Genomic DNA, 72,089 nt, shown 5'->3' with positions numbered 1-72,089 from the left:
TTTGAAGGAGCTATCTTATTGATCACCTGCTGTTGTGCAAACTAGAAATCCTGCTAGTGCCATGTAGGATCAGTCATAAAGAGTCTTGTTAGAGCATCAGCATGAAACAACAGTTTTCAACATATTTATCAGTGTTGCATAGAGTCATTATTAATGTTTCCAAATTTGTTGGTAGTGCGAGAAATGCTCCTTGAGTTATGGAGTTTAAATAACAAATGTCACCTCAATTTAATGCAGATTTTCAGTTTCAGTTTATGTGTTAAAATAACATATCACATATTCTATCATTATTATGATGGATGGATGATATGCTGTAATTCTGTGCAATCCATACACAATGTAAGCATGTTTATATTATATTATCACGCCAGTAACACTCCGAAAAATGTCTTTTCTCCAGTGGCTGACCCTCCCCCAGGACACTTTATAAAGTTTAGAAACTACTGTCAGTAGATTGGTGAGGATACACCGTTTATTTTATACACTTAAACAACAATAAAGTGAATAAAAAGTGAGAAAATGTTATTATATAAAAAAAGATGTTGTGTGAAAAACAGTGAGGGGATTTAATGACGCCCCCAAAACAACGCACACGTCCACTAAAATGCAAAGGTTAAAATGTGTCTTCGCCAAAAGGGAACAGAAGGTCATATTCAGTGTGCGTCACGCAGTGGTTTGACTTGAAATATGGGAAATTTCTTTAAAATGTCCAGCTGCTGTTCTTAGGAAAAATACCATATCATAGATTTACATCATGTTATTTAACTCCACTGCCTACTTTACTGAGTTCTATCATTGCGTAGGGTCACAACAGAAAACGCAGATTACATGCTACGGACATGAATAATGTGAGGATTATGTTCCTAAAGCATGAGAGACAAATGAACAGCACACACATATTGGAATATTTATAAGAACTATAAGAACAATTATGACTAAAAATTAAAAAAAGACACTTAATTTCCTGCATTCAGGTGAAATTCTAAACACTGTAAATGTATTTAATTTTGTCAAAATAAAACTCCTCTGCAACTTTCATGTTCTAGATATTGAGGATGACACGTCCCCTGCATTCCGCTCCCCCACTGCCCCCCCCAAAAACATCTCCAACTATGGTTTTGACATGACTGTCTACATCCATGACCTCTATTCTGCTTTAGCACTTTAACACCAAGCTGCCGCCTCGCTCATCTGCTAGTCCAGTTTAGAGTGGACAGATTGATTTCCTGCCTGTTGCATGCATAAAGCACATATTTGCATTTTAAGACATCATTTCAAAATGTCATGCTACCATATTATCAGGAAATCATAATGACTATGTTTTAACCTGAGGCAGAGCGAGGCCAAAGCTTGCATTCAGTACACTGAATCATCTATGGTCAGCACATGCCCATTTGGCTCAATCAGCACCCTTTTATCACCCTGTCAACAGTGAGGATGTTAAGATGCCAGTCCACAGACTCACTCCCATCCTGCTGTGCTTGTTACCCATGTTGGGAATCCTGACGCCGGGCTCGAGTCATCCACAGCACAGCCGATGCCAGCTGGTAAGACGTCTGTTTTGTCTCAGCCTTACTTATTAAAAGCACATCTCGAAATAAACTGAGCTGTCAGAGGGAGTATCTGATGTAAAGGGCAAAACAGTTTCTGTTATTCTGAAGAAAACACTGCACTTTGTGGTAATCTTAAAGCATACAGAGATAACTGCCTTCTGCTAGACCAACTCACACGTATAACTTTGATAAAAGATACACTTTTGTTTTGTTTTTTTAAGGCACCATGACAACACTCATTTACTCTGAAGCTGCGTTCAGTGCTTATCAGATCTTCTGTAAACACGACACTGTGACTGAGATTAAAGATATTATTTTGTGGGCTCGGAAACACAAAGTGGGTTATCCATAATCCATCAAAGTTGGTTCGCCACTTCATTGAATATTTGAATTATGAGTCATTTTCACGCTAAAACTATCCACTTCCTAATAAACCATATTGTCTATACAGTGGGGTTTATCGCTCACAACACAATTTCACATATACAACAGTGGATTTCTTTGTCTGTTGCAGTGGAAGAACCCTTTATTATTGACTTGCTCACCTTTTAAAAAGCCATTTGCGAGATTTAATCAGCTCTTAATCATTTGGGTTCAGTCTGGAGGCTGATTGTTTCCCATAAGATAACTGGTCGTAAGTGGTCAATAGCATTTCTGATGAATTAAGTAGCTAGTTAAAAAGTTTTCACAACCAGGCAACGCCAACATTTATTATTAATATATTAATCAGTAATTAGTCATTTACTAAATACTAATAAAGACAGTTTTTCCAACTTACAAAACCTTTATAAAGAATGCTGTATTGAAAAGTGGTAGCCTGCCCTACACAATCAACAAAGAAATAGGCGAGAAAACAAAATTTGTTACGATACAATACAATATGATAAGATACGATGCGATACGATACAATATGATAAGATACAATACGATACAATATGATAAGATACAATACGATACGATACGATACAATATGATAAGATACAATACGATACGATACGATACAATATGATAAGATACGATGCGATACGATACAATATGATAAGATACAATACGATACGATACGATACAATACGATACGATACGATACGATACGATACGATACAATAAGATAAGATAAGATAAGATAAGATAAGATAAGATACGATGCGATACGAAAGTATGATATATTGACACCGTAGGGAAATTTGTCTTGGGCTCAGGTGCTGCACAAGTATTGCTGCCTCACATAAAAGTCCAGAAGAAATGAAAAGCATACACCATGAAAAAATAAAAACACATACTATACATAACATCAGCACACAACAGAGCAGCATAAGCAAAACAAGCAACATTATTTAAAGTCTTAATTAAGCAGTATCATCTGCCCGAGGGTACATTTGTTCAACTCGCACTGTGTCCCGAAAGCCTGTCAGTGTTGAGACCTAGTTGAGATTCTTTTGATGTTACTAAGAATGAGAAATAAAGGACAAAGTCATTGTTGTCATTTTGTGACCCGGAGCTTTATGACTCAATGTCAGCACTGTACCGAGACAGAATAAAAAAAGAAGAGGGGTTGAAGAAAAGTGAGCAAAGCCATAGGACTACATGGTAGGCCTGGTAATATGTAGTCTGGGGCCGTTTAGTGGCCGTTTTGGTAAGGAACCGGAACCAGGGCGAGAGAGACAGGATTCCGTCAAAATAAAAGCACCAAGCTAATAAAAATGTGGTGAAACTTTTTAATTTAAAGAATATAACTTACAAGAAAAGTTAAGTTAACCTTTTTCTTTTATTGTAAATCGATGGTGCACCAGAATTTAAAGTTTTACTTTGGTGAACACTTTTACTTTAGTGAATTTGGTGAATTTCGGATCCGCTCTCTAGACCGGAACCAGAATCCAGACAAAATTCAGAGTGAATGGGAACCAGGCTCTTTGCCATTCGTGAAGAGCCTGGTGACGTGAGGCTAGGTAACATGTAGCCTATTTGGGATTTGTGTAAGGTATTTTGTTGAGTTGCTACTTAACAAAATTTTAAAATTCAATGTGAAAGGTAACAATTGAAAGAAGTGAAGTATTTATGCACTGCCGTGGACAATATGAAAATTAAAGAGTGCTTTCATCTCAGCTCACGCTGGTTCAGAGCACAGAACGTCTGTGTTTACTGTGTTCACTTGAATCCAGCTATCGGTTTTATGCCTACTTTACTATGAACCAAGTTAGCCGTTAGCTGCCTTCCCCAGTTAGTTAGCCAGCTGCTGTTACGGGAGAATATTTGCCTCCAAAAAACACGTCTGTATTCAAAGCGAACACATCAAGAGTCTATAGCCATGCTAACAGCTCTGTGAAGCTGTGGTGCTTTGAGCTAAATGCTAACATGTTAAAATGCTCACAGTAACAATGCTAACATGCTAATGTTTAGAAGGTAATATCTACCAGTTCACCATCTTCGTTTAACCTAATGATAATCAACACTAAAGTCAAAGACAGTCAAACAAGTGAATCTGAGGGGAATGCCATTAGTTTAGCAGGTATTTAGTCATAAAGGAAAGTATTGGGCACCAAAGTCATTTCAATTCATCCTCTAGGGACCTTGAGTATGTATAGCTAATTCTACTGCAATCCATCCAACCTTGATTTATTTTACTCTGGACCAAAGTGGTGGACCCACTGACCGACAGACTGACATCTCTTGAGCCATGCTGCAAGTGTGGCTGTAAACTAAAAATAGGCCCATGACAAATTTCTGATGCGATACGAGAGAGTTACACAGTCATTCCCAAAAGAAAGCTAGCTAATAAAACACAAACAGAAGATTCAGCCTTGTGATTTTTGTGCCTGAACCTTGTATAATGTCTAAAAAGGGCAAACAATTCTCTCCCACAAAGACACATTCAATACTCAAACACACAAACTTAAAAGTATGTGCTCTCCTTTTCTCCGCAGATACAAAGAACGGCTCTCTGCAACAATGGCAAGCTTTCCTTTGTGCCTGCAGGACTGCCAGACAGCCTAGAGGAGCTTCAGCTCAACTACAATCACATTCAAACACTACAGAACAGCTCTCTCCTCCGTTACCCTGCACTAACCACCCTGAGCTTAGCATGTAATAGTTTGGAGAAGTTAGAACCAAACACTTTTCAAGACTCAAAGTTGATAGAAAGCCTTAATTTAGCAAATAACAATCTTCATATTGGCTACCAAGAAACCAGCCTCGCGCTCAGGACTCTGCCCAGGCTCAGAGCTCTGGATCTCTCTGAGAATGAGCTCACTGACGAAATGGCCGCCACTCTCCTCCAAAATCTGACCTCCCTGGAGTACCTTAATCTTTCTGGAAACTTCTTGATGAGACTAGATGAGATGTCGTTCAGGGATCTTCACCAACTCAAAGAGCTCGACCTACAGAGAAACAGCATGTATGAGATTGATGGTGCCTTCGACAGCAACCCCAAGCTCCAGAGACTAAACTTGGCCTTCAACTCTCTGCTTTGCCTAATAGACTTCCACATGGCCCAGCTTGTGGTCCTCAACGCCAGCCACAACTATATTGAGTGGTTCATCTCCAGGCCAGACCTTAACGACACTTTCCAGCTAGAGACACTTGATCTATCACATAACAAACTGCTTTTCTTCCCTTTCCTGCCTAATGACAACCACTTGCGCAATCTTTACCTATCCCACAACAGCATTAGGTTTTACGAACACTTGGCAGACAACAACACATACCCGAACTTGACTACAACTGTTGAGTTCTACAATATGAAGAAGTACACAGGCAACGTGACGGCTCAGCTGTGGGACGACAGCCTTCACGGTGACATCTCCTCTTTGGAGATTTTGGATCTAAGAGGAAACCAGGTGGAGTACTTTCCTCAAGGATTCATCCAGAAAATGCCTGTCCTGTCCAGACTTCAAATGTGCACGAACTGTCTGGAAACCTTAGATCTCACATCGGAGCAGTTCCCTGGCAGCTTGTATGAGTTGGACATTAGCAACAACAGGCTGAACCAGATTGTAGCAGATAGGGGTACGCTGATCACTCTTGGTAATCTGACGTACCTTAACCTTAGCCTTAACGCTCTTGAGGAGTTACCCTTGGGATTTTTTTCCTCGTTGTCAAGCCTCAGGTCAGCGGATCTCAGTTACAACATCATTGACATTTGTCCTGCTGAGGAGGCTGAAACCAGTACAGACACTAGCTCTGGTTGCGCAGATTGGACAAACATTGTATCTCTAACGCAGCTTTATCTTAAGGGATGCAACCTTCAAAGAATTCCATCGTCTGCATTTGCTGGGTTGTCTTTAACGCACTTGGAACTGTCCGACAACCCTGGACTCATTGTCGATGAATCAATACAAAGTCTCAGCAGAACGTTACAGCATCTAGGTTTAGGAAACACTCACATACAAGACTTTGACTTCTCCCATTTCCAAAATTTGAAGTATTTAAACATTTCACAGAACTCTCTTGCCCATCTCCCCCCTTCACTTCTAAAACTTGAACTGAAAGTGCTGGATTTGAGGGACAACAGACTGTCCACTATTCCCTCAGGTCACGCCAACGCATTAGCCCCGAAACTGCACACTGTCTTCCTCACAGGAAATCCGTTCAACTGCTGCCAAACCGAGTGGTTCAGGACATTTGAATCAACAAAGACAATCAATATAGTCGGACAATCAGACATCGAGTGTGAGGATCTCATCCAAACGACACACAGAATAGAGCACTCTCAGTCATTTTTGTGTTTGGAGATGGGCGGGGAATCTGTACTCTGGTACATTCTGCTTTTTTTACCCATCTGTCTTTCATTCGTGGGCATTTCGGTTATTGTTCTCCTCACATTTAAGCCCTCAATAATACAAAAGTCAATCAAAAAGAAGTGCTTGAAGCCGACGTCTTACTGATACTTTATAAACCCCAAACAAAACCACACTGTGTACCGTATGCTGTTGAGAAATGTAACTGAATGTATGTTGGAAATAAAGTCACTGTAAAAGTGTTGACGATGAAGTGAAGTGCGGTTAAAAACCAGACAACAATCCTGATAACCTGATGTAAAAATGTGGCTGCAGTCTTGTGGGACTTGTGTGTGTGAGTGTGTGTGTGTGTGTGTGTGAACATATGCAGAAGTAGTTCGATGCAAGCTGTTGCTATAAGCAGCAGAGGAAACATGAAATTTCCTGTTTTGCTAAGATGTGCAGCAACTGCCCAGTTCTGTATCTCAAAGAGGAGGGCTCTGAGGTTTCCTTCCCATCAGAGAAGCACAGATGCAACATAGACATCAAATTCCAGTGTGTCAGTGCTCCTGAGGAGCTGGTTTGGACCTTTCTATTGATACTTGCTCATCTATTTTGCCGTGCACTCGGCAGCAATGCAATAAAACACTGTTAAGTTCAAGCATTTTTTTTACAGATATTACCAGAAACATTGCAAAGCAACAGCATCGTCTAGCACGGAGGGGAACAGCAATGCATTTCTCTACCTTTGTGTGTATGTGGGTAGTTGCTCAGGAGTGGGAAGGCTGGTAGATCAGTGTGTAGCTGTGCAGTGTGCTGGAGGCCTAACCAGAAAGTAACCAGAATACCGCTGTGGTGATGCTCAGGGTCATGGTGGTTGGAACATAAAAAGAGAAACCGGAGCGAAGCTGTGTCAAAGCCTAGAAATACTCTAATTTTTACCCATCTTTGAGGACATTAGGTTATCAGTCAGTCAGAGAGTGTTCATCTGCAGAGAAGGGAGGATCAGTTATGAGCATGTATGTGGATTCAACTCAGGGCAGCAGCTGACTAGAGATACAGGAACAGGTCTGTGACTTGAAGGTTTCTGCTGGAGTACCTTTAAACACCATTAGTTCATTAATAAGCAGTGTGAACAATAACTCATCCTGCACTTCTGGGTTCATTTTGAAGCAACTTGACACCAATGTAAGCCGTCGTTGAAGAAAGAGTGCCGGCAGCTACTGTGCTTAAGGGTGCAAATTGAGGTTTTCAGTTTCTAATAGGAAACAGCAGGCGATATAAAATAAAGATGTGAACTCAAAAGGTTGACCTGGAGCGACAAAATGCTTCTGACGAAATGGCTCAAGAGTCCGATCACATTGGGAAAGACTTGCTGTCAAGAAATCATCATTTGCGGAAGGCGCTTTGCATCCGGTCACAGATTGTTGACCAAGAGGAATTTTATTTGATTACTCAGCTATATTACATCAAAAGTTAGAAGACAACTATGGGGCATTCGCACAACATGGCGGACAAACTTAACATGGTGTATAAATGTATTAGATGTGATTGCACAAGCCACATTCAGTGGTGGTCAGCGAAGCAAGCGCGACCACAGACAAACTATACACATGATAGGACCGCCCAGCTAAGTTTGTGGCGTGCACATAGCACAACGAACTTGGAAGCTTTTTTGAATTTGCAAAACAGTTCGGCTGTGGTTATTTGCTCCGTACTTGAACTACATTACCAAATATATCCCACAACACTCTGAGCAAGTGATGTGGCAAAAGTGAAACAGGCTTCTTTTTTTTCTTTCAAGTAGTGGTCACAGTTTCTCACAAATAAATACACATGTGAACGGAGAAGTGAAATGTGACCTGAAATGATCAAATGAGGTTCTTTTTAGGTGCGTTCTGACAGCAGGTGAGCACTGTGGTACGTTTGAGCTAGATCTATGTACAATCTAGATACAGCATATCCGGGTACATTATACCAGAAGTGGTCAGGGTGACTGTAAATGTGTTCCTGGTTGCACTGAGCGGAACCATGACAACCAATTCTACTGTTGATTATGAACTCTATCTTATAAATATGATTCTGGGAAACATCTAGCGTGAGTTGGTTCATCTGGTGCCATTTTGAAGGTATATCTACGGTGACTGGTAGCCTACAGTAAACAACACAATTAAGTTGTTATCCAACCCATTAAACTGTCAAACTGGAAAAAACAAACTGTGAGAATACCGATTTGTTTGCATTTCAATCTAGGCTGGGAATATGTCACTGACTTATCGTACTTCTTTCATATCACATAAAAACTAACACTTAAATTTACTTAAATTGCTGTTACTTTATATTACTTATACAACAGAGGTCTACTGCTAAATTCAGTTGTATTTTTTACTCAGTAGAGTAGAGCTCCCATTTAATGAATCAGTGGTTAAAAAATGTGCATACTGCGTTGTCAAGGCAGGCGAGCATCTGGGAAACATTACGATTATTTACTTAACATGGAGCTGAAATAATTACTGAATTATGTGAAATTTTGCAGTATGAGTTAGTGTTTGTTTTAAGTCGTAAGAAATGATAAATCATTTTCTAGAGGGAGTAGATGTTTATGGTAAGCACTCAGGCTGGGTTAAACGGAGCAAGGCAAACTAGAGATTGCTCCTGTAATCGTACTCAGGTTCAGCCGACCAAAGCCAAATGTTTTGTTCTGTCTTTACTCGTCAGAGCAGAATAAACAAAAGATTGTGCCTTATTTTTGTTGTCAATTAACACTCTTATAAAGAAATTAACACATATTCAAAAAGAAGTAGATAGCTGTCATCTTCAATACACAATATAGTTACACAAGCATCCTGAAGTTCTTACAGGCTGACAACCACCACGCTTACACTCTATAAAACAATTCAACCAACACATTCTCCCTCTGACCTCGTCACATATTGACGTTTTGGTCATGGACTTTCCAAGTCCCAATACAATGTAAAAGGTACCCTGGGTGTGTTGGTTGTTGACGTTCTGGGACGCTGTGTCAAGTTCTGCCTGTTACATGCATTGTCTTCTTTCATAATACACTTCTGTTTAAACAGGAAATTCACCATTTACATACAGTTTCTTTCTAAATAAACACATTGCGTCAGTACAACAATGCAAATTGATGTTTTTTTTCCTGCAACAACTAACGCATGTGGTTGGGTTTGGGCAACAAATTTACATGGTTAGGTTCAGTGCAAAAGAACAGGGTTTGGCTTTAAAATCTTAAGGGACACAAACACTGCTCTCTCTGGTGAAAGTCAGTGTTTGTTGGACCCATCCACCACCTCTCTCGCCCGCCCTACTTGGACTTTTGCTTCCTTAACTTTCGTTCTTGTCCCGCCGCATTTCCCCCTGATGCCGCAGAGCGCCGTTAAACTAAAATGGCAACCACTGGCATATCATGCCAGCGTCAAAGGATGGCTTTTTTCTCACTTCAGAGTGAGACTGGTTGGATTCATAGGGTTAGTAGATAACACTTAAAATAAAGACGTTTTAAGCGTAAGAAAATTACATTAGTTTTAGTCAGTTGGCAACTTACTTTAAGAGGCTGGTCAAGATCAAAAACATTTTTGACATTTTTTTGGAGGATGGAATTAAAATAATAAGAAGTAAGTTAGGATATCTTGAATAAAATAATATTTTTATTTGTTTATTATTATACCATAATATACTTAACATACAAACTATTAGATATACACATGCACAAAATAAAATAATAATATTAATGTATAACATAAAATTGGGATATTGAATAGAATAATGACTTTAGTTGTTCTTTTATCTCAGACATATTAGGATGTTACATACCTTGACATGTTTCAGCGGAAAATTCCGCCTTCCTCAGAAGTGTTACTTGGTGGTGGTTGTGATGTGTCTTTATCAGCTGATCTGTCAATCAGCCGATATCAGCCTAATATGTCTGAGATAAAAGAACAACTAAAGTCATTATCAGAAACTAAAGACATAATGAACACCATTGAACTATTGAATAGAATAGTTTGATCACTAAATATCAACATAACTTTTTTTGATAGATATTAAGTTGATTCAACTTAATTAAGTTTTTTTTTAGGTCAAGGCAAATCATAACGGTTGTGCTAAACTATTTAAGTTTCTCCTATTTTAAAAGACTTCAGGGATTTACTCAAAAATGCCGGAGTTGAAACTACTTATAAAGATGCATGCAAAGTTTTACCTTTATTTTTTAAGTTGAACCAGTACATAATTTTTTGAGTGTAATGCCCCCATTTTGGATTCTCCTGAGGTAGATAAAACATTAAGGGCCATCTACGGTGGCCTTAAAATTAAGAAAATGTGATGCAGTGCCATATAGACTGCCATACATCCCATAGCATGTTTTCTATAGAAATCTTTCTGTGCACTAGTTCCCCACGGCATGCACCTGGTGACCTTTTTATTTATTTTTACGCCCCTGAACCTCAAACAGCCTGAGTCCACCACTGCTAAATGCTAACATCCTCATTATGATGTTAAGCAGGTACCATATATACGTTTTTAACCATCTTAATGTAGCGTGTTAGCATGCTAACATGTGCTAAACACAACACACAAACTGCAGCTGAGGCTGATGGGACTATCATTAGTGTTACAGGTATTTAAATCTCCAACCGTCCCACGGGCATTGCCATTCACATATAGCCTAGCTGCTAGCATGGCTAAAAAACTAAACAGGCCTCTCAGTAGTGACAAAATGTGTTTGACAGTGAAAATGGGGTCTACCTGTTACAGTGTGAGGCAGCCTCTTCAGCAAACACATCAGATAAGCAGCAGTTTATCTCCTCATTTCACTTTGTCAGAAACTTTCTGCTACATCCAGACAAACTCATTTCACACTCAGACTTTCTGTAGCAGTCAAAAGGAATGTGGAGCCGCCTGATGTGAAGTTGTTTACACAGCAGTATTTTGTATCAGCATCCTCTGTAGCTGCAACATGAAAGCCTTCTTCAAGAGAGCCGAAGAGACTAAGCAAAAAACTGACATTTTGCTGTTTCTCACATCACACGGAGTGAACTGGAAGGAGGCCTGAAGTGGCAGATGTCATCTTGTATTTTCTGTGCAACGTGTGAAAGAAAATATAGGACTGATGAAAGAGGAAGTGTTTTTTCTCAGGATCACTCATCTGATCTGCCAACTGGTTAAGGCTTACTTTATCTTGCCGGGCGGGGTTATTTTTAGAGAGATGAAGATGTGAAAGATTAGAACAAGTCAGTCAAGTTTCGGAATTGGAGAGCTGAAAAGTTTTGCTCACAGCTGAGCTTTCATTAGGATCAATTAGCCTCAAATATTTGACTTCTCAGTCTAAGTTTAAATTTGGCGTCCATGTGTATTAAATATGTTTCCTCCAACACACTTAAGGATTTGTCTGGCTGCTTTAGCTTTTAATACCACACTATATAAAATCTCTTTTGCTAAAAGGTAACACAGGCTACTGAGGTTAAAGGTTAGTGGTTGATGGGCGCGTGCTGGAAAAAGAAAATATTGTCCTGCTGATGTGCAGGAAGTCAACAGGCAGTTTGCAAAACTCCACTTCCTCTTAACCCTTCCTGCTCTTAAAACAAGGGAGGACGAGGCGCTTTGCACTGGACTTATTGTTCAGCCAGGAAGCGTTTAGTGTCAGTTAATTATGTGGCTGCTTTCAAACTGCTTAAAGTGACTAATGACAGAATGTGAGTGCAAAGAAATAATGTTTCGCCGAAGCTGTGGTCAGAGAGGAGCGCTCATTAGTGAGGTCACATAAGGCCAGTTAACTGTGCCCTTTAAATCTTCAAATGAAGAAATACTAAACTGGGTCAGCGTATTCGTATGTTTCTGGTTAACAGCTGCCGGCACTGCAGCGTAAAGATCCAGTGGGAGTTGTGGACACTGGGGAAAGGGTCAGGAGAGAGCCTAAAATAACAGCAGGGAGGAGCGGATCTACTCCCCGCCTGAGCTCACCACATTCTCTTTGAATGTGTCAGTGTTATGAAGATATATCAGGATTTGCATTAAAGTAAAGTGAATAAAAGAAAAAGGATTCGTCCACAAGCAGAAGAGTGAGCTTTCATTGAGAGGTGTCGTCCATATCAGAATAATTTACCCATGGACCAGTGTGGACATGATTTCAGTTAAAGTGCTTCTATTTTCCAAGAACTGTTTTTCAACTCGTTTGACCTCTTTCACAGGAACTGTGTCACACTGCCGCTGTGGCAACTCTTTAACGGTGTCAAAATCTAAAAGCGTTAGTTTTTATATCAACATTTTTTTGTAGCTCTACAACACATTTATGAAGCTTTGGCTTTACTGAGAGCTATTGAGGAGAAAATGGTTTGTTTCTGGAGACATTTATTACAAGTCTTCTGTAGTTTTTTGACTGTATTTGAGTGTGTGTCAGTGTTTGGTCCTTTTTGTGTAGCAGCTTTCAAAGGTGTTCAAGCATCACTGACAATTCAGTGGTGGAATGTAACTAAATACACTTACTCAACTACTGTACTTAATAATAATTGTGAATCAGTTTCAGCTGCTTTGGTGCAAATCAACGGTGCAATGGAGAGGCAAAAGCAAGATAAGCCCCAAAAAGGGAATGGTTTTACATGTGGTGTCCACAGACAGCTGCTCTCTCCTTATTCTTCCTGACTGATTCTTCTCTAGTGTTGTGTTCTGCTAGTGTCCTTGTCACTACTACTTTGTTCAAGAACAAAACATCAACTGATGTAAACTTTATTGATATTTGTACACTTAAAGAGGTCATCCATAGTATTGTAAAACCTCTAACCTATATATGCAATCTTTCTTTCCAAACAGGTATCTTCCCACAAGACATGAAACTAGCCAAAGTAATACCCATCTTTAAAAACGGTGACAGACACAATATGGACAATTACAGGCCAGTAGCTTTACTGCCACAATTTTCAAAAATTTTAGAAAAGCTCTTTATAAAACATTTAGATAACTTTATTGAAAAATATAATATTTTAAACGAACAACAATATGGATTCAGAAAGAACAGAACAACTACATATGCAGTAATAACGATGGTTGAAGAAATAGCTAATGCCATCGACAATGATCTTCATACAGTAGGTATTTCATAGACTTAAGTAAAGCTTTTGATACTATCGATCATAACTATTTACTGGAAAAAATGGAACACTATGGATTTAGAGGGACAGTTCACGCATGGCTGAAAAGTTATTTAGAAAATAGACAGCAATATGTTCAAATAAACCAAACAATGTCTGAACTTAAACCGGTCACCTGCGGATTGCCTCAGGGCTCCATCATTGGCCCCAAATTGTTTATTCTTTTTATCAATGACATATGCTGTGTTTCTAATAAGTTAAAATGTATTATATTTGCTGATGACACGAATTTGTACTCCTCTGGGGGAAACTTAGAAGAACTTTTGCACACTGTTGAACAAGAGCTTGGACTGCTTAAAACCTGGTTTGATGTCAATAAGTTATCTCTTAATATAAAGAAAACCAAATTTATGATATTTGGAAGCCAATCTGGAAGTGATAGTAAATTAAAAATTTCTAACATTGAAATAGGAAGGGTCTGGGAGACCAAATTCCTCGGGGTTGTGATTGATCACAAATTAAATTGGAAGAAACACGTTGAGTATGTAAAAGGGAAAATCTCAAAATCAATTGCAATTATGTACAAAACCAAAGACATGCTAAATCACAATAGTTTATATTTAATTTACTGTTCATTGATACTTCCTTATTTGACTTACTGTGTGGAAATATGGGGATCTACGTTTAAAACCACTATTGATAAAATTGTATTACAACAAAAACGAGCCATACGCATCATAAACAAAGCCGGTTACTATGATCATACTAATCCATTATTTTTAAATTCCCATGTTTTGAAGTTTAGAGACTTGGTTTATTATAGAACAATGCAAATCATGTTTAAAGTAAATAATAAAACATTACCGGACAGCGTGCATGAGTTCTTCATAGTGTCTCAGAGTAAATATGAGTTGAGAGATGGAAGCAAATTTGTGTTACCAAAAGCTAAAAAAGAAGTTAAAAGAAGATGCATTTCTTTTAAGGGGGTTCAGCTGTGGAACAGTGCTGATCTCAAACTAAAGCAATGTACTTCCTTTGTTATGTTCAAGAAATCATTATGTGCATTTATATTTAGGAGTTATGGCTGTAATTGAAAAACAAAAAAGGGAAAAGAGTCATGTATGTGCATGAGTACGTATGTATGTGTGTGTATATATGTATGTATTTTGTTGTTTTTTTCTCTTCCCACTTGACACCAAGAATTGTGTAGCTTAAGATGCATAGTAGGCGGGCATTAATAAGCTTTGCTTCTGCCTGAGCCTTTTTCAGTCAATTTTGTATTGTTCTTTTCTTTTGCTGCTTTGAAGTATATATATGACTGAAATAAACTAAACTAAACTAAACTAAACTACTGGTAGCATGAGGCCGTACCTGCAGCCCAGTCAGGTTGCACAGGTAGCCCAGCTCCTCCAGGATGGCACGAAGAAGGTTTGCAGTGTCTCCCAGCACAGTTTCAAGAGCATGGAGGAGATACCAGGAGACTGGTCAGGAGCATGCCCAGACGTCGTCAGGAGGGCATACAGGTACGTGGGGGCCAAGTTGGATCAGCCCGAGAGTTCAATTATTTACCTTGATTTTCGGTGTGATTTTGAATCCAGCCCTCAGTAGGTTATGATTTTTGTTTCCACTGACCGTTGGTACATCATTTTGTTCTCAACAAATTGAACAATGTACACCAGTAAAGATTTTCAACTTGATTAATTTGTTCAACAATACAAAATAATGATCAATTTATAAATTATAATCTATTATTATGGCTTGAGCTACTACTACTTTTATACTTACGTACTTATACTTAAGTCAGGTTTTCAATGCAGGATTTACACTGTGCTAATGCTTCTTTTATTGAAGTAAGGCATCAACACAAAACCTTAGATACACATGTATAACATTTTCATTTACAAATTTACTACTTTACTTTTTTAATTTGGACAGTGTGAGGCTTCATGCTATGGTCTCATTGTGTTTTCCAGCTAATACGTCCCAGTTTTAATCATCTGCCGCATCACTGTTCAAGGTAATATTCAGGTGAAGATTAAAGAAAATGTGTTTCGCTGTGTTAAAACTTATATAACCTAATGACAGACACACTTACAGTGATTTTGACTGCTGGGGAAAAAACATCGGTGGTCCCTTTTAAATGAGACAATGGATGAAAATGGAACAACAACAGCTTTCTATTTACTTTGGGGAAGCCTTGGATGGGTTTTTCAGGTGAAGAGTTCAGTTTCTCTAATTCGGTAAAGTGTCTCAGTCTCACATGATTCTACCAAATGACATGGTCAAAACATTTCCTCACTTGTACCAACAGTGCAGCCAGTCACGTAACATAGAACACACAGCAGACTGATCATGTTGCTGTCCTGCCCTCTAGTGGTTTCACCATGAATCATATGAACTCAACAACAAGGCCAGCCTTTTGCTCAACTTCTGAAAATGTGCACTCACATACATAAATAAAATCCCAAAAACAGAGAGGTGATATTTTCCTTATTTTAATGTATCATATTGTATATTTATTTTACAGTTGATGCTATCTTGTCAGTTACACACAAAACAAAAAGCAGCCATGAAATAATATACTTAAATCTCCCAGGATGTAACAAGATTTTCTTTTCAAATGCAGAATTGAAATGCAGGTTTGGGGGAAACTTTCGTTCGTAATGTAAAAAAAAAAGTAAAGGGTTTTACTTTAAGGCATTTTCTTCAAAGTCAACAAGTCAACCGAGACTTGAGATGATAAACATATCAAAAATTCAAAATTCTGGTTTCCAATTGTCAATAACTTAAATAAAAGCATTCAGGTTCAACACTGAGAGAAGACACTGAGTTGTCTCAATACTGCTGGTGTAGCTGCGAGAAAGGCAATTGGTTTTATAAGGCTGATAAACTGTGACAGGCACTTAATGATGACTGGCATGTAGGTGTTGTAACTGTCTGGTTATCAGCAGGTTACAACTTCTCTAATTCTGCGTCTGCATCGATCAAACGCACTGGAACGAATCGTTTAACTCGCCGTCCAGGTGAATAAAGCTGACGTGCAATACTTTCGATAATGTTAAAAAAAAACAAGGAAGGTATTTTAGGCAACCAGATTACCAGTTAGAAAATAAGACTTAATATAATCAGCATCAGTCTGCACTTTAAACAAGTGCATTTTTGTATTTTTAAAAAATGTGTCAGCTGTTTCGCTACTTGAGAAAACGTATTAAAAGCATTCAGGTCACCATCTGAGATATATACTGTAAACAAAGAACAATATAACGTTTGGGAGATGTTCTGGCACATATTGCAGATCGCATGGCATCAAACACAAAAGGCATGGAAGCAGGTTTTTTTTGTTTTTGTTTTTTAGAAATGTACTGCAGTTGCATACGAACACGTCAGGGATCGGGGTCCATTTCCTTCAGCTTCACTCAAAATGTTTTCATTCCAGCTCGAGTCGCTAAAACCGAGACTCCTTTTCATAGAAACACAACTCTTTCTACAAGTGAATGGAAGAGAAAGTGAGGCCTGACCCTGCAACACAATATAAATATGAGATCACAGCTGGTTACAGAGGAGGAGGAGGAAGAGGAGGAAGAGGAGGAGGCTCTCAGTTAAGCAGCTCCAGGTAAGTGATTGGCACTTTGCCCTTCTGGGTGCCGCGCTCGCCCATCAGCCAGTCTGAATCCATGCCTGGGACGCTGCTGACTATGATCACCTGCACAGCACAGTGTACATGCAGACATTACTGTGTGATGTAATAAAGTCTATGTCCATAATGAAGCAAGTTTACAGACTGTTTTCCACATTTATGAAACGCTTGGTTACATCCTGCTCAGGCCACAGTTGGCTCCCAAACGCAAGAGCAGAGTGGGCCCACTGTTAGTCAACCACATGCTTGTAACAGACAGTGCTTTTCCAGGAAAGGGCGTGGCTAATGTTCCGCTACTGTACAGTGTCAGACTAGGCTCCTTTTTTTAGTAAGATGTTAGGTTAGAAAAAGCAAAATAATAATGACGCAATGATTATTTCAGTCTCACCTCATCAGCCAGCAGGGACAGCTCGCTGCTGCTGGCGGCATCGTAGTCGTAAAGCACGCGGGCTTTGCGGCTGCCGTTGGAGCTCCGCAGTTCATTGAAGCCGCCCGATGCCGTTGAGCTGTCGCGGCCCGCGGACACGCTGGGAAGGGAGGCCGACACCGGGATGGTGGGCACCGAGATGCTGGCCCCGCCCGACACTGACGACTGGTTGTTGTTGGAGAAGGACGAGGGGAAACTGGTGGAGGAGGGGGAGATGGGTGTTCCTCACTGATACAGAATATTATTCACCAGTCCAATTGTTTGTTATTTCTCTCTGTTAGAATAGATAAAGCTTCTCTGTGACCTCCCTGCTGATTAGGTTTCATTTGTTCGCCTTACTGAAAGGTAAAAAGTTTACACCGCCCTACATTAACAGAACAGTTTGATTTTATCACACAAAAGGAGGAGAAGATTATTCAACATCAACACTCTCAAACTGAGACGGTTATTTACCCATTCATAGAGAAACTGGCAGAATCAGAAAGCAAGAGAGAATATAAACACTGTTACTTCTGAAATGACTAACACAGGTTCTGAGAATACTGAGATGAGTGCTGCTCTTATCCCTCATCTCCCCAGCTGCTCCAGTGGCGCTGGTATGTCACATGACTTGTTTTGTGACCTGCCTGGAGAAAAATGCCAGATACTGCAGTGTGATAGCAGAGTTAAGAAGTGAGCGAGGTGTGTGGAGCTGTTCAGGACACAAGGAATAAAAGGTGACAGTAGTGTTTCACCTGCCCAGCTGCTTCTGCAGATCCACCATGTACTGGTAACACTGTGCGTAGTAAGTAGTCTGGGCCTCGACAAAGTCGTTCAGGCAGCGTAGGTGGTGTGCCTGAAGAGTGAGAGAATAAAACTGCAAGTCAAAGTTGTTTGTAGTGAAACTTTGCACATGTTAAACTCAATTTGAAATCCACACAATCTGATAAACAGCACCTAAAAAAACCCAGCAGCACTACGACGATACCCCTTTATATTATTTAATTAATGGTTATATGATGATTAAAGTGGAAGCTTGAGAGAGTGAAGGCCTTAAACAACCACATGTGAACCTGGAGGGTGCGACGGGCTGAGCCGGGCTACATACATGGGTGCTGCTGACGCCCTCCAGCAGCAGTCGGGTGATCTCTGCCTGCCGGTCAAACTCACTCTGGGTCATCCTCAGCTCCTGCTCTGCCTGAGGATGAAGACCCAAAACAATGACTTGATATTTACACAATAACACCACCATACACACACACATGAGAGGGAGAAATGATGACGCCTTAAATACCAAAGGACATAAAGCACGTATGGTTTAAGAATGAGAGTGGATGAACATGTCTCAGACTAACAAATCGATGCCAGTATCTGTACATGTTCTTGTGAAATGACATGAGGAGGGAAGTCAGACGCACATCAGGGAGAGACAGGGGGAAAGGACACAACTGCACGTGATGTTTCTGTCCTGAGGGAAATGTTTCCCTTTCCTCATACTGAGCCAAAGGATTCAATATGAGACCTGCTGAACAATGGCTTGTTGAGACTCGCTAAAAAAGTCCAACAAACATATGGTCCGGAGCTGAGACGGACGGGGACAATGGCCTCACTGTCCTGAACTCTCCGCAGCTCACATCAGAGCCACAGAGAGCACGTTTGTGTTTGGATCTTTAAGGACTCGTTTAAAGGATTCAAGGTTTTCCATGAGGTACGACAGTGTGTGTCATGGAGGAGATGGGGAGAGGGATAGACGGCAGCTGTTGACACTGCTACCAGGGGGTTTGCTCTGTGTGTGTGTGTGTGTGTTCAATTCAAAGATGGCTCCAACATTCCACTCACCTCTGTCACTTCCTCTGCTCACATCTGCTGCTTTGCGTTTGTGAAAACAGTGACACAGTAGTTAGAGCTACAGCTGCTGCACGGCCGTAGCCAACGCAACACATCCTTACACTCTGTGTGTGTGTGTGTGTGTGTGTGAGGGCGAGAAATGGGCATGCTTTAACGAAACCACACTCTGTAGAAGGTAGCACAGAAATGTTTCTCATCCCTGAGCTTTCACACACCCCAACCACCTCGGGCGCTCTGTGATCTGTGTGACATCGTCTCCGTGTAACAGAGCACCATCTGCCAACAGAGATTAAAGGAGACCTGGTGCTGGGGTTAACCACTGTTTACACCTCCTGTTTTTATGGTTACTCTCCTCTTCATGAGAAAACACAGATACTGTTGACAGGACACATGTTTGTTTGTGTAGATTAAACACACTATTAGACAACCCCGCTGCTAACCACAGGGATAACATCGGACTAAAATAATAGTTCCTTATAGAGTGATGGAGATGAAGCTCACTGAGTCTCAGATTGTTTTTTGAAGCATTGGTGGAAAATGTGCTCTAAAGCCACTCATTTACTCTGGATGCTCTGAAGACTGCAGCCAAATAGCTTCACTGGGACACTGCCCAGTGTTGTAATGTCCATCCAAGGCTCTGACATCCCACCGCACTCATTAGTGATATTGTTTCTAGTAGTTTTAGAATATCAGCAGCTTAGTTCAGTATCTGTCTCGTCTACTTTCTAACTGGCACATCCATCGTGCTCTGCTCTTGAGTCTTGGCTCAGTTGATAAACACTGAGGCCATTAGAGATATCATGTTGAGACATTGTTAACTGGGAGACAGTCTCGCCTGGAGAGACAAGCTGCAACTTTGAGCAACCACAGATTGTTAAAGTGCCAGTTAGAATGAAATGTAGGGTTTGTATGCAGATGACAATGTGCAGGTCAGCTCTACGCTGATTTTTCACTACAAAACTGCACCAAGACATTCCAACACTAGAACAGCCTTGATCAGCACATACATAAAATATCTCAACTGTATATATGTGATGTTTAAAAGCCTCAAGCTCCAACATGGTAACAAACTTAAAAGGGATAGTGCACCCAACAATGAAAATTCAGCCATTATCTACTCACCCATATGCCGACGGAGGCCCTGGTGAAGTGTCTAGCTCACCTAATGGCTGACGGCGCCCCAGACTAACGTCCAAGAACACAAAATTGAATCCACAAATTATCTCCAACAAGTGTGCTGCAGCCGCGACATAAAAAGTTGTTTCGAAAAACGTCATTTGAACTCTGTTTTTAGCCTCACTGTAGCCTGTAGCTCTGACCGCTTCTCTGTCCTCCGCGCTCACGTGTGCGCGCTCAGGGTGATCGGTGATGCACTGTCTCTGAAGAGCAGCAGTCCAATCAGTACTGATGTCCAGATTCTCAAGTGCAGGCATTGCCAATTCCCAGTCTGAGCAGCAAAGACTTTCCTTATCCGTTGGCATTGCTTTGCATTTGAAACAACTACACCACCAGGTTTCCAGTGCTCGACTCCGATATTCTGCGGCTGGCTGAGGGTTATGAGCTGCGGCGGCTGCTTCGTCCCGTAGCCTGAGTTCCATCCGTATACTCGGGCTCAAAGAAATACGGCTCAACAAAGAAATGCTGTTCCTCCTCAATTTCAAAGTCTTCAGACATGTTGGGCTGTCCNACTACGGATGAGCATGTTGGAGATACTTAGTGGATTCAATTTTGTGTTCTTGGACGTTAGTCTGGGGCGCCGTCTACCATTAGGTGTGCTAGCCGCTCCCCCGCCGATCTCCGCAAGGGATGTGAGGCCTCTAAAACTTCACCAGGGCCTTCCTCGGCATGAGGGTGAATAAATAATGGCTGAATTTTCATTTTTGGGTGCACTATCTCTTTAATACTGATCCTAATAATCATGATCTATAGCAGTGGTTTCCAAACTTTATGTGTCCAAGGCACACCAAAGGGCAAACCGGAATCTCAAGGCACACCTGTATTTATATCTGTAGCGTCTTTAACGTGTGTTAGCACTCTCATCACAACGTAAGACAATAAAAATAAGAAAAAATAAGACAGGTAGCTTTCGTGATGCTGTCTACTGACTCTTGTCCTTCGATGGTAGTTCGTCCTCTCTGATGCTTTGTTGTAATTTGCTTTGTACAATAAATCAATCCATTGTCCCACTCACAGCTTTCTCTTTTTAAATATTATCATCCCTCACACTGGCTGCCAATCAGGGCATCTGATATGTCACATACTTGAAATTCCCCTGCGCAAACAGCAACGAACTGGTTCCCTGTGAAGGTTTTTTTAATCAAATTAAATCAAATTACAATTTTTAGCTAGAGTTGCACACCGACATACTGATACAGTCAATTAAAAATGAATTCAGAACTTTTTGTATAGGCCCAACTGAATACTGCAGTAATAATGTGTGGTTATCACAAAATCCCACGGCACACCTGGACTGACCTCACGGCGGCAAACCATTTGAGAACCACTGCTCTATAGGGTCAACTGGGTGATGACTGATACACCACCTGGCTCAAATCCAAAGACACTTCATGTACGCAGGCCTCTACAGTACAACCATTTGCTCTTATTAGCAAAGCTCAGCATACAAAACATTTTGGCAGCCCATTCTCATTTATAGCTGGCACTGATTGTCAGTTTGGCCAGTTAAATGTAAAAAGGCAGGTCATAACAGCTGTCAGGAGCTAAAAAAAAAGCTGCCTCAAAGGTAACGTAATTTAGCCAGACATGTAGGAGAGGTGTTGTCTCATGTGGGCAGTTGTTTTTTATTTGTTTGTATGGAAGTTCCAAATAAAAGAAGGAAATAATTCAATGTGATGAAGTACGGTATGATTATTTTAAATGATTTCTTAACAGAATTTACAGAACAATTACTGTGATATAAAATCAAATATACAATGGCAGAATATTTTGGCCACATCTCCCACACCTACTCCCGGTAAAGATTTAAATCATTTCACATCAATAAAATGATGCAGATCAACCTTTAGTTCTGCATAACAACCTTAGGTATTTGGAGTATTTGTATCTTTTGGAGAATACAGTGTGCCAAAGTCAGACGGCTACTGCAATATTATGCATATTAAATAAACATTTAATATCATATGCTGCTATGTAAATGTTCATTTTACAACATACAGTGAGCATCTTGAGAGAGGCACAATCATTATCAAGTTCTAGTTCTAATCTTTGTGGCTGAGTTTTCCTCTGCGTCCCTACATCTTTTAATTCAAGGACCCCAGTGCCCCCTGACAATAACTAAATGTGGAGCCACGGCTCGACAAATTAAAAGAGAATTCAGCCCTGATGTCAGAAGAAGAAGAAGAAGAAGTCACCATCGCAAGAAAACTGTCCAGAAAAAAAGGAAGTCTAAACTTCCCATAAATGTTCATGTGACTGTATGCAAGTCACAAGAGATAAAATGTTTGGCTTCATGTTGTGTAACTTGGTGTGGCAGTCATGACTTGTGTGACTTCAGACAGACAGATGGTAGGATACGCCCAGACAGCTCCTCTTCCTCTTAAAGACGACTGGCTCATGATTTTAGAGAAGCAGAATTCAATATCGCTGTTTATTAATCAGCATTATAATGACCTAAATACATGAAAGTGTTGCACTGACAGACATGTGTGTGTGTGTGTGTGTGTGTGTGTGTGTGTGTGTGTGTGTGTGTGTGTGTATGCTTACCGCAGCTCTGGCATCAGTCATCCTGGCTTTCTTTAGCCGGGTTTTGGCTGCATCCAGATCCAAGCGTTTGACCTGCAGCAGCTTCCGTTCTTTCTGCGGACAAAACACAAGCAAACTCTCAAAAAACTGAATTTATAGGATTGTGTGCTACTTACCGTCACTGTTTTCTTGCAGATGAGATTAGTGGGCTGTGTTTACGAATACACAATACGCACTGCTCAGTGACAGTGGTCCCCCAGCAGGACAGTACACAACACCCTGCCACAAAGACTACTCAGGATGTGACAAAGAGCTTAAGGCAGTCCTGGCCTCCAGATTCCCCAAATCCCAAACTGATAAAACATCTGTGGGACGTGCTGGCACCCCACCTCCAACTTACAGGAGTCCAAACATCTGAAGCTAACACCCTGGTGCTAGGCACCAAAGGACACCCTCCAGAGATCGTGTCCATGCCTTAACAGGTCAGAGAGAAGTCCGGTCCAAAGAGGACCCATTGTGGATCAGGGGTACCTCTGGGGTACGAGACGGTCCCACAAATGTTTGATCAGATTCCTGTTCCTCGTGTCATTCCTGAGCAGTTTTTGTGATGTGGCATGATGCGTTGTCCTGCTGGGGGGCCACTGCCATCGACAAGTGCTGTTGCCATGAGGGGGGGTTTACTCAGTCTGCGACGGTGTTTGGGTGGGTGGAGTGTGTCAAGAAGCATCCACATGAATGCAGGAGCCCAAGGACTCATCAAATCTGAAGCCTTACAATGTAAAATGATCAACCTTTCTTTGGTATTGTTGATATTCTGGGTTTTCCTGTGGTTAATATAGGAAAGGCAAAAAATCAGCCTGGGACTTCAGCCTATTCCTGTTTAGGTTTTTATTACATTTTGTTATTGATCTCCACCCTGGATCCACCCTCCTGCTGGGATCAGGATAATCCTGACTTTCTAGAGCACAGGTTTTCCCAGTTCTCCTAAAACATTTTGAACACTATATACTGACGGTTTAATCCAGATCAAAAACCAAAACTGGATTACATGAGCTAATCCGATTTCAGAGTCCCTTTTTTCTTTTGAACAACCCATTTTCAACATTCGATCGAACCCAACAGCCAAAATCTGATCAGATTACTTCTGAGCAACTGAGCCCTGAATATGTAAGGTACATTTCCTCATCAAACCACTTCACTGCTTACACTTCTTTTACCATTCCTCCCTGCAATATCTAAAACTCATCTGGTGACAGTAAAGCATCAAAGCATCTGCATGTCCATATCATTAGGAGGCCATCTTGCTGTAGCTGCTGCTATAAAAGCCTTACGACAGGAAGTGTAATGACTGCATTGACTAAAACTTCACTGCAGCTTCAACTGGAGCTGATAAAACCCAGTGTTTCCGCTACATTCATTTAGAATAACTTGTTGTCATGACTGCCCAAAAGTACCTGAACAGCCGAGCCATGGCAGCACACAGTATGTGACGTGTCAGAGGAGAAATGAGCCGTTCACATTTCTCTGTGGCAGATAACGGCCCACAAACCTCACCGCACTTTAGGGACTGTTCTTTACTTGTCAGGGGAGGAGGGTGGCTGGTTGATTTTTATTTCATTTATTTATTTTATTTTGATCCCCCTATGTTAATCACTTATTGATGCTGTTTTTGAAGTATGAATAAGTCAATAAGTAATTTATTCCATTGAAATATCATTGATGTATTATAGAAAAGTGATTTATCTTTTTATAAATGACAAAAGGCACATCTGCCTCATTTTCGCTGTGGTATCCTGATACTACTCAGAACCATGATACTTTCATTGGTATCGTACCGTGGGATCCAATTTTGGTACCGTGACAACACTAATCTGGAGGGGGTTCATCTGCAAAAACTAATGAAAAACTAAACAACAGCATTCCGTATTCGGTACTTGGTATTCGGCCAAGGGATGTCTCTCACCCCCTCCCCCCGCCACCCCCGCTGCTGAAAAAAATCCTAGCGGAAACACTGAAACCCGATCAAAGAAAACAAACAGTGACGACTGTAATGACCTCATCCCCATGGTCAGCATCATATTGCTGAGCTCGGATCACATGTGGAAGGAAATCCTATCATAGTAATGTTTGGGCCAGTTTCTGTGTTTTAATTCAAATAGGTGCCACATCTAGGGGTTATAACAACTATGTATTTTCAGGCAAGATATAAATTTAGATAACACAGTTTATATCGATATAGGGTCAAGCTGCGTTACATAACAAACACCAGTGTTCATTTCTCCTCTCTCACGCTCTCCACAGAGCTCTGCCCCACTCACTCACTCACAAGTTCTCCATCAACACTCAGAGAGACACAGAGCTGCTCCTCTGTTTAATCTCCGTTCATTAGTCTACAGTGTGACATCGGTCTGTATGTTGCACATGCTACGCTAAATCAGTCTGAGAGATTATTAAAGTAACACGTGCGATACAGCGCTGAACTGCTAGTTTGTGTGTGAGGTGGATCATAGTGCGTCGCCGTTCTTCTTGGTGGTTGTAGTCTAATGTGTGACATGAAGACAGCGCCTGGATGCAGGCGACAACACAGTCGTTTCATATAGTGACAAAGTGTCTCGCTCCTTCCCTCCCTCGGCCTCTCTGTTGATGCTCTGTGCATAAATAAGATTAATTAATTAAAAAGATTTAAATCATTTTCCAGCACTAGATTCATTTTAAAAGGCCAACAGATGGAAAACAACTTTTTAACTCCACCCACAAAGATTCCTAATTGTTCCTACAATGGATTTAGACCTACTTGATACCTTTATAGCCATGTTATTGTTTAGTGTCCTGTGCTGCAAACCTTTAAACCTCTGTAGCTCCAGTGCTGTGTACAAAAAGTTAACGTACAGCCCTGCTATTTATTTTATATCATTTTTTCATTTCCATGTTGTGCAGCTGTTTATGTAAAACAGGGGGGGAAAAATCTGTCTTTGTTTTTTATTTTGATCACAGTCTGTTTTTATTTAAGTGTGTGTGACATCTCAACTTGGTTGTAAAATAGAAAGGGAAAGCCACTTTCCTGTGTATACTCTACAGCCACTAGTGCTGAGAGTCAGTTCAAGATAAAAGTGCAAAGTTCAGTGAAAAGTGAAAGTGAATCCAGACCTGTTGCCAGCAGTCCAACTCACCAGGATGGTTTTGAAGTCGCCCTCTAGAAAGTTTCTGAAAGGTGTCAGGAAGTTGATGGCAGCACTTTGGATTAACTCCCGCTCTGCTCCGCCAATCTGCTTCTCCGTCTCCCCACATTTTATCAGAGCATTTCCTGTAATGGTCAGCAACACAAATACAGTTTCACTCACAACTCAACACTGGACAGGAGACTTTACAATGTGGCACCATGATCTCAACAAAGGCCTACTTCCGTCTTCAGAGGACATAGAGGCCTGTGGATGTGTACAGTGTGCTGTAGTTGAAAGAGGCAGCAAGAAGTCACATATAACACTGGTATGAGCCACAGACCACACTAGCCAGACTACAGCAGGGGGTAATGTTCAAGTAAGTCCCAGTATGTCAGGCAGCTCAGTGTATCACTCACCATAGGCAGTGCCAGGGCCAAACTCATTCCCTGACTCAATCATGGACTGGCCCAGCAGCTCATGGTTGTTCATTCGCGTAGGGGCTTTCTTCTCCAGTTTCTCGTACACAAATTCTTCTAGCCGGACATCTGCAGATCGCCACGAGAAAACTTAATTACAAAGTCATAAGACTACAGCAGGGGAGCCAAACATAGGCAGTGACTCTAGGACAGCCTGCCTTACGTCTATTAACTAAAATAGAAGCTTTCATGACAACCGTGAAGAAAATGTTACAACATCACGCGGATGGACACTGACAGTCACGGTCGGCACGTGTGTGCTTGGTATGTTGTATGGATACATAGAAAAAGTAGAACAAATCCAGTTTACAGTGTGCAGGACCGTTACACAAGACTGTGAGCAGCAGCTGGTCTGTCTGTGTTTGTTGTGCCTCTGCTGTGGTTGTGCATCATGGTGTGAAGTGAGGAGGATGCACAGCTGAGCTTACAGACTTCACAGGCACCCTACCTACTGATGTATGTCAGACAACATCTCAGAGATGCTCAGGATTTTTTGTGACCCCTGGCTTTCTCACATTCCTGTATGATTTGTCGACACATCTACATCAGATATTACTCTGATTATCATGACTGAATAGTTGCTGGGTTCACAGGTAAAGCACCTGTGGGTAACCCCCCTACATTGGTCTAAAAGGGGGTCCAGTGTGTGTGCATTGTGTGTGACAGTCCATCACAGACTCCTGAGTGGTCTTACTTGGGTTGGGCTGTAGTAAGACTTCTGTCTGCTTCATAATCCTCTCCGTCCATTGCTTGGTGTTCTCAGCTCTGACCAAGAGGTTCTCCAGATGAGCATCCAACTCTGTCTTCTCAGCCTGGCCAAGTTTCTCCTCTGTGAACTGAAAGAGAAAATATCAGGTTAAAGTGTGCACACAAACTGTCCCCTGGAAAGTGAAACACTAAAGTAGTAAGAGTGAGTGGCTGAGGGAGGTTTAACGGAAGGTGCCAAGCTGGACAAAGTAAACGTTATCTGTAAAGCTAATGTTGTTAGCTCTATTTAATGCTTTCTGAGGCCTGCTTTAATTTGGTTACATTGAGTTAAGTGTTGGCTATAATATTAAGAAGTAGCTTTACTTTTCAAAGTGCACTCTAAAGTGTAGCTGACTTTACAGGATACAGTTTTCTCTCTCATGATAACAGGCCACTTAGCAACACAATAAGAGGCGTTAGCTGTTTAGCATACGAGCTAACGCTAACTGACTGTTAGCTAGCAGCTAACGTTGGTTAGCATCAACTTCCATGAACTAGACGGTGAAACTTACTTGTACCGCGCGGCTCAGGAAAGTACCGGCGTCTGCAGCTAACCGTTTCACGTTAAAATCCATGGCACCGCGGGGTAAAACACACACAGTTAATACAACGGCTAGCTTGTCTCACAGTCAAACTGCCATCCCCATGGAAAATGTCATTGAGGCAACTTTTTGTCGGAGTTCCACCCAGCTGTTGATCCTGACAAAGATCGTATGCGGACAAGATGGTTCCCGTCTCCAGCAGACTGACAGCAGAGAGGAAATACTGCGCATGCGCATATCGACAAAAATGTCAAAACAGGAAGTAGACGATAAAAAAATAAAGAGCAAAAGTTTTATAAGTTATTATGAAGTCTATTTGAAGTTATTTCGGTTACCTACCCTGTAAACGGCTGGTGTTTTTATTTTGGACTTATAAGAAACGACTTTTATCAGCATGCAACACAAATAGCCTACAATTTAATGTTTTATAGGAGTGTATAGTAAGCGGATTTTGGCCTTATTAAAAACAAAATAAAACAAAATGAAATAAAATAGAATAAAATAAAACAACAAGAAGTAGTGAAAATAAATAAGAAAATTGAGATGTGCTGAATGGGGACATAGAGACAGTTAAAACTGGTGTGTGGCAACATTTTTGCTCCAATTTTTAATGGTTACACCTTTTATAAACTTTCTGCCCTTCAACTCTTTCATTGCGAGGGATTATAGTGTTTTCATCTTTATATAAAAAATGTATATACAAAAAAAAAAAAAAAAAAAATTTTCATATCATGTAAAAACTCTGATGTACCTGTTAATTGAATGTTATCGCCCTCTGACAGGTGAGACTCATCAAAAAGGTTGAGCCCCCTAGTCCTCGGATTGGTCAGCTGCACCCACCGGGGATGTACATATATGTAGGGCAGAGATGTTTTCTGATATGTCTGATGAAGGTCACATCGACCGAAACGTTACGCCAATAAATGTTTGACTGAGAGCGATACAGTGAGCGGGAACCTTTCTTTGATTTTGTGGACACGTTTTGGGTTACGCCCTCTTCCTATGCACCTGTGCCTTCAGGTGTGCTGAGATTCTGCATTCACCCTTGCCCTTACAACACTAAAACAACAGTAAACACACACACCAGTTAGTTAGTTTTACATAGGGATGTGGACTAATGTCAGTTTACCACTGGATGTCTGTAATATAAATGTCCGATTCGCACAAGACAAGAAATCTCCGTAATTCTACCAGAGATGGGAGTCGTCACTCGGTTTGCGCCCTGGCGTCACCTTCCTGTCGGCATGTGCGTGCTACGTTGCTTCCTGTAAGCATCAGCTGAAGGATAATAATAAATAATGATTAGCCCACTATGAAATATTGCCCATGATCAGGATTGTGTGTACGCAATGACCTTTTTGATTGGTCTCCCACGTAGTGCTATGCGATCATTAGAAGAATGTCCACTAACACTGACTGCTTCTTATAGCGCCTCCATCATCGAAAAAACGCGCAAAACTAGATGTAAACGCGGAAAAATGGTTGTAAACAGGACATGACGAAATATTTACATACATTTTTTCAGAGGATCGCGTTCGCACGGGATTACTATTACCCGGGGGGTTTTCTCCGGACCATTTTACAGAAGGTACAAGTCACCATAATTTTTACTGACATTATATGTAATGATAACAGACATGGCGAGTTCGGACAGGACTAAAATTCCTGGTAATAATTATTTTACCCCACGTCTCCACGTTAAATTAATCCCGTCCAACAGGGCTTTAGGCTATCTTATCTTTAATTGTAAATGTCATAGGTCCAGCCATAAGGTCCAGATTTCTCCTCAGTCATTTGTTCAAAGTCCACACAGTTTAATATTTTCGGCGTCATACTTGCATTTAGCTAAGTCGTCAAGCAAGTTTGCGGTCACTGTAGTAGCTGTCCATGACACCGACTTTTATCTGGTGTTCGTGTCGCGTAAGATTATGGAGCCAAACCCTGTTCTTTTTTCCTAAACCCAACCATGAGCATTTGTTGTTGGAGGAAAAAAAAGGTCAAATCGCATTCTTGTACTGACATAGTGCGTTTATTTTGAAAGAGACTGTATGTAAATGGTAAATTTCCTGCAAAAACTGAAGTGTATCTTGAAAGAATGACAATTCATGTAACAGGCAGAACTTGACACGGTGTCCCAGAACATCAGCAACCAACACACCCAGGGTACCTTGCACGCCATATCTGGATGTGAAGGTCCATGACGAAGCATCAATATGTGACGAGGTCGGAGTGAGAATGTGCTGGTTTCGCCACCAATATATATTCTAATTATGGCCTTGTACAAAAATAGAAACACTGGTGTTCTCTTAACTGCGGTTTCCACATGAAACACATTCAACCATGGAAAATAAAGCACCTTACAGCAGGGGCTGAACCCATTTTATCATCTGAACCCTGGAGCTCACACCCTTCGCATGTCACCCCTCATTGACCCTTTACCATTGATTTCTTCATGTATTTATGACTGTCACGTCTGAATGAGAATCTACTTTTGATCATGTAGTTGGTTAAAGGTCAGAATACAAAACCTCCAGTCTATCAGATATATTAGAACAATGAATATTTTTCCTGGATATCACCCTGAAGCCTGCAGCCTGGCCGCTGCTCCCTCCCACCATAAACAGGAACATCATAAGATTTAATTTCATTATGCATTACTTCCACACAGAGGAGGAGTGGGAGAGAGGGAAACTCATCCGTCCTCATAAGTAATGCATTTTCTTATTAGCAGCAGTGATGGCTGGACTCCAAACTCTGCAATTCTAATGAAAGTAAAGGACAAATTACTGTGCAAGTGAGGCCATTATTAGAGACAGGGAGAGATTGTTGTGACTTTAGGATAGGGTCTGTTTTACACCAACATTATGCAGGTTTGGTGCATGCTGGAAATCTGTACTGAGGATGATACGATAGTTCTGCTAATATCTTGAGCAACCCTCGACTCTGTCATGGAAAAAGTCTTGAGGAAGTGGAGTTTGGCAGATTTTGGAAAAACAAAAACACTCTTAAGGTCTGGATGTAATTATGCCAGACAGAGGCTGCTACCTGCTGAGTGGGAGGAAGTCAGGCAGAGAGAGAAATCAAATGACTTCCCCTCTGTAGGCTACCAACGCACCCTCAGCTCATACTCTGTTAAAGGATGGCTCCAAGGTTTCTTCGTCCACACATTTGTTCCTGCGTTTCAGCTACACGACTGAAAATGCTCAGGGTTTTTCCCACCACACGTCGCACTGCCAAGACGTCATGTAACACCAGTTTACATAAAAGTATTGATTTACAATGTTAGGCTTTAAATGTTTCAGATTTGAGCAAACTTGAGCTTTATCATTTTTTAACATAAGCTGTAAAACAGTGACTCCAACAGAAGCCTACACACTGCGTTTCATTTTTTTATACCCACACTATGTCAAAGATATTAAGGCTTTGGCTTTGCTTTACGCTTGGCTAACTCTCAGAACTGTTGGGGCGGGTGCTTTAAACACGTGAATATGGAAGTCAGCACTTTCAGGACGGCAGAACAGCTCCTCTGAGGGAGGAATCAGTTGCAGTCTGGTTGTTCCAGTTGTAAATCTGTGTGTATCTGCTCTTTCACTTCGCAATAACAGAAAGCACTCAAGGGCAAGAGACGACCAGAAACCTGCTGAAACTTAACTTCAGCAAAATCACTTTCTCATCAAGGCAAATCATGTTTCCTGAGATTAGGAAATCCCAACCGTCCACTTTGCAGCAAAGAACTAAAGGAACGATTCAGACATGTTAATGACATAAAGGCTCTTTATTTCAGACTGTTTCTTACAAGGATAAATGTATCTCATGTCCTCAACTCAACATAAATCCCTCACACAGACTTTCACTGTCTTACATGATGCAGCTTTGACAGAGCAAATGGATTCGAGTTTCATTCAGTACAAGACTTTCGAATGCGACTGTCATGGATCGTCGTGTCAAAGTGCATCTGCAAGCTGAGAAAGTCTTCTAAAGTAGCTTTGATTATCCGCACTCCATAAATACTTGATAGGTGATAAAACAACTGTATTTAGGGCAAAATCAGAGCTGAACTATGATTGCTGACTTTTTTTGACCACGTTTTCAGCCAGCTCCAGCAGCAGAGGGTATCTGAGGGTCCTCTTCCTCCAAGACTCTGGGATTCCCTGGAGACCAGTCTGAAAACACATCAAGACGACAGCTGAACGCATCAAAGCTTTTACAGAGCTTTCAGAATATCTGAGCTCACTTTCAAACCCATCACGATTACAGACAACAACAATATGATAAATTATATATCTAGTTCTAGTTCTAAGGATACTCCTACCCGCCATGTTTTTTCATGACTTGGATATGTTCCCCTCATGAAATGGTTGGTCGTAACAAAGATATTTTATAAAGCAAAATACAACAAAAAGTGATGAAATCGAAAAAATATTTACACACACCACAGGCGAAATAGTGCAGAATAAACCCCCCTTGAAATTTGTGTATGTGCGTGTGTGTAATTTTTCAAATGTTGCTTGGATTTAGGTCAAATATGGTCAAAGGTCAATGTCACAGTGACCTCATCTGTCTCACTATTGTGAATAAGATATCTCAAGAACACCTTGAGGTAATTTCTTCAAATTTAGCACCAACATTTTCTTGGACTCAACAATTAACTGATTAGAATTTACTAGTCAAAGATCAAGGTCACTGTGACCTCATGTGACTCACTATTGTGAACGCAATATCTCAAGAGGGCCTTCAGGGAATTTCTTCATATTTAGTGTCAATGTTCACTGGGACTTAACAAATTAGAATTTGGTTGTCAAAGGTCAAGGTCACTGTGACCTCATCTGACTCACTATTGTGAACGCAATATCTCAAAAACACCTTGAGGGAGTTTCTTCAAATTTAGCACCAATGTTCTCTTGGACTCAACAATTAACTGATTAGAATTTAGTAGGGGCGGCACGGTGGTGTGGTGGTTAGCACTGTCGCCTCACAGCAAGAGGGTTGCCGGTTCGATCCCGGGTGTGGGAGCCCTTCTGGAGTTTGCATGTTCTCCCTGTGACAGCGTGGGTTCTCTCCGGCTTCCTCCCACAGTCCAAAGACATGCAGATTGGGGACTATGTTAATTGATAACTCTAAATTGTCCGTAGGTGCGAATGTGAGTGTGACTGGTTGTTTGTCTCTATGTGTCAGCCCTGCAATAGTCTGGCGACCTGTCCAGGGTGTACCCTGCCTCTTGCCCAATGTCAGCTGGGATAGGCTCCCCCGCAACCCTCAAGGATGAAGTGGTTAGAAGATGAATGAATGAATGAATGAATTTAGTAGTAATTTTAGTATCTGACTCGCTATTGTGAATGCAGTATCTCAAAAACACCTTGAGGGAATTTCTTCAAATTTAGTGTCAACATTCATTTGGACTTTACAAATTAGAATTTGGTGGTCAAAGGTCAAGGTCACTGTGACCTTGCATCTGCCTCATTCTTATGAAAACGATATCTCAAGAAGGCCTTGAGGGTGTTTCCTCAAATTCGGCTATCGTCATCTTGGACTCAAGAATGAACTGATTTGAATTTGGTGGTTGAAGGGCAAAGGTCAAGGTCACTGTGACTTTATTAAATATTTTTTAGGACAAATCTCATGAATTTGTGTGCTAATTATCACACAAATGTATAACAGGATGTAATGATGAAGTGATGATATATCCAAAAGGTCAAAGGTCATCTTACTTATAATACTTATATTAATCAATGTCATATCTCAGGAACAGAAAGACTTTTGGTCAGATACTGAGGGCAGGGTGGCTTCACCTCAAGATATCTGAATGAAAATGGGTTCCTTGTGTACCCATGAGTCTCCCTTAACTTTAGAAAACTTTTTTAAATGTCCTGTTCCTTAAAATCAATGTACTCCTTTAAAAAGAACCACCAGCCTATTTGAAAAGCGATGAAACTCCTAATATGTATAAATACATAACACATTGAAACAGGATTGTAGAGCTCAAAATGTTAACTATACAGCTGTTGGTCTATGGAAATTAGATAATTAGTAACTGCAACTGTAAGATAAGAAACTAAAGTATATCAGAATATGATTCCTTAAGTCTCCTTTTGACATAGTTTTAAACTATCATATACTTCAGCAGCATAAGGGAGTTCCTTAAATTCAGTTATGGTTTTTAATTTTGGTGTGCCGCCCTAAGATTTTCCCCATCTTGTCGCCCCTATGAAAAGTTTCTGGAGGCACCCCTGCCAACTTCTACTGATTTCCACCAATAAAATTTTAAAACCGTATCAGTGACTAATGACTGTTATATGCCTGAGAGAAACACTCCGACAGTACCTGCGCCCCAAAACAGGCTCCTATAAAGGAGGCTCGGCTGGCGGTGCATCCCCCGCAGCGCATGGTGTCCCTGACTGCTTCATCCAGCTGTTTCAGCGTCAGGACTCCGTGAAGCGCTCCCTGGAACGCACCGGGCAAAGCTAGACACAAAGCCAGATTGGTAAATGATACAGTAACATATCAGCTATCAAATACAGAGTATCCAGTCTTTTTAAGTGTTCTTACAACACCATCATTGTTCTTTATGTTATTCACTGGGCCTGATTTACTTTTGCAGTGTCATTATTGGACAGACCTGGCCTGCAGAGCCTCACATGTATATTAAGCATCTCAACCTTTCAGCCCTGTAAAACCTGAGACACTCAGCTCAGCGGGAAGGGGAAAATCAAAAGGAAGGAGGAGGGAGACCATTAGTCAGGAGATCAAAGGCTGGAGGACCCGACTAACGGATATACTGACAGGGAGGGTACACATGCCATGCCAAGTCAACAGACCTGGATCCTGCTGCTACTGATGGCTTACCTCATGTGTTTGTGAACACAGCAGGTATGAGCTGTTGGGACGTCTTGGCGAGGTTGTCCTTCACCTGGCGGATATGTGCTTCAGCAGAGATGCGGGAAGAGAGATAAAGTGCATTGTTTAGTGTTTAAACATTGGAGTCCAGTTTTTGACTGTGGCTGCCTATTGTCATAACAAAAAAGGATAAAAACTATTATTTATATAAAGATGATCATGTTTCTGCATGTTGCAATTTTTGAGTTTCTTACAGTTTTGACCACATTTCCCACAAGACCTCTTTGTTTCTGCTTTCTGCTTTGCCTATCCTTCCCTCTGCTTATTTTTAAGGAAGGATGACAGAGGAGCAAAAATAAAAATAGTTCCTGCTTTATGCTAAAAATCTTCCCCTAACTGAACCCTCAGGCTGTACAGCAGATTTCACACCAAATCCATCCTGATGGAATCACCTAGCCTATATTATAAAATGTAGTGTGCAGGCTGCTAGCAGCTTCAGGTTTTCACAAATGCCTTGCGCATAGAAATTACACTTACATAGTCCAACATTTTGAGCATTTTGAGTTGTAGGACAAGACGTACACTACCCTGATAGCTGGGCTAAAGTTCAGTTAGCTTAATCTAACTTTTATTGCCATTTTTTTCTTTTGCTAATCAGGCTGAAAGTTATTTCCAAATTTTGGGATACCACTCCAATATCTGTCCGTTAGATAAAATATGAAGCTAGAGCAAGAAGCTTATTAGCTTAATGTGGTATGAAGACATCAAGCCAGGAAAAATGGCTATCCAGGCTGTGCCCTCAAACATTCTCACATTAGATTGTCTTTTCTGAAACTAATATAAATTATAAAATAAAAAGTTGGGCCCTAAATGAAAAACTCCATCCTTTGGGTTTAGAGGTGCTAGTAGATTGATTTTTTCTTTTTTTTTATCCAGGCTAACTGCTCCCTCTGCTATCAATCTTTATGCTAAGCTAAGCTATAGCCTCATATTTAAAGGAGCATTTATACTTGTGCAGTGGTGTGTCTGTGTAACTCTGCAGTTATGGCTGATTCAAAACACACATTAAACATGGCTTAATAGCAACAATCTCAATTTCAAGCACGCAAAGTGGCTTCACTGTAGCTCGCAGCATTCATAGAAAAATACAGCATGCTAATGTTTTTAGCACAAGCCTATGGCATTTCACATTGTGTAAATTAGCCTAGTGGCTAGCAGACTTTTCCTCTACTCATATGAAGCCAGGGACAACAGCAACTTTTAACAAAGGTAATGCTACAAAGTTCAGTTCCATTACAACTCAAAAGGTTCACCAACAAAACAATTATCTTATACTAATATAATTTTTTTCTAAACAATTATAACATGCTAACATTATTAGCACAAGCCTATGGCATTTTACATTGTATAAATTAGCCTAGCAACTAGCAGAGATTTCCTCTACTCATATGAAGCCAGGATTAATCCCAAAGTATAAATCCCAGAAGGATAAATCACACACACGACTTAAAATGCTATTTTAGTGGAGGCTTTACTGTCTTCAGAATTTATTGTTTCTTATCTGTGAAATACAAGTAAATACAAGCTTCGTTTCCACTGAGAGAAATGGTTTCAGCTTACAGAAATAGACAGGAGGTCAGTGTCGCCACAACGCGTAGTTACATTTCTGGGAAGGTGCACATCAGGCTACAACATAGGCTCTATGTTGATGGGCCAAGCCAGTTGATTGCAATTTGCAACCTCACCACTAGGTGCCACTAAATCCCACACTTGTCCTTTAACAAACAGTTGATATACCATCTTCTCATCTAGCTTAAAATAAAGCAAATAAGCATGTTTTTCAACAAACATGTTGTTTTAGTGTCAAATTATTCCTGTGAATCTCAAAAGGACTGAAGCTTTAAAGAGACGTGAAGCCTTACCAATGACAGCCCGGTCCAGCTCCTGGGGGTTCTGTCTCTTTGGGTCATTCAGCTGAGCCAGAACTGCGTCCAGGGCGCTGGAGTCCGGACCATTCAGAATGAAGTGCTCCAAAAACCTGACAAAGTTAGACAAACAAGGATTAAACCTCCTTTAACTCCCTTCATGACTACTGTGTTTGATTAAAAGCGTATGATTGTCTTCAGAGCGGTCTCTTACCTCGCTGCAGCCAGAGTCACAGCCACACACATGTCATTGTTCTGAGTCACCCGCATGGCTTTCTCCACTTTCTCCAGCATCTCAGGTCGGCCAGCGTACATGGCCACCACTGGAGCCAGCTTAGTCACCCCGTCCATCTGACAATCCACATCAGAGCCTCGAAAAAACACACACATGCAGAGATTACAACCACAGAAAAGCATAGAGAGGCCGTCATGCAGTTAGGATCTGTGATCTTTACCAGTTTCTTCTTTGCCTGCATCCACATTTCTGAAGAAAGCTTTCAGGCTCCCATTTCTCCAGGGGCCATCTATGGGGAGGATGGCTTTGGGACCTATTATAAATGCAACAACAGTTCCATTATTAAATCAAAGAAAATTTATTACAAAGATAGAGTAAAGAGCTATGACTAAGGGACAAAACAAGCAAGAGAGGAAAAGACACATTTCCTTGATCTTTGTGTTAATGCAGTTTAAGTTTCTGTAGGTGGAGCTCTTTTCTTTGTCTGCTCAGTCATGGCTATCACTGCCCATAATGATGACACAGCTCTTCTTATATTACTCTAAGACATAAAGCCCTCTGCAGTTTACTGTACCCAGAAGTGCCCTGCGCTGTTATGGTGATTTACAGCAGCACTGTGTTTATATGATACCCTGACAGTAAAAAAGCACCAAATATTCAAAGCTCTGGACACCAACCGAGAACAGAGAAGTCTGACTGTATGGAATATTTTCATGGAGAGGGAATTCCCCTCTAGCTGGTAGGAAAACATTGTGTGCAGTGTTATCAGACAGAAACAGAATGTCTCTCATCCCTGTAGGCCTGTTAAGTTGATGATTGATACTTAATATTGACAGTAACATAAAAACAGAACAGGTACCTCCTTTCTTCCTGTAAGGATCATTAAGGGGCAGGTCGTACACGGTCCCTGGGCCAAAGAACTTGTAGATACGCTTGGTCAAGTCGTCCACGTTAACATCTGCCAACATATGACATAATGAATCTTTAAAAAGCACTTATGTTAGTTCAAGACCAATGTAACTGGACTAGAAAGGCACAAAAAGGTCCACAGGCTGAGATGTGCTCAAGGTGTGCCTCAAGGAACGTGTATAGACACAGACAGATTCATGTCATTAGCTCTTTTTTGCACTTTGAGCACCTTTTTGTGCACAGCTGTCTTAAATAAATTAACTATTCTTGCATTGATCTCAGCCTGTGGACCTTTTTGTGGCTTTCTAGTCCAGTTACATTGGTGTGCAGGTATCTCCTCTGCCGTCCTTTCTTGTTTGTCTGTTGTACTGACGCACCCAAGACAAACTTTTTTTGTTTTCCCAAGTACGCACAGTTTCACAGCAGCCCTAAGGGTTTGCAGCTCAAGATTTAAGACACTGATGTGACTGTTAAAGGTGGTGTGTCACTTAAAAAAGAAAAAGTTCAGCATTTTGGTAAATGCTCTCATTGACTTATTTTGCCAAAAGTTACATGAGAAGATTGATACAACTCTAATGTCAGCAAAATATAAAGTTACAGCCAGCTAGTTAGCTTAGCTTAACATAGAGAGCTTATTTGCGTTGTTGCCACGTGTCAGGTAAGTAGATCGATACCACTCTTATGTGTGTCCATTAAATATGAAGCTACAGCAAAGCAACTGTTCAGCACAAAAACTGGAAATGGGGAAACAGCTAGCTTGGCTTTGACAAAAAGCAACAAAATCCGTCAACCATGACCTCTAAAGACCACAGGTTAACACATGATGTCTGCTAGTTTAAAGGTCCAGTGAGTAGGATTTAGGGACATCTATTGTCAGAAATGGTATAACAATGTTTTTATTAGTTTATAATCAGCTGAAAATAAGAATTGTTGCGTATTTGTTACCATAAAATAAGCTCTTTATTTCTACATACTGAGTGGGTCTCCTCCACAGATCTACAGTAGCCCAGAACGGACAAAACAAACACCGGCTCAAGATGGGATAACTCTTATTTTTGTGTTTTCATGTTTTAGTGTCAGCCATGTTCAACTGCATGCTAGGCGCACAGGAGATGTTTCAGGCGGTTGCAATTTGCAACCTCACCACTAGATGGTGCTTGATCCTACACAATGGACCTTGAGGAGTATTCATGTGCTGGATCATGGGTTGGGTTGCAGGACTTTATAGCGTCTTGTTGACAGGAAGTAACCCCAGATGCCTCAGGAAGTCAGGTCCAGCCCATAAATTAATCACCTCCAGGCTGTTGTTTTATATTTAACGTATAACCACTGCACAGTCTTTTCCAAAAAGTGAAGGTAATGGCAAATCTTCAAATTTGAGGTATCTTTAAAATCGCTGAGTCATCCACCTTGCATCATAGAGAGCAGGATTCATGGGAAATACAGTCTTAATTTTACAAAGAGCAACATTATCAGAATCTTAACAGGGTAACCAACTAATCAATCATCGTGTTAACATATGACTTATAGTTGCTGCTTGTTTGAATGACTTTGAGTACCTCCACACTGGCTCAGTGACTCCAGCAGGATGTACGCCTGGTCTCCATAGCAGGTCTGCTCGCCTGTCGTCCTGCGGTAGAAGGGATTCGCTGACTGAGGACGAAACTCAGGACAGGGCTCCAGATCGGAGAGAACTTCTTTGAGCCTGTCTTGACTGTAGATCCAGTGCATGGGCTGGGCTGTGTGGGTGGGTAACACACAAACACATGCACGAAACATGGAGAAAAATAATGGAACATTCAATAGTTTTGTTTTTGACCTGGTGTGTGTCGGTAACAGATAGCATGGAAAGGGAAATAGATGTGTGCTGTATTGGAGCAACAGGATCCTGAACCTAAAGCCGACATGTTCAGCAGTAACCAATCAGGAACTAACATTTAGGATTACTCCCTTTAGTATGCATCATTATACAATGAGTTCACAATGACATAAATGATCATTTTGGCCAGTGTAGGTTTAGCTGTGGAGTTGCTGCAGAAACTGTGCTTTCATAACATTGACTGGGGGTCAACTTGTCTTACATATGTTAGGGAACCGCCCCTGTTTTTATCAGCATGTACAGATGTTGCTCATGGACAATGCTACTGATAATGCCTCAGTGCAGCACATGAGAAAACAGTGAAACACTAGAAAGCTTTAACCACAAACTGTGTGATCCAAACAAACAAGTGCAATGCGAGAAATAAACATGTACATAACATGAACCAGTAGAAGCTCTATGAAAGCAGTAGGAGTATTAATTATTGAGATATAGTGTGGGAAGGGAAGCTCTGGTTTGTAATATGGAAAGCCCTGTTGCTGTAATTATCTCGGTCCCAGCACTAGCATCACGCAGTTTATCTTACCTGCTGCATCTGCCACTGCTGCCCCGATAATGGCCCCAATGGCTCGGTCCGCCAAAGTCGAGGCCATCTGCTTTAATTTCAAACACAAGTACAAACACAAGAAATAATGTGAGGGATTTATGGTTACTTAATGGAAGAGAAATATGCTCTATTGTTGTTGGAAATGATCTCATGCAGCCAGGAACTAAAACATTTTTACACATTTATTTTGGTAGAAAAATAAAGTTATCATGTACAACACAGAACTAACTATATTTAATTACATAACATCTGGTCGTAAGATTATTCTTACGCATCCAAGAGCTATAAAACCTTGGAGAGAACACACTTGGTTTGGTTATTTTGTAAAATGCTTTGAATATTAATGCATGTATCTCTGCCCCAGAAGTCCTTGAAACAGTATGCTGCATCAAAATAAAGTGCTAAATTATATTTTAGGTCAATAACAAACACTTGTTTAGTATTACCTCAGAGCCTCGTCTTCACCTTTTCAGCACAGGGTTACCACTCGAAATACTGAAGAATGTCGAGCAGTTTTCTGACGAGGGGAGGGTCCCATCAGAACACTGATAAGAATTCACCAATGGCAACCCCAGAAAAACTGTTGCATTGGAAAGAGGCCAAGAAGGTGGTCATTTAGAAGTTTAAAATTTTACTTTTAAAATTCAGAAAGCAGCATCATGTTCAGAAGTTATCAGTAGAAACACTTTTTTATGATTTGTTTGTCATGAGCTGTATACTCCTGTGTATGTACTTCATGTAGGTATTTTTACATTGTTGTGTTGCCACAGTGAGCTCAGTGTTGGGGCTGTTCTAACTTTAACTTTAGGAACTCAGTATTTACGCAACAGTGGCTGTTTTAGGAAACTGACGTATCCTTTACTTGCACACAATGTATTTATAATCTTTGTTTATACCAGCAACAAGTCTGCAAGACTGTGCTTAGGAGTTACAGTGCTTTGAGCTAAATCCAATTCAATTCAATAGAACTTTATTTATCCTGATGGGAATTCTGGAGCCAGTGAATGCTTCAAATTACGGTAACACTAAGTTCGGTAACCACAATTTCAAGTATTCACAACCAGTACTAACCAGACAACCAGTGTGTTCCCTGGGTCAGGGTCACTCACTGGGCCCAGTTTTAGAAACAATAGAGTTTTAAGTATCTAAAAATGTACAAATATACAAGATAGAAGTGTTGTCAATGATTAGAAGCAAAAAAACAGTGTCTAATAGAGTAACAACAGGAGTACGATAAGTACTAAACATGAACTAAAATGGTGGAAAAAACAGACTGATGACTGATAATCAGTGTTATATTGTATATAATATGACAATGAGAAGTAGTTTTGCACATTAATGACAAAATTACATTGCACCACATTGACAAGTGAACATGATGTAAAAAATGTTGCACAAGATATTGAAAGGTAAGTAACTGCACTTACTGTAGGTCAATATTGCTGTTTCAGCTCTCCTCCCTACAGAAGGGGGCGGAGTTAGCCTATACAGTTAGTTTGAAGGCCACAGCTAGAAGATCTCCAGACTGTATAACTCCCCACACTAAATGCTTACATCAGTATGCTAATATGCAGTTACAGGCAGGGCATGTGAGCAGAGTCTGAGCTAGCAGGGAGTAAGAGTGGAATGATTTTGGATAGTGCAGAGCAGATGTTTTAAAACACTAAAGTGTCACTTATCTCTCACTCCAATTTTGCTGCAGTACCGCCACCATGAGTTTGAAGCATGTCCAAAATAGCTTCAAAAAGAGACGCTAATGGATGTTTGACTTGAGTTGGATTGTGTGCTTTTTTTTTTTTTTTTTTAAAGCGAAATGAAATTATGCATTGAAAGTAGCCTGGGAGGAAACCAGATGAATCTGTTGACCTCATGTTTTATTTGTGAATCATACAATGTAAGCAATTTAAATTTAATTTAATTCAATTTAAGTGAAGCTTGGTGAAATCTGAGTACCGAGCGATATTGGTTCATGTGCTGATGCTAACATGCTAAGTAAGTATTTGTTGCTGTGTTCACCATTTTAGTGTAGCATGTAATGCGTTAATCTGCTAATTAGCCTTAAACAGAAATTACAGCTGATGTCATAAACTAAAGAACTTGACAACTTACATTTTCAACCTGAGGATGGCACTGAATGAGCCTTTGGTGCCAAACTATCACAATTCATCCTGAGGGGACCATGAATGTCTGAAAAAAATTCCTGACAGTCCATCAAGCAGTGATGGAGATATTTTAGTCAGAGCCATAAATGTCAGCCTTATGGTGGGTCCTGAAGAAAGGCATTCTCAGAACCCATTGGCTGTATTCGGCATCTGACTTCCGGCAGACGGCGATACAGCCTCTGGGGGCAGACCCCCGATTTTTTGGCAATCCGGTTTGATTTGGGCGGAGGAGGCGAATTTCCGTTTCCGACTTCCGTTTATATGTAAGTAAATATGCTGAACCACTGCGATGGATTCAGAGTTTGCAGTGACGCCAATTATGTTCCGCCTCGTTAGTTCACTGCACGGACCGTTTAACCTGGCAACAACTGCGGCCGGCTCAAACGTGGTTTGTCAATATCATGCGGACTACAAACAGCCTACAACCGGAGGCAAGATCTCCGGGGTTTGCCTACAGACTCTACATTCACTGAATGTAGAGTCTGTATATAGAGACTAGAAGAACGGTAAGGAGCTCGCCAAAGAAATTTGAATTCATCCCCTAGAAACCCTGCATGTCAGCAGACTACCACATTTTGTGACAATACATTAAGTATCTATTAAGTTATTTCACCTAGTTAGGCTTAAAGAAAAGTTTGACCTGCTGGTGGAGATACATTAACAGTGCTTTCAGACCTAGAGTTGTCTTGCTTTGGTCAGAATCAGGGACTAATTTTCTTACAAAGTTCTATAATTGCTTAGAGTTGGTTCGTGTTCTCACAGCAGCATTTACAAGCGGACCAGATTAAATGCCTTGTGTGAGAAAGGTGCTCTTGATTGGTCAGAATTTCCATGTGGGAAAAATCCAGGAAGTAAAGCAAACGTTGAAGAAGTGTACACTTGCAAGATAAATGTGACACTTGATAATGTCAGATCCAGATCCAGGTCGGAACACGTTCTCACCACAAACGAACCACACCAGAGTTCGTTTGTAACCAGACCGAGACAACCTTTTCAAGAAGGTTGAGTGAGATTGCTGTGTTCACACCTGCCCAAACGAACCGCACTGAGGGGGCAGATGAACTTGAGTTTGATTGACGCAAACCAAACAGGGCAGTTGTAAAAGCACCCTAAAAGTCAAAGGATCATCACAGTCATTAGGATTCATCCTCTGTGGACCATAAATATAAGTACCAAATTCCATGGTGATCCATGAAATAATTGTCAAGAAATTTCAGTCTGTACCAAAAATAAAAGGAAGTAAGACACTGAAGGAAACTTTAAAAGGAGGAGAACATTATCAGTCTAACCCAGCTTGTGTTTTATTTGCTGTTGCACTGACTGTACAATGCAAATGCTTTTGGAGATGTTGTCTGAAGCTGGAGGCCACAGTTCTGCCCTGCTTGAGTTTTGAGGCCCTCCACAGACAAAACACTGGGGGTCACTCCCCTCACCCACTAAGCTTGGGGCTCCAGCCATATGGACCATTTCTGCGTCTGACCCCATCTCTAAGCTCGAGATGGTTTTAATGAAACAATTAACGCTTTCTTTAAATTCCTCAAAGGTTAAACACTTCATTTATCAGTTAATTTGCTCTGGACGAACTCCACTGCAGCACCAGAGGGCAAATTACTATATGTTGAAATAGCTTTCAAAGACTCTCTTTGTCATTTTAATTTGTCATGCTCTCTCTGTATATCTTTCACTCCATTGCGTCCATTCTGGCGGTTCCCCATCTGATCCCTCCCTGTTCCAACTCTGATGAAACCCTGCAAGGCCTGGCTAGGCTCCACTTATCCCCAGCCTCTCATGGGTATCCCAGGCCATTGATTTCTCTTCTGGCCTCCTAAACCGGCAAAATAGAGCGCTACGGGTAGGGTCAGGTAATCAATAGCAGTTATAAAACAATGCACAAAAGCTGCTACAGTCGCCTACATTGTTACCTCCTGGTTATGGCTGTGGAAACTGAAGGTATTTATGCTTAAATGTAAAATGTAAAAACACACACATTACATTTAAATGCATGTACTGTAAATACATTAAGTCTCAGCTGAGAGATAAATCTTAATGCAGCAGGAAATAGAGAGCATTTGCCGTCTCTGGCAGGGCGATAACATGCCCTTCACAGAGGGAATAAAAGAGCTGCACAAATAGATCAGCCACTGTCACCGGATCAAGTGACACAATGAGCAGGGTGAAGCTCTGTAAATTACAGCCTGGCAGAATTTGCAAGGAGATATTGATGGAGTGCGGACAATGTGGCAGTGCCCGCATGTTCGAGGGGCTATTGAGCTTTGGCGGCTATGATCATCTGGCAGGACGCTGGGGAGTGGAGGGGATACGACTCTGTTATTTGATGCCAAAACTTGCAAAGTGACAAAGTGTAACAAGGCGGGCACACACGTATGTTGACCTGGACACGATGCTGTGGTTAATCTCAGAGCCTGTACTGAGAATCTGCAGCCATGTTGGCAGCTCTATGAGGCTGCTCTGAGGCACAGTGGTGCTTAGAGATAAATTATAATGTCAGTATGATAACATGCTAATGCTAAGCAGGTATAGACCTGTTAACTGTTAGTAAACAGTATGACGTTTTTTGGTGGGCGGGGCTTAGCTGGAGGCAAAACAATCTTCAACCGACATTAGTTAGCGCTAGCTGGCAAGCTCTGTTGGCTTGTTGTCAACAGTGGAGGAAGATGATGCGAGTGGTGTGTTCAGAAATACTCATTCCTCCGTCCAGTCCTTAACCAATCCCAGCTGATCACCAGCGTTCTTTCCCTGTGTTTTAGTGAGGCTAGCACAAGAACTTAACAAAGAGTAACTAACTTCGTATATATTATGGTGATTCAAACAATATGGGCACGTCAACTGGTTGTTATTCATGAAGTTAATAAAGTTTCTGACATGCTTTAACTGGAGTAAAACTTGACCAAAAGATTCTTTGGAAGTACTTCCATCCATCCATTTTCACTGCTTATCTGAAGCCGGGTCACGGGGGCAGCAGGCTGAGCAAAGTATTCCAGACGTCCCTCTCCCCAGCGACGCTTTCCAGCTCCTCCTGAGGGACCCCGAAGTGTTCCCAGGCCAGATGAGATATGTAATCCCTCCAGCATGTTCTGGGTCCACCTTGAGGCCTCCTACCAGTGGGATGTGCCCAGAACACCTCTAACAGGAGGAGCCCAGGAGGCATTCTGATCAGATGCTCGAACCACCTCAACGGACTCCTTTCGAGCTCCCTCTGGATGGAAGTACTTGTAGGACATAAACACGTCGTTTAGCCAGGGACTGAAATGGTCAAACTCCTACAGTATATAGGGACGTTACAAAGTTTAGATACGATTAAACTGGACTTGACAGGGACACAAATCTTCAATTCAAAAATTTTAGCCATGTTGGCCGCATGGCTCAAGGGATGGCACAAAGCTGGCTGCACACTCCTTATAATCTAGTTCATGTACTATACTGTGAAGTCTTTTATTTTTTGGTATCCTCTATCACAACCTAACCTTCTTCTGTGCACCATCTTCTTGCCTTTGGTTATCTTCAGGGACTCAATGAACATTTCATGTCTTATTTGATTATTGAAGCACTTTAATTATGTGCTGTGAAAAAAGCCCTGGCAGTCAGATCACATCTGCCATATGTGCCCAGACATAATCATGCTGTTCCTTGGAAGCTCACATGGTTAGTCATTACCTCGCAAATCTGGTCATATTCCAGGTGAAATAACCCAGAAATGGGCAAATCATTCCTCTGTGCTTTGATGGGAGATTGAAAACAATAATAACACGTTTGGATGCAAATGCAATGGTGCTACAAAAACATCATGAACTTTCAGGTTATTGGGTTATGGCAATTTTGTGTAAGTGTATCGCAATTTTCCAAATGTATGATTGTGTTATATGTCAGTGTCTGTGTGCATCCTCTCAGTCCTTGTGCAGCATTAATCAGAGGAATGCTGATAATTGCCTGGCTGCATCGCTGTCCTTCTTGCCTGGGAGAGGAAGCTGAAACAGGAGAAGGGTGCCGAGAGGTATGCCAGCATCCGGCCGCTAGCCACCTCTCCTGTCATCCGCGCTATGCCAGCCATGGCATCCAGTGTGCAGGCCAGCGGAAGACAAAGCTGGATGCTCACAACTCAGCCGCACAAACCCCCCCCCTCCAACCCCTGATCTGTCTTGATTTGAATACAATGCAGACAAACAAAAGAGTATAGGAGCGCTGACATTTCTGACATTCGTTCCAAATCATCTGCACAAATATGCAGAGAAGAAGTGATGAGGAATTCGACATCACAGACGTGTTTACAACTGCAAATGCCGGAGACTAATCTTCACAGCATTGTTTGCACAGGCTTGTGTTCAGCCTGTGTATGTAAATACACTCTGTAGGATTCATACATTCTTCTTCTTCTTCTTCTTCTGCATTGTACCATTTTCTGTGCGGGCCCTTCCTCTGCAAATCTTGACATCTCTGCAAATCTCATCTCTATCTGTAAAAGGAAATTAATCTAGTAGGTGTGCAGTTCCTCTCTTCTTATCTTCCATCATTTCTGCACATACCGTTAAGAGCAGCCTCGTGTAGCACTGTTAATGTGATTACCAGTGCACCCTGTGCTATATAGAGAGTTGGGTTTTCACATATTGGATTTCTCATCCTCTCACATTCCTGTCTTTGTTATGTAATGCATACATTTTTGTAACAAATTTAGAGTGCTCTAAATTTATCGTGTCTCTCTGTTACGTTGTTTTGCTGCGATGCTCAAATCCCCTTTTCGCACATCCTGATTCAGATGTTTATTTAATCCCATTTACTCCACACTGTGTGCAGCCCGTTGCTTTGTGTTGTGCTAATAGCCCAACGGGGATCAATAAAAACTTGTGTCAGTTATAATTGCATTGCAGGTGCACTCTCACTGCAGTCTGTTGCTCTTACTTTGCAGCTCCACTGGATCAGTCGGGGTTTAAGAGTGACTTGACTTCTACTATTTCGCATTCTTGGCCATAATACTCCCAGTGACTCTGTGTGTTTGTGCACACACTGTAACACTCTGGCACCTGGTAAAGATGCAGCAAAGGCAGCTTGCAATGACCCGACATCCTTTCCATTCCCATTACTGAGCAATTTAAAACATTTAATTTGATGCTCATAAGCCTCACCATGTAGGGCAGTCAGCATGCAGCAGAATCTGAGCAGAGTTTCCTCATTTATTCACACAGAAGCAATAAGAGATAAACCCAGCTTCAGTCCGACCATATATTGGCTCAGTCACGGCAATCATGCTCTTAGGGAGACGATAAGCAGGGTTATGCATTGGCACGATGGTTGTGTTAGAAAATGTTAATGCATAATAGAAAAATGATGTTTGAACGCTCTTTATGGGGCATTACAGTCACATTTGTGTGAAAATACTGACATTAACAAAAAAAAAAGCAAACGCATCTTTATCATTATTACAGTAGAAAGAAAAGTGACGTACGCTTCTTTATTAGACCTTTGTGTTTGATAGAAATCTAAATGTCACGTCTATAAATGTATGATGGAAGTATTAAAAACAGAAGTAGCTCTGTTTACTTTCTCTGTAACAGAGGAAACACTGACAAGTGGTAGAAATAAACTGGAAACGGCTTTATTATGAAGGAAACACATTTAATTGGTCTTTCATTGTAGAAGGTGATAAAGCAGGACAGTTTGTAGTACACTGACGCAGATGAAGGGGGGGAATAAGAAGCAGTTAAAGAGGAAATAATGTCATTGTGTAGGTTAACTGTAAAAATCCAGCTGGTTAATTAAAATAAAAACAACTTTCCCAGCATCCCTTTTTCTCAAAATAAGGAAACACAGTGCTCTCAAAATTGAATTTCGCCGAGTTTGAACACTAAATAAAGAAGCTAATCAGAAAGAGAGGACTGGATGACAGGAGCTCACATTCTACAAAACAGCCACAGCACTATTAAACTGTGCTCTACCACAAATTTAAAAAATCAGTAGATGACACACATCTGCTTTTGCAGGAGCCACAGAATTTTCTTGCCACACCTTAAGATGCACTCATGCAAACGACAGGTTCAGACTTCTGGTAAAGACATCTGAGATACATCACTGAGCAAGAACATGCAACCATTCATTACTATATGTAAATACAAGGCAAATACAATCACCTGCCACTTTATTAGGCACACCTTGCTAGTGCCAGGTTGGACCCCGTTTTTAATTCTTGGTGTCATAGATCCAACAAAGTGCTGGAAACATTCATCACAGATTTTGGTCCATATTGACATGATGACATCACACATGAATTAATCTCCCGTTCCACCACATCCCAAAGGTGCTCTATTGGACTGAGATCTGGTGACTGTGGAGGCCATTGGAGTACAGTGAACTCATCGTCATGTTCAAGAGACCAGTTTGAGATGATTTGAGCTTTGTGACATGGTGCGTTATCCTGCTGGAAGTAGCCATCAGAAGATGGGTACACTGTGGTCATAAAGGGATGGACACGGTCAGCAACAATACTCAGGTAGGCTGTGGTGTTTAAACCATGCTCAGTTGGTACTAAGGGGCCCAAAGTGTGCCAAGAAAATATCCCCCACACCATTACACCACCACCAGCAGCCTGAACCGTTGATACAAGGCAGGATGGATCCATGCTTTCATGTTGTTTACACCAAATTCTGACCCTACCATCTGAATGTGGCAGCAGAAATCCAGACTCATCAGACCAGGCAACGTTTTTCCAATCTTCTATTGTCCAGTTTTGGTGAGCCTGTGTGAACTGTAGCCTCAGTTTCCTGTTGTTAGCTGACAGGAGTGGCACCTGGTGTGGTCTTCTGCTGCTGTAGCCCATCTGCTTCAAGGTTGGACGTGTTGTTGGTTCAGAGATGGTCTTCTGCAGACCTTGGTTGTGACCAGTGGTTATTTGAGTTACTGTTGCCTTTCTATCATCTTGAACCAGTCTGGCCATTCTCCTCTGACCTCTGGCATCAACGGACCATCCTCTGTAAACCCTAGAGATGGTTGTGTGGCACCAACAACCATGCCACGTTCATAGTCACTTATATCACCTTTCCTCCTCATTCTGATGCTCAGTTTGAACTTCAGCAGGTCGTCTTCACCATGCCTACATGTCTACATGCACTGAGCTGCTGCCACATAAATGTATGTTTACCATGTGTAAAATCATGCAGTGTATAGCCTTTTACTTAATGCAACATAGACTCTCATATACTGACTAATTTCAGCTCACCTCATTCTGACTGATGGCAGATAAAGAGTTTCAGTGGATTCATGAGTCATAAACCATGACCACAACAATAATTGATATTGATATGAACTTATTAGGTTTGTTGAATCACACTGTCATTATTCTCCCTGTGCAGCTGGGTATTTGCATACAGAGAGGAACTTGGGCTTAATGCATCATAATTTATTGGCTGTAAGAAAAAAATATATGAAGTTAATTCGCATGTTGTTCACTCTTTATTTCACTTTCAGTTCATGTTGTGTATGAATAATTGTGCATCTTGTTATATCTTACTGTAATTTCATACAGTACACACAGTGAGCCTATGGGTGGCAAGCGGAAGAGGTGAAGAGCTGGGTGAGGGGGAGGGAAGAGAGACATGTGTGTGTGTGTATGTGTGTGAGTGAGAGAGCTAGAGAGGAAGAGTGCAGGGTGCGCTCCATCCACAGCCTCACTCCACCGGACTGTCATCCTCCACCAGCTCTCCGCTCCGGTCCTGTTCCGTTTCACATCGGCTGTTACAGCATGGGTACGATTTGAAGACACAGCACGGGGCCGTCAGCACTTTCACTCGCCACCAGGAACAAATCCTCTCCAAGCTCGTTCGGCTGAAGTCACAAATAATGATGGAGTATTGGAGGCAATGCGCGCTGTGGTTGATAAACTGCAAGGTGCTTCCAGCGAACCACCGGGTGACATGGGAGTCTGCACAGGTATTTGACTTGGCCCAAACCCTCCGGGATGGAGTCCTGCTCTGCCATCTGCTCAACAACCTGAGACCCCAGTCCATCAACCTGAAGGAGATCAACCTGCGACCGCAAATGTCACAGGTAACAAGCGACTGTACACATCTCTAATGTGTGTTGCTCTCCCCGTCGCCAAACTACAACTTGGCCCCGGTGAAGAGAGCGCAACCTGACATCATTTGAATTTCGCTAATTTAAAATTTCCGTCATTGTCGGCAAAATACCATACTTGCTTAAACATTACTAAAGCTTCTTCTAAATCAACACAGCTAAACACAAAATTCGGCATATTATAATCCACAAATTAGGACTTTCTTTTAGGAATATTTCAACTTTTTGAACATTTGGTCGCACCGCTTGCTAACGCCCCTATCGTATGTTTTGGACGCGCTAAAGCGTAAAAAAAGAAGTCAACAAATCACATTAGAATGAATTAAGTTCACTTTAGTGCATGATAGCATGTGAAACATATGCCGATGACAAAAGACGATCCTTGCCACTGTAATGAGCTCTTAATTGTTGCTTTATGGCTTACGTGCTTGTGACAGTGAGCGAGGAAGCACTAAATTGTGCAAGAATTGAACGGGGTTTGGTCGCAAAATATTAGAGCCAAGTTGGTGCCATATAAAGTCTTATTGTGAGCGAAAATGGCAAAAACCTGACCTTTTCTGATTCTTCTCATCTTCTCAGATCATAGTAGCTGTTCCTTGTGGACAATGTTGGGTCAACACTGTACCGTTACACATAACGGCTCCATGTACACAGCTCCCCAATCTGCCCTCTGTAGGTGATGTAGATACACAGATAGAGGTGAAGGGATGATGAGGCTGTGTTGTGGGCTTTCCTAATTAGATAAGTGGGGTTATCTTATAGGATCAACAACATAAGGCATTTTATTATAATATTTTCTTACTGAGAATCCAAGCAATTAACATGTTTGTGTGGCTTGCATGGGAATATGAAGGAACAAAAGCAATCACACTCCCCTGATTGTTCCATATTTTTTATAACTAAATGACTAACTCACGTAACTGCTGTACAAACTCAGTCTTTATCACTACTTTTTTCGATGGATAACTAGATGGTTAGATTGAGAGCTGTGGCCACGTGGCTCCTGTTTGTCAGCCACCATCTGCTTCAACAACAGGACAGCCTGAGCCACCACCAGATTAATATTCGCCTTCATATCTGTGAATCTGGGCGTCTGGCTCAGTGTCAACACACAGTGAGGTAGACGTTCACCTACTGAGCCTGCAGACCTGCTGTAGAAATATTAGGCTTTACCACTAACACACACACACATATACACACACAGAGACAGTGTTTCTATGTAATGGATGCCCTAATGTTCTCATCTGATGCAAAACAGGCGATTAATCTTAAAATTTCAGTGCTATGAATGCACTGCAAACATGATTAGGAGAGGGATTAGGTTCATTTCCTGGAAAAAGTAAACTCCATGTCACAGCGGGATGGTTAATAGGATATGCAGTTACCGTCCCTTCACAATCTAATTGGCTACCCGCTCTTGGACTTGAGCACACAGGTCAAGTGGACAGTTTAAAAAAGAGCATAGAGGATTTTAACGACATCACCGGCCATGGAAATGAACTGCCAAAGGATCCGTTTACGCAGGGATTTCAGAGGAAACTAGATTGGCAGTGTAAGGGGAGAAGCTGATTGGTGCGTTTACTGTTAGGAGTCATGTGTGGCAATACGATTACCGATCGAGACACGTCAATAGGTCAGCGTTTGCTGTCAGCTGTGACATAATAACATACAACGGAGCTGCCATGCGTGGAGAGGTTGTGAACCATACTGGCGCTCAGTGGCTGGCCTGGCCTGGCCCAGACTGGGTTATTTATAGGCAGGGTTTGTTTTATGCATGGCTGGATGGCTTACTCACACAAAGCAGTGCTGAGGCTACAGTCAGAGGTAAATTAGCATCAGTTGTAGGTATAGCAACAGTCCCATACATTTATAAAGCAAGCTCAGGTGTGTGGGAGCGCTACTGTGTGAAGTGTGTTTCCCAAGGGTCATGTGCCAGTCGACCAGTGTGATTTTTCTCAGTGGAATTTGAGGTTTTTAGGTGATGCTCGTTTCTCTGCCTGCATCAACCATAGTGGTTATAACTTCTCATAAAAAACACCAGCTGTAGTTCGCCTTTTTTTTTGACTGTAAAAAAATCAGAGCTGTAAAGTGCATCAGTTACGGGACTTTCATTAAATGACTGTTGCGATAAACTGTGTCAAAATCTACATTAGTAAACTTTTCAACTGACCGATTTGCATATCAAATATCTGCTGTGGGACTGTTCCATATGTGTGTCAGTAGATCATGACTCGTGGCTTCCCCTTTCGCACACATTCACACCATGTGACGCTGGATGCCCGCTCCCTCCACAGTGTGAGCACAGTTCAGCTAAAAATGGGTGTCAACACACCCCTCCCAGCAACTTTCCTCCCTCCGTCTCCTCAAAGTTAAATTTACATAACCGAGGGCGGAGTTGCTTCCCTTTTCGTCCTGCATAATTCATGAGGGCCGTGGCAGCCACTTTATCATTGGCCAGTAATAACACATGGGACGCCGCTGTGGACTCACCCATGGGACCCATGCGATGGAAAGACAAAGGCAGCGAGGGGATGGAGCTACAAAGAGTCTGCACGGCCTCCATAGACGCATCTCCGAGGACATAAAGGGGCCCTGAAGGGCTGGCCCCGCTGTGCTGGTGTTAGCTGCGTAATTAAAGCACAATGCATACAGAGCTCTGGAGGGTTCACATGTGTGATGTTGGCATCAGGGCGGGCTGCGTCTCACTCTGCAGCGTTAATTGTGTTTGGGAGATTTGTGGGCTGTTTAGAAAGGGTTACTGGTTAACAAAGAGCCAGCAGACTACATGTAGGCAGGAAAAAGAAGTGTGGCGGAGCTGAGATTGTCTGTTTACTGATTAAAATCTGTGTCCTCATGGTGAAAGATGAATGATGCATGGGTTGTGTGGGTTTACTCTGTGCAGCGGTGCATGAAATTGTGAAGGTTTCCTACAGATGTTTAAAATGAAAAGTTCCATTGAGGGTCAGCGTAAAGCAAAACGTTCACCATCTTTGATCGTGGCTTCACAGGGCTGTAATGAACCAATTACAGAGTCTAGACGCAGCGCGACCACAGTGACTGCTGCATTTTGCTTTCCTACCAGAGAATACGCCACATAATCAGCAGTTGTTTTTTGTTGAACTCGGTGAAAATCAGTGGTTCAGCGTCAAGAGGAACTATGGATTGCTTCTCGTGGCGCAACGAACCAAGCGTGCGGTCAAACAGGCAGTCTTTCCATGCTTCTGTTTCTTCAAACATTTGGGTCGAACTTCTGCTGAATCTTAGTTTTTACTGAGAGGGCTGCAAATATACTCTGAACGCAGCTTGTGTCAGTTGGTCGCGGGGACATAAGCCTGCATGTGTGGGTGTTTTTCTCTGACATAATGCTGCTAGCAAAAAGTGTGTGCTAAAAACAAACTACAGACATTCAGTCCAAAGACACAAGCTGCCTAAATACATTAAATCAAACTCACATCACCCAATTGAAAGTGAAATCTTGACAGCCCTAACTTGTTAAGCCTACTGTTGCCTTGTTTTCCATGACACAGGATTATAAACTGCAGATTCAGAGTGAGAACATTGTTGCGAACCCACCGGCAGCTGAGAGGCCGTGAGCCCTCAACATGCACAGGAAATCAGGAAATGGAATAGAGGAAGGAAGTGAAACTAAACATGCCCTCGATCAAGCTCAGACCAAAGCTCTGAGATGTCAGACACAATGAAGAGAAAAGCCGCTGCCTTCTTCACACAGCATTAAAAAAAACACTTTACTCTTCACAGACGCGGCATCAAAGACTTCATTTTTGGAAAGTGAAAGTGTGAGAAAGACGGAGTTTGAAAAAGAGTCAAGTCTAATTTTAACGAGCGTCAGAAAGTGTTTCAGAGAGAGATAAAGAACATCAGTGCGCCGAAAAACGAGAGAAAAGGATTCTTAACAACACTGAGATGCCATGAAGGCTTCATCAACACATTTATGAATGAATTATCAGCTTATTCTAATGGGATGCAGAATATAGTGATGATAGAGCTAGCAGACATGGAGCATACAGAGAACCAGAGTTATTATTATAACTGATTCTGACTCTCTGAGACCTTTACATTAGCACATATACCACACTTAGACACGACTGTTATACACGGTACATATGTATATTTTGTCAGAGCCGAGACTTAAATTCCGTGGTGTCAAACAATGAAGAGAAAAGCCGGCTTCACGCGGCAAACACTCCTCACGGCAGCTTCAAAGGCTCCAAGGCTCACTCTTCACTCGCGGAGACAAAAGTTGGAGAGACAGAGCGTGGGAGAATGAGAAACACACTGAGAGAATGTCTTCATTTTCCTTCATCATTTGGTTAGTGCAGAGGAAGACGTCTGCGAGTCACACGGGCTCAGGAGACATCACAGATTGAATTCTGTGTAGAAACATAAAATAAGACATCCCCAAATGTCGGCACATACAAACACTTGTGTACTGTGTGTGTACGTTTAATGGTGTAGAGTCAGGGCTCGGGTTATTAAATGAAGGCTGTTGTGGGATTGTCATGGTAACTGAAATTTAAGGTTCTCTGTAATAAAGCAGAATGAGGTCATAGATAAGTGAGGTGTAACCACGTGAAGAGAGATTATTAATACTTTATGTAACTCTCTGTATGTGTGTGTGAACAACACAGACTCATCACACACACGCAGGCTCTTTTTTCTCTGATACTGATCCACACTCTTGGGTAAGATGCACTGTGTTTTCATTTAAACGCTCTATATACACCCACAGGCCACTTTATTAGGGACACCTGTTCAACTGCTCATTAAGGATGGGGAAGAAAGGTGATTTAAGAGACTTTGAACGTGGCATGGTTGTTGGTGCCAGACGGGCTGTTATTAAAGAAGTATTTTGAGCCCAGTCTCACTCCAAAGTCGTTGAAATCAAGCGCTTGGGCAGTGACGCACGGCGTCAGAAACCAACAAGAAAAGGTGTCCGTGAAAGTCCGAGTAGGGCGGGCGGGAGGGGTGGTGGATGGGTCCAACAAACAACAACTTCCACCCTACAGAGCGGTGTTCCCGTAAGATTATAAAGCTGTTGTTTTCTCCTAAACGTAACCACGTGTTTTTGTTGTTCAAGGAAATAAAAACATCAATTTGCGCTGTTGTACTGACGTAGAGCTTTTATTTTGAAAGAGACTGTTTGTAAACTGTAAATTTCTTGTGACAACAGAAGTGTATTTTGAAAGAAGACAATGAATGTAACAGGCAGAACTTGACACGGCGTCTCAGAACGTCAACAACCAACATACCCAGGGTACCTTTCACGTCATATGTGGATGTTGAAAGTCCATGACCAAAACGTCAATATGTGACGAGGTCGGAGTGAGAATGTGTTGGTATGTCACTGTTGGCCAATGATAAAGATGAAGGAATGATGAGGAAACAGAGGATAAGGACTGTGGCATTTGCTTTACCTCAAAAGATAGAAACCTACAACTACCAGAATTCACTGCGACCCACCAGACCAATAAACGCTCCTGCTGGTGGGTGATGTTATCCAAGCTAGGCCGTTTTGACACAGGAAATAATATGGCAGCCGGCTGGAAAGAAACAATCTCATATTACAGCTAAACAGTACACTAAAATATACTTCTGAAAACATTTTAGGTGAGAGATAGGCATTGCAGGAATATAATCTTGGTTTATAGTTGATCAGCACTGCTTAATTTTCTCATTTAATCCCATTTTCATTGAATCTCCATTTTTCACAACACAGGAAACAGTGTGGGGCCTATTTCCTGTTCACAAACTCTTGTATTACAGCCAAACAGTGCACTAAAATATGAGAAATAGGCAACACAGTAAGAGAATATTGGTTTATATTTGATCAGCACTGCCTAGTTTTACAGTTTGATCTGGTACATGAAAATGCAACAGTGTGTTTGAGCACCAGCCCTAGAGCCGGCGAAAATTAATGCAAAAAAACGGTGTTTCGTCATCCAGTGGATTGGAGCTGAGAGATGAGCAGGGAGATATAGGCGCTGGCAAGATGGAGAGAAGTTTATCATAGTTCATTTATACATACTACCCACATTGTTATGGCACAAAGCTGGTTGAAAATGAAAGTATCACTTTAACTGGATGCCACATGTCAGAATGCAGCGTGTAGGACATTTTGCATGGAGTCAGATCTTTATCTGCAAGTGGATGTGACCTTAAGATGATAAAACTTTCAGAAGTAGCAATTTAGCGTCTCAGAAATAATTTATAATATCAGAAAAATTGCATTGGAGCGTAAACATGGTTGTTTCTAAGTGAACAAGGAGGCATAAGAAGAATTATGGGTCAGATTTCAGTGTCACTCTCATCTATACTGTGCGCATACTCATTACTTTAGCCCACTGAATTTACATACTGATATTGCACATGCTACAAATTGCGTGCTATTAGCATGCAGCATGTGAGTGTTTGGACACAGCTTGTGAGTCCCTTGATGACTCCCTCCGTGGCTTGCCTGCTCTCGTTGATTCACTTTGAAGAAAGGACTGCACCTGTCAGAGTGTAAACACCACGTTACTGCAGCCATGCGTGCCACGTCGGAGCGAGCCACCACAGCCTCCCACTCACAGCTCCCGTAATGCGGCGGCACTGGCTTGTTCCGCTGTGTCATCGCGATGACGTGCATATTCATGTGCTGCTCTATGTACAGTGACATGGACGCAGATGTGTGCAAAGACAAGATCATGTTGCACCTCACATGTGCACGTATAGAGAGAACTGACCTTTTATTCCGTCACCAAGGTAACAAGCCTGCACCGTAGCCAACTGGTGAAGGCTACTGTGTAGTGCACATTAAAATATATATCATGTATATGCGGATTTTATTAGGAGATATTCAGTGGTGGAGAATGTACCTGCAATCAATGTTTATTATGTTACTCAGCTCTGCTGTGGATGGCTCAGTTAATCACTGTTGAGTGCTCGGAAAGCTCCGAGGAAGTCAATACCGCCTGTTGTCTTTACTGGGAAACTATCATCATCGTAAGTGACATTTTAAATGCAGTCAGGGGCTCACACACACACACACACACATCAACACAGACCCCTCAGCGTACAGTATAATTATGAACATTTAAATTGTAACACTGGCAAACAATAATGGTGTTTGTGCACTTTTGTTTCGCATGGTGGAAATGTCAAGATGCTATCTGGAAGATCCAGATGATACCAGCCTACAACCATGGCCGTAGCCGGCAGCAGTGTGTGTGTGTGTGTGTGTGTGCGTGCAACCTTTTACTGTCAGGTTCACTGTGGCAGAAACCTCGAGCCGAGTGAAGTGGAGCGCTATATCAAGCTTCACAGTTTTAAAACTTACTAAAACATCTATATACTGAATAAATATACATCAGTGGAGCCAGTGTGAGTGTGTATGACGCCAGCTGCACATTACTGACCCTGCGTCTTTTTCAGCAGGGACAAGGTGGATGTGATGGATGACTGTTGTCTATTGGAAATAGGAATGTCCTTATTTGTGTAATGGAGACGGAGAGCGATACAGTAAGAATCTCGGCAACAGAGTCGGAATAATAGTGATACATGTATGACAGAGCGCACACACGGGATGAGGGAGACTATACAGGGTATTGATGTTATTACTAACACACTATACACAATGTAATTTTATGATACAGTTTCCTATGAGGTGTCAACTTGCCAGGATTATAAATTTGTGGAAACGTTGAAAACTTTCTGGCTAAAAAGATGGACAAACTTTATCAGTAACATCTGACTTTTAGCAGTTTGAATCCAAAAATATCAGCGCTGATACTGTATTAGCTTTAGACACACACACACAGACACACACACACACACACAGGTCAGTCCGCAGTTGACCAGGCTCTGTCAAGTGGCACAGCGCAGCATTTTTCACACTTTTTTCAACACAATCTTTCAAGAGGCATAAATCAGGAGGGAGTACGAGGAGGAGGAGGAGGAGGAGGAGGAGGAGGGATGCTGTCTGCTGCTCACCATTCACGCTTCAGTGTATGTGCATTCAGTGTGTACATTTTATTTAGTGAGTCGCACACTTCATACGACTCCACCCGTCTTTATGAAGCGTCTTTTGAGCCAATCACAGACAGTTTAGCTAAAATGACTCGACCTGGGATTCCGTAGCCGAGAGGGTTCATATCTCACGCAGTAACACTAATTCAATTCCCTTATCTACCGGGGGGATGGAGTAAGCCGTGTGTATATGTGGGGGTCACTGGGGTTAAAACCAGGATTTAATAGAAAATGGCTCCTGAGACACTCATTGGTGTGGTGGGGGAGGTACAGAGGTGGAAGGGTGGGAGGAGGGAGGAGGAGGAGGGAGTCAGGTTTTCCCTTATTGCCTCATTGTCATTACATGAAAGAACTACAAGCCTTTGTCCATCAGCTTCGGAGTGAAAATGGTCAGGTGCTGCGAGGCTGAAACATCAGGAGGACAGCTGTTCATATGAAATGCCACTATAGCTGATCATGCAATTAGGGTAACCTTTATTTATGTTAATCTGTCAGACGACTTTGAGAACATAAAGATGGGAAATGACTGGCAGCTCAGTGCAGCAGCACAGTAATCAGTGATGCTGACAATGGCTGTGATGCAGTTTTGTTGTTTGCCAGAGCAGAAATGAGGCTCAGTGGCTTATCCTTTACTGCTGGGTTTCAGCGTGTACAGTAATTCTTTAAAAAAAAAACTGGGCTCGAGAGACATGACGGGATTGTCTTGACGTTTTCGATGGTACTGGCATTTATACGAAGATATACAGCTATGTGTCTTGGAGCTTCAGTGTCGTCTGCTGCAGAAACAGTACAGTAATAACTTCTTGAAAAGCATTCTTGTGGCTTAACTTTATGGCTCCAGTCTGTTGTATGGAATTTAAAGGTCTAGTGTGAAGGATTTAGCGGCATCTAGTGGCGAGGTTGCAGAGCTCAAAGTGTGCAGGAGAACAATAGTGGACGATGCAAAAACTTTAAAACGTGAATGGTTCTATCTAGAGCCAGTGTTTGGTTTGTCCGTTCTGGGCTACTGTAGAACATGGCATACTCTATGGGAGAGGACCTGCTCCGTATGTAGATATGAATGTCTCCTAAGTAGAGGGTAACAGCAGTAACAGCGCCAGGTCACCATCAGTCGGGCATCCCTCCTCCTCTTTCAGCTCTCGCCAGCGTGTGAAAGCCAGGCCAATATTAATCCTTGTTCGAGCTCTTGTTTTATTGCTCTCCCATTTTCTTTTCTTTGTCTCGTCGGACAACACCTTCACCTACTTCCTTTTCTTTGTCGCTTCAGCCATGACAGCCACGTCTAACTTTGTTCACCTCGGTTGGGCTACACTACTCTAAATAGAGGAGGGGGATATGACGTATGCTGTAAAGCAGCCAAATTTTGTAGTCCTTTTTGTGTCCGGGTTCCTACCCGAACCCTGAAACTGCGTAGTGCCAGTGCAAGCGAAACAGACGCTGATGGAAGCAAAGATGGAGGAACCTATTGTGAGTTGATGTACTACCACAAGGATCTTGGATATATATTTTGAGGGCTCAAAAACTCCATTGTGTTGCTTTAAACCTCTGCCAATCACAAGTGGGTATCTCAGACAAGTCACTGTCATAGGTACTAGTAGTGACTGACAGGCTTCACTGCGTCTAAAAACCGAAAACACACAAGGGAGTGATGCGTTCACTGACATTACGGAAAACTCAGTAACTGCCGTAACAGACCTTTTTACTGTAGGAGAACTTAACACATTCTAAACAGTGACAGAATCCATACAGTCGACATCACGCTTTAACATTTAGACTTCCAAAAGCAATATGTTCGATTTTTTTATCTCTCACTTTGGATAATGCTCGTCAGTGTCACCCACAATGACATACTATGCAGGATTTGTCTGCCTATATTATCTTATTTTCTTTTTATTTTGTGTGTTAGGGGCGTTTATGAGCGTGTAGCCTCACAGTGTTCAAGTAAGGTTGGGGCTTTATAAAAAGGTAGTAACCAGGAACCAGACTGTAAGCAACATTCAAGAGACACAGCACCGAAAAACAGAAATAGAGAGAGGCAAATCACCAAACAGTAACTGACAATTCTGCATGGTATACCTTTACAACATTACATACTAAATGGATGAATTAGCAGGAAACACAGATGACCTTCATGCTAACCCTCTCCTCACCTAAAGAGGGAGGTGACCCATGAGCCAAACTTCTGAAAAAACACAGCAGCCCTTCACTGGAAATGTGAGCAGATAAAGGGTGATAAAGAGGCTGTCACTAATTAGCAGGGGATATTCTGAGTCACGAAAGTGACTGGAAAAAGTGAGTGGAAACACCATCTGCATGCAACATTGTAAGTCAGGAGTCGTTTGTAAATCAAGTCGGCGGGTTTTTACTCCGACCAAACAAGCAGCTCATTTCACACTTTAGCACACCTTCAACCAGAGAGGAGGGGAAACCAGTTACCACAGTTTATCACTGGAATGAAAAGCTGCTGACCACTGTAACACTCACAATATCCCATTAAGATGAGTAAGCTGATGGGCGTCTGGCCGCACTGTCTGCTGTGATGACCCCCAACCTCAGTGTGAGAGAAAGCAGCAGTGCTTTTCGTCAGCCGCCTGGCCGAACTTCGCCTACGTCCCACCTCCCATTTCCTGGTTACACAGCTGAGAAAAGCTCCAACATGACATGGATGTGACCTAGATTGTGATATGTCACCCACCAGTTATGACTTACAGAGTCTTGACAAAAGAGATCCACAGACCAGACCTGTGCGCATTATGTCATTCGCTCCGGAGACAATATCCTGCAGGGCTTTGGAACTGACAGACATATGTCTTATTAGTGTCTTTTTCCTCTTTACAATGCCTCTTAATAATTTTCCACTTTACTTTCTCACACTGCTGTCAGCAAACATAACAGAGTCAGACACAGAGAGCTTTTTAAATGAGCTTCTATACACAGGCCTTGATTCCCTCTGCGAGAGACTCGTGTATTTGATTGCCATTAATTGGTGCTCAGCAAGGTTTAAGCAGTATGATGGCCAAACTCTGGCTGTCTCTCACTCTGTAGATCTATGAGAGAACAAGTGCAGGATTTCATTAAGCTCCACAATACGCACGGGGGCCATAAAAGGCTCCAGCTCGTTGCTATGGAGCTTTGACTTGTATGAAGGAATACATAAGCAGAAACTGGATACTTATTGTGGATACAGAGCACGACCTGGCTCATATCAGAAGCACAGCAGCGAGATGGCTTGTCTTACAGGAATAATTTTTTTGCCTTATATTCCAGATGGTTGGTCTTGGAAATGTAACGCACCGGTGGGATTTTAAACCCTGCGTACATTGCTCGTGTATAAACTATGCATTTTCATTCCTAACGGAGTCAATGTGTGTGTGGAGCTTCCTGCTGAGATGCTGCAGCATAATCTAGCCTTAATTCCTTATTCTACACAATGAGGTTATTTGTAGGATTCATTGAAATGCAGAAATAGGTATGCAAACGCTGCTGGTTATATTTTGCTTGGATTGGAAGCAGTTTCACTTGGTACATTTAGAAAAAGGAGGGTTATAATTAGAGTGCAACGAATTAGTTAATGTATTGAAAGTTAAAAAAAAATCTGACAAGAAACTACTGGCTGATATTTGTTTCACAAACACATCACATAAGTGTAACCGGTGGACTCTAGTGTCTAGTGTGTTGTGTTAAGGATATAACCTAATGGTCGATATTAGGCCTGTTAGTGTCAATAACTGGGGACACTTCAAAAAACAAAAACACAGTTGCAAAAGTCTTCAATGAACTCTACCCAACATTCATCCTGGGTAGAAATTGGAGGGTCAGTGCCACGCTTCTGCGACCATATGAGTTCAGTGCAGAGCGATGATGATGAGCCGGCCAGTAGAATACACACATGCACTAACATGCACGTGCAGCTCAACGTATCCTCATACAACAGTTTGAGTAACCTGAGGGTTCAACGTGTGATGGTTGGGTCACTCTTGTTGGGAGTACACACCAGAATGGAGACGGATATTCTCTTAAGCAGCACTTTACCATTCTCCACACGTCAGCAGCTTCACAACAACCACATTTCCTGGTTACACTTCCTTGTTATGGGTCACGTGTCTCTTAACTGACCAGTGAGACGCTAGAAGGACTCAGACTGAGGTAAATGTGTGTGAGAATTACATTATTTTTAATTAATTTTTAAAAGAATTAATTATTTAAATGTTTTAAACGATGCTGCCACAAATATTTAACATAAATATGTAAATAATAATTGTGAACATAAATTTGTAAATAGTTAACTGCAAAAACACTGTAAATGCATTTTTAGCGAATTACTAAAACACATAAAATGACTTGTAAACCTTACATTTGTATGATATCCTACAAATTAGTGCCCATTGAATGATGTTACGTATTCAAGATAAAGTTACGCATTTAATGTAAAATTACGGAGGTTAGATTTAGGCAAGTAAAGTTACTGTGGTTAGGTTTAGGAAAAGAAACACAGTGACGATGTGCCTTAAAATGACTCAAAGTTCACTCCGAACACTGATCTCCTGGGGAATCCTGTGCTCCATCAACCACACCAACCTCGCCTCTTATGAGACCTCCTCTAGCTTAATTCTTTACTCCTGTCAGTGCATTGTTCACATGATTACAGCTTTTCAAATAACGTGGGATAGGCATGAATTTTGGTGCATTACTTTTAGGAAAACAAAGCTTCGATTACAATACGCAGAGGTAGCTTAACTTGTCATTACTCCACTATATCATTACACACAAAATAGATGTTTGCTCTGAATATCACGTGCAGCTCCTTTAACTAAAAAGTCCACTTACTAGCTTTTCCCCTTTAGTAGATGTAACTGTTTTTTTTGGCATTCATGCAAAAATAGTTTTATTTCAGCTTTAAAGTTAGTTTGGGGGAGAATATTAAGTCTCTTAAGGAGGGTTAGAGGTGGAAAGATAAATACCACTCTGCTGTTTGTATGCTAAACATGGATCTGCAGCCAGTTAGCTTAGCTTAGCATAAAGACAGGAAACTGGGGGTAAAGACCTAGCCTGGCTCAAGATATAACAAGTGAACATCTTGTCATTGAATTACAATACACAGAGGGAGCATAACTTGCCATTACTCCACTGTATCTTTACACAGCAAATAGTTGTTTGCTCTGAATATCACATGCAGCTCCTCTAACTAAAGGTCCACGAACTAGCTTTCCCATTTCAACTGCATTCCATGGTCTTCCTAAGCAAATGTAGGCCTATATATTTTTTTGGCTTTCATGCACAGTATTTAACAAGTTTTATTCCAGCTTTAAAGTTAGTTAGGGACAGTTTGGGGACGAATATTAACTCGCTTAAGGACAGTTAGATGTGTGGAAAGATAAATACCACTCAGCTGTGTGTATGCTAAACATGGATGTGCAGCCAGTTAGCTTAGCTTAGCACAAATACAGGAAACTGTGGGGAAGAACCAGCCTGGCTCAAGATATAACAAGTGAACATCTTGTACTTTTGTGTTTGTTGAACCTGTAAAGTCAAGAAATAGAGACAGTTATAGGGAAAAATAGAGTAGTGATCTCAGTGAAGTGTCCCTTTCAGAGAGGGCCAGGCTAGCTGCTTCTAGACTTTGTGCTAAGCTAAGCTAACTGGCTAGCTTCATATTTAGTGTACAGACAGAAGAGTGGTATCAGTCTCATCTATCTCTCGATTAGAAAGTTAATAAGTGCATTTCACAAAATGGCAAAATAAGCAAAATTAATTTTAGTTTACCATAATGGCACTGGCTTATGCATGTAGAAAGGCTTCAGCACACACAGGCAGATACAGATGTGCGTACACACATCCACATGTTATGAGGCCATTCACTCGCTGAGCCCCCAGAGAGTCACTAATGCAGAAGAAGAGCTGCCAGTGGAACAGTTACTGGTTGCCTCATGCTGCTACACTCTTGTTAATACAATTCCCCCTCTACTGTCTTCAGCTCAGTGTAGCAGAGACACTGTCTTTCATATGCGCTCTGTGAAGCTGCTTCCCTCAGATAATAATGCCGAGGTCCTTTGGGACTCTCCAGAGACTCCAGGCAGACAAGATGTGCTTGTCTGATAAAAGAAAGTGATGTGTACAAGTGTAAACATTCGATATTATTCACTCACTGCTCGTCGGCTGCTTTACACTGCCTCTTATCTGGAGCTCATTGGCTGGGGGCTTTTCTCTCTATTGTGAAGCCATCTGTAAAGCCTAATTCAATTGGAGTGGAGAGGCATTTCATATTTGATGCATGGACATGCGCCGTACTGACAAATCTCATTTTGCTTTTTACCACGAGGGCGAAGGTGTGTTATGAATATCAGAATAAGTTTGCCTGCGTCTTGTCACGAGCCGTTTGTTTTCCAAGATGACACTGACTGAATTATTTAAGGTTGTTAAGTCGAAGTCGGGCCTTTGAGTGCGGACTCCACATATTAGCAGTGTGGCATGGGGTTCTGCTGTCTTTAAGAAACAGGAAATGCCTAATGAAATCCACTTCCTGTAAACCTGTTACCCAAGAAGAACATAAAGAAGAAGGGGATGATGCAGCTGCAGTCCTCCTGGGTTGCTCCCATGCACCTCAGACTCTCACCTTAATTAAGTTAGCAATAGTGACATTTTCTAAAGAGGATGAGGACAACAAGCCTATAGCTGCCATTTTACTGTAACTGTGATGCGTCAAGTCCATTTTCGAGCACTGTCCGAATCCACCTTTGTATGTACAGCAGTCCAGTGTTTTCAGTGTGTGTTCATTTCAGATGCCGGGGCATTGTACTGGTGCAGCCATAACGCCTCACTGATCAAATGCAGTTAGTTTTGCACAGCATGCCTTTGTGTTGGCTGCGATATGTTGTCTTTGTACCCTGCATGCCAATATTGACACTGATATAGCTCCGCACCAGTCCCACCATGCCAGTGTCTCTTTGCATGAAGCCACATTACCCATGTGTAATGATCCGCCTGTGACAGGTGAGCGTTGACTTACTGCAAATATTTGCATGTTAGAATACCAGCTTCTACTCTTTCAAACACTGGACAGTTTCAGTGCAACATTAACACAGTAAAATGCAGATTTAAAGGTGGCGTCATCTGGTGAAACAACCCCAGCACTGTGGTGGACAGCGATGTGGCAAAAACTCCCCAACCCCCCCAACCATCTCTTCTACCAGCACTCTTTTTGTTCCATCCTGTATAAGCTACAGGAAGTCACAGCACATTGGCTAACTACCAAATGTTGACACCTTCCCCTTTACTCACCGCTGTCCACTCATCACAAACAGAATGAACCTTATTTAACTCTGCGGCTGCCCCCACCCCCCAGTTTTCCCAGTTTAGCTGGCGTCCTTGCTGTCGTCGGGCAGCATTCAGCGCTAACTGCTGCATAATTTGGATTAATTGTTTCTGGATGAAGCCCCATTAACATCATTAGCGAGATTTAGATTTAGGTTGCAGACGAGGCAGAAAACACACTCAGTAAATGACCTTGTTTATTAGAGGAGTTTCTTATTGATTGTTTGATTCAGTTTTCCTGGGTCAAGGTGCACGCTCAGCTGTAATTAAGCTCACAGTGTATAAAAATGAGCTGAGGAAGAACTCCCTGACCTTTTGTACATCGTGTTGCTTTATGGTTGGTAACAACCTTGTTATCTTCTATGTAAATTAGTCCATGACTCAAATTGTGACATAAAAGTGTCAAAACAACGGGATGAATTAAGACACGTAATTGACTGCAACAGAATTCCCTGTATTTATTGTGAAAGTGTTTGGGTTTACAGTCTGGTCACAAGATATTGCAGTGCAGAAATATCACATTCATATTTGAGGTGATTTAGGAACACTGTTGCAATTGTGTTTATTGTTTTGCATCAAATCACAGAGATAACTTCCTTGTATGTGCAAACCTGCCCGGCCAAAAACTGTTTCTGATTCTTTTTCTGATACATAGTCTATCCGCTTAAAGCTAACATCAACATGCTAATATGCTCACAGTGACACTGGTGACATTCTTAGAACTGGGCAGCAGAAATGAGTGGTGAACAAAGAAAGACTAGAGATCCCCCACAGAAACCGATCGAGGTATTGATTGAAAGAGCATTACAACATTATGTAGCCATGGGCGGATTTGAGACAATTGGCACATACAGGCAGAAGGCCCCACCACCTCTCCTACACAGGAGCAGGACACACAGACTTAATGATTGTTTAGCCTCTTTTTGTTGATGTTTTGCATCTCTTTGTGGTTTTGTGTCTCTTTGTAATCATTTCGAGTCTCTTTGTAGTTGTTTTGTGTGTCTTTGTAGTTGTTTTGTGTGTCTTTGTAGTCATTTTGAGTCTCTTTGTAGTCACTTTGTGTCTCTTTGTAGTCATTTCGAGTCTCTTTGTAGTTGTTTTGTGTCTTTGTAGTCATTTTGAGTGTCTTTGTAGTCACTTTGTGGCTCTTTGTTGTTGTTTTTGTTTCTTTGTAGTCACTTTGAGTCTCTTTGTAGTTGTTTTTGTTTCTTTTTATCTCTTTGTAGTCACTTTGAGTCTCTTTGTAGTTGTATTGTGTGTCTTTGTAGTCATTTTGAGTCTCTTTGTAGTCACTTTGAGTCTCTTTGTAGTTGTATTGTGTCTTTGTAGTCATTTTGAGTCTCTTTGTAGTTGTTTTTGTTTCTTTGTAGTCATTTTGAGTCTCTTTGTAGTTGTATTGTGTGTCTTTGTAGCCATTTTGAGTCTCTTTGTAGTTGTTTTTGTCTCTTTGTAGTCATTTTGTTAGTTGTTTTGTCTCTTATCGTAGTCTTTGAGAGTCCCTTTGTGTCTCCGTGTGGCTGTTTTGCATCTCTTTGTGGTCATTTTGAGTTTCTTCCAGGTTGGTATCTCTTGAGTGACATTTTGCAGGTGAAGGCCAGGTGGGCCCCTGACACTTTGGGCCCCTGGGCCTGTGCCCAGTAGGTTTTGGAACCAAAAATACAACCACAATGAAAGAATATCGCAGTCATGGCTGCTTTTTTGTCTCAACTGTACTGATTTGCTTTTTGCCAAATTCAGTGTTAATTAGACCATTGTGAGCAGACTGAACATTTGTGGCCATCTGTAAACAGAGAGGTGAAAAATCAAAAGAACACAGTGGGAGTAAATTACAATGGTACTGCACTGTCAACCTGCAAATATGAGGCGAGATCTTATCTTAGTGGTTACATCATACTGTACCAGTAGGAGGAAGATCTCTGTCTTGAATTATCTCTTCCTAATTACGCATCACTCCACTGTCCTATTTCAACAGGAAATACATCATATTAATGAAACAAGAAGCTCTCATGGTGCCTATAAACACTGACTCATCTATCTTTCAGAGCTGTTGTCCTCCAGTGTGTCTAGCAGGTCCTCGGCTGCGCGCCCTGATTAGACAGCCAGAAAGCTACTGTAGCAGTCAGAACAGAAAAACAGCACTATCTGAAGCCATACAGTGAAAAAATATGCATCCAGCTCTTTGAAAATGAAATATAACACATTACTCACTTACAGATGAACCCTTTCTGTCTTCCCACCACAGTTCCTGTGCCTGAAGAATATCAGGACTTTCCTGGCGGTGTGCAGCGAGGAATTTGGCATGAAGAAAAGCGAGATGTTCGAGGCCTTTGACCTCTTTGACGTCAGGGACTTTGGAAAGGTAAGGCACCGTTGCTCGGTGAAAAAAGAATGAGGTGGAGGCTTGGCTCCTGGTAACGACAGCCGGCGTCCACCCTCACTGTGTTCACCAGCTGTCCCCAAAGACCGAATTGAATTAGTCAAATGTGCTTCAACGCCCACTCTTGTCTTTGTGTGGAAATCATGGAACTTAGTCAAAATTATTTATAAGTGGATTTTTAAATTATAATGAAGGTCTTGGTGCATCCAGTGCCTGTATTTCTGTTTGCAAAGATTTATAAATACTGTAATCCACTGTGCTTAATCTGTGTTTAGTTCATCCTCTCACTATAACTATTCCAGTGGCCTCTGGATCATGTCTACAGTGCCATTAGTAGATCACATTCCTGGTGCAATTCAACACAGTCTTAGGTCATATTGTAGCTTTCCTCACGCTCCCAAACTCCAAGCCAAAGCTGAAGTCAGCAACATGACCCAGCTCTTTAATCACTTCCTCTCATTATAGTGAATACGCCTCAGCGTGCAGACTTTACGAGGGGTTAAAGTCTGGCCTCGGGTTCATTACTTTGATAGGACTCTGCTTGTAGTGCTGTGAAGCTGTCTGCGGCTCTTTGACAGCCCTGCTGCTGAAGTCCCCAGGAGATTTACTCAGAAATCAGAGAGAGAAAGAGAGGGGATGCTGCCAGACCCTGGTGCACATGGTATTAGGCGTTTATGAGAGGACAGGGTCATGTACGCTACCTTAAAATGTGTGTATATGTGTCAGTGGGAGAAACATTGGAAGACACAGAGACGTATCGATTGACAAGCTGTCATCGTTCTTCATTTAATTGTGATAAAATATGCGAAGAAGTGGCATTCGGAGCAGCATGGGATGCTAAAAATACTCCAGCAGTTATAATAACATCAGTTATTAATATTGCAGTCAGCTAAGATGAAAAAAAATACGCAGCATGAATTTAATCAGCCCCACATTAATGCAAATTAATAGGATCATATTTATCATATCAGAAGTGAAACACAGACTTTAATAGCGGATTTCTAATAAAAAGGAACAGTACACTTCTGCTGGTTTCCAGTGGCTGGCATTTTTTAATGTGGCTATTATGAGACAACGAAACCAACAACATGAAACCACATCCCAGATTATGAAAAAAAACCTAACCATCAGTTAAAGGTGAACAGACTTTTAGGTATTTTTTGATGAATGAAAAATTACCCCTAAACATTCATCTGTTGAACTTCCCTTTTCACGGCAAAAAACTACCAGAGAAACGTTTACGAAAGGTAACTTGTGAAATGAAGGCATGTGAAATTGCCACACAACTTAAACGTGGCAAACTTTTGTAGAATATGAGTCAACACACCACCTTGTCCTCCCAAGATAAGCTATCTGTTCATTTGTATAAAACTTTCCAATGTATCTGTGCATTGGCAAAATCATGTGTGTGTTCCCAACAGAGATTGGCTTTTGATTATTTTGGTGTTTGTGTAACTTAAAATGTGAAAAACGAATTGTCTAATATCCAGTGAAAAACACTCACGTAATGAAGCCTTTGACTTACAAATGATGGTATAATTTCATCATTAACATATTATGTTAATACAGTCCGTCAGATGAACTCTTAATGATGTAATATGTATGAAAAAAAGCCATTTAGAGTGCGATGCATTGCAGATCTTATAACAACATTTCTTAGAATAAAGGGAGACTGAGAAAAGCTTTAGATATGGTCAACAGCACCTTTTATCCCTACTTGAACATGCATCTTTGCTGCTGTGCTGAGCTGAATTAAGTAGCTGAGAGAATTTAGTCATCTATTCATTAAGTCATCTATAATTAAAACACATTTGGACTGCTGGCAAGTTCCTTTCTTCAGCCTGGTAGGGAAATATTTTCAGAGAAAATCTACTGAAGGACCAACATTGGCTCAGTGAATTATTGTAGAGTATGCAAATACAAATCTTTATCCTTACTCCTGAATAACCAAAAAAGAAAAAAAAACCTACTGTTAGGAGCTTTGTAGATTTGCTCACTCTTGTGATTTTGCATTCATGTGCTTTTCTGTTCAAATGTCAGCCCCTGTATGCATTTTAAAGCAACACAGATGCAGGGCTTTACAGGCTGAAGCTGCTACTTGAAATGTAAACACAGGCTATAAAAACATAGTCAGGAAAACACCTTGTCGGATCAGTCTAAAGAACTTCTTTATCATTAAATTCAATTAACAAATATGTCTTTTGATACCACTCTGTCTGCAGACTAAATATGAAGCTACATCCAGCAGCCAGTTAGCTTAGCTTAGTGTAAAAACAACTACTTGCAGTTTTTACATGGGAATTTAATGCATGACTATATTTTTGCTGGTTTGTTTTTGTACAGGTAAAAACACTAAACATAGCAGGCTTTGTTAGTGCAGGGCCAAGCTAGCTGTTTCCCATTGTGCTATGCTAACAGGCCGATAGCTGTAGCTTCCTATTTAACAGACATATAATGAGAATATAACACATGACTGTATTTTGGCTGGGTTGTTTTTGTACAGATTAAACACACTAATAGGCTATAATGTGTTCATTAGTGAGCTTTAGTTTTTGTTAGCGCAGCGCCAGGCTGGCTGTTTCCCACTGTTGCCAGTTTAGGCTAAGCTAACAGGCTTCTAGCTGTAGCTTCCTATTTAACGGCCATATAATTAGAATATCTAACACATGACAATATTTTGGCTGGTTTGTACAGATCAAACATGCTAAATAAAATGTGTTCATTTGTGAGCTTTAGAGGTGCTGGTAGGCAGTTTTTGTTTAGGCAGAGCCAGGCTAGCTGTTTCCAGTTGCCAGTTTGCTAGGCTAAGCTAACAGGCTGCTAGCTGTAGCTTCCTATTTAACCAACTTAAGAATATCTAACACAAGAAAGCAAAATGTATTCCTACAAATGCTGATATTTTACATATCCTGTTACAGTTCTGTCCAACAAATCTGTTTTGAGAATAGACTACTCTCAAAAACTACTCTGAGATTGATGGTACCCCAAACAGTGGTGCCAAGTTTACATTTACTCAGGTACTGCACTTAAGTTCAATGTTGAGGTACTTGTACTTCAGTGTTTTCAATTTTTCACTATTTTATAGGCAACATTTCTACAGTTAGGAAGCAAATACTGTAGTTTTTGCTTCACAAAATTGATTTAAAAAAAAGCTTTAGTTAGTCGCCATAGATTTACATTATTAATACAAAATAGAAATCAACTAATAAATTAAAATGTTTTAGTATACATTAAAAGGTCCAGTGTGTAGGATTTAGGGGAATATACTGACAGAATTGGAATATTCATAACTTTGTTTTCATCAGTTTGTAATCACATGAAACTAAGTCATTCAGTATGTTCACGTGACATCAGAGAAAAATTGATTTATTGTGTTAGTCCAACTGAAACTGGACTTTTAAAACACATGTAAATGTTTGTTTGACCGAAATTGTACTAAATGGAATTTCTCAAAGTCGGACTAACACCGAATAATGTGATTGGGAGTCATACTGTCTGCCTTGGGCTTTGACCTGGAAGTTGAAAGGATTAAATGTGTAACAGAAAGAGAAGCTGGTCACAACTTGGTAATCTACATTCAGAGCCATGCATTGTTTGATGGTTGAAATGAACAGAGCTGAAAAGTTTGCCACTAGAACCGTAGCTAACTTGTTTGTCAATTGTATGGTCTTTGACGTAATAGGGCAACCGGAAAAAGGTCTGTTAAGCTGAGAGGGTCGGACATATTTCAGTCAATAAATGGAATCCCCTCCCGTGCTTGTATACTGGGACAAGGACAGTAGTCTAATTAAATAGCCTACTCGAGCTATAACTGTGCATGTAAACGTACTGATTGTGTTTTTGTTACCTTAGAACCTCAGGCACACGTGCCACCATTAGCACGGCGTAGCTTAACTATTTGCCCACAAGCAACAAG

General features: G+C 41.4%; 3 protein-coding genes and 1 pseudogene across 3 annotated transcripts in view; 2 read left to right on the top strand and 2 right to left on the bottom strand.

Annotated features, from left to right (window-relative positions):
• Nucleotides 1-6,530, top strand: part of nrros (negative regulator of reactive oxygen species) — a 6,897-nt gene extending 367 nt beyond the window's left edge. Inside the window, exons 2-3 of the mRNA XM_050057255.1 lie at nucleotides 1,433-1,547; nucleotides 4,475-6,530. Of these exons, the coding sequence (XP_049913212.1) occupies nucleotides 1,446-1,547; nucleotides 4,475-6,433 (2,061 nt within the window). The 5' untranslated portion in view covers nucleotides 1,433-1,445 and the 3' untranslated portion in view covers nucleotides 6,434-6,530. The remainder of the gene's footprint in view (nucleotides 1-1,432; nucleotides 1,548-4,474) is intronic.
• A 9,320-nt stretch (nucleotides 6,531-15,850) lies between these two features.
• Nucleotides 15,851-28,087, bottom strand: sh3glb1a (SH3-domain GRB2-like endophilin B1a). Its single transcript, XM_050056840.1, has 9 exons — nucleotides 27,861-28,087; nucleotides 27,296-27,437; nucleotides 26,542-26,670; nucleotides 26,135-26,268; nucleotides 22,986-23,078; nucleotides 18,523-18,612; nucleotides 18,170-18,270; nucleotides 17,397-17,631; nucleotides 15,851-17,074 (listed from the first exon to the last, which is right to left on the bottom strand). The coding sequence occupies exons 1-9, from the start codon at nucleotides 27,921-27,923 to the stop codon at nucleotides 16,967-16,969; spliced, it is 1,095 nt and encodes a 364-aa protein (XP_049912797.1). The 5' UTR covers nucleotides 27,924-28,087; the 3' UTR covers nucleotides 15,851-16,966.
• A 3,559-nt stretch (nucleotides 28,088-31,646) lies between these two features.
• Nucleotides 31,647-40,755, bottom strand: LOC126397987 (crystallin J1C-like; annotated as a pseudogene).
• A 9,268-nt stretch (nucleotides 40,756-50,023) lies between these two features.
• Nucleotides 50,024-72,089, top strand: part of LOC126398166 (guanine nucleotide exchange factor VAV3) — a 125,173-nt gene continuing 103,107 nt past the window's right edge. Inside the window, exons 1-2 of the mRNA XM_050057388.1 lie at nucleotides 50,024-50,433; nucleotides 68,039-68,155. Of these exons, the coding sequence (XP_049913345.1) occupies nucleotides 50,227-50,433; nucleotides 68,039-68,155 (324 nt within the window). The 5' untranslated portion in view covers nucleotides 50,024-50,226. The remainder of the gene's footprint in view (nucleotides 50,434-68,038; nucleotides 68,156-72,089) is intronic.

The sequence above is a fragment of the Epinephelus moara genome, chromosome 11, assembly GCF_006386435.1.
Source record: "Epinephelus moara isolate mb chromosome 11, YSFRI_EMoa_1.0, whole genome shotgun sequence".
Classification (NCBI taxonomy): Eukaryota; Metazoa; Chordata; class Actinopteri; order Perciformes; family Serranidae; genus Epinephelus; species Epinephelus moara.
The sequence above is the reverse complement of the archived record's forward strand: the minus strand, read 5'-3'. Positions and strand labels throughout refer to the sequence as shown.

Excerpts from the sequence above, each read along its gene's own strand:
- sh3glb1a (XM_050056840.1), bottom strand. The coding sequence starts at position 27,923 with ATGGATTTTAACGTGAAACGGTTAGCTGCAGACGCCGGTACTTTCCTG. Across the intron at positions 26,671-27,295 it reads CTTACTACAGCCCAACCCAA|ATGTCCGGCTAGAAGAATTT; the intron begins GTAAGACCACTC and ends GGCGATCTGCAG. Across the intron at positions 17,075-17,396 it reads TGTCCCTGCTGGCTGATGAG|GTGATCATAGTCAGCAGCGT; the intron begins GTGAGACTGAAA and ends TGTGCTGTGCAG.